Source organism: Dama dama, chromosome 20, assembly GCF_033118175.1.
Source record: "Dama dama isolate Ldn47 chromosome 20, ASM3311817v1, whole genome shotgun sequence".
Lineage (NCBI taxonomy): Eukaryota > Metazoa > Chordata > Mammalia > Artiodactyla > Cervidae > Dama > Dama dama.
Window position 1 is genome coordinate 110,152,888 of NC_083700.1, and position 70,015 is coordinate 110,222,902.

A 70,015-nucleotide genomic window follows, 5' to 3' on the forward strand; every position below is an offset into this window, starting at 1 on the left:
TTATATCTGATCAAGGTTTTCATGGCCAGGAAACATTCCGGAAGCCGGGGCTGAAGACCCCGCACCCAAGTCTGGTGATGCCTCCGAGGTGTCTGGTTCCGGGCTGGGAGACAGAGCCCCATGGTCAGCCCCTGGCTAGCCCCAGCGTTTCTCCCTAGTCAGGACCAGGAGGTCGGGCTCTGCCGTGGACAGGACTTACAGCTACTTTTGCCCAGACTTTGTTAAGATCTAGAAAGTACCAGCTGTCCAAAGGCAAGAGGCAGCGGCAGGGACCCCTGAGGCTGTGGGTCAGCCCCTGTCCCTCGTCCCCAGACCTCTCCACTCACCTGTGATGGAAACCCTGGCCCCTGGACACCCGCTGGCTGCACTGGCAGCAGCCTGGAGGGAAGGGAGCTGCGGATGGAACAGGAGGCCCTGAGAAAGAAAGAGACATTCACTAGGCTCCCGCTCGGGGTCGGGCGACACGCACGTAATTTCACACCAGCCTGGCACAGCCCTGTGAACCAGGCCCCGAGTCCTTATTTCACACCTGAGCAAGGGCTCAGGCTGAGGAAGCGATTTACCCAAGGACACACAGCCAGTAAGTGGCAGAAATGAGCGAGACGCACCTGCCCATCTTAGCTCCACTCCTCCCATGAGATTTTGCTGCTTCCCCTGGGCTTCCCTCATGGCTCAGCTCGTAACGAATCTGCTTGCAATGTAGGAGACCTGAGTTCGATCCCTGGGTTGGGAAGATCCCCTGGTGAAGGGAAAGGCTACCCACTCCAGTATTCTGGCCTGGAGAATTCCATGGACTCTATAGTCCATGGAGTCGCAAAGAGTTGGACACGACTGAGCAGCTTCCCCTATAACGTCAAAGGCCAACTGACCGTGAAAAGAATGAAAGTGCCTGTGGTGTTGGCGCCCGTCGTACGATGTCAGGTCCTCCTGCCTGTGACGCAGGGCGTGCCCCTGCCATCTGTCCCCCAAGCCCCTGCCCTGGCCATGGCGGGACCCCGGGTGGCCGGCGGCTCACTGCCCTGCTGTCCCGGCAGGCGATCATCAAGGCAGAGCCGACTGACAGCCTGGTTTCTCCCGTGCGGACCATGGCCATGGATGCCCTGTCATACTTGAGGTGAGCCGGGCCCCTGGCCAGGCCCCCAGCGCCGCCCTGGGCTGCAGATAAAGTCTGAGACCACCTCTCGGTGCCTTTTGGGGAGGCTTGCACCTGCTTTGGAGCCTCCCTGGAGGCTCGGGCGGTAAAGAATTTGTTTGCAATGCAGAAGACACAGGTTGTATCCCTTGGTCGGGAAGACCCCCTGGAGATGGGAATGGCAACCCACTCCAGATTCTTGCCTGCAGAACCCCATGGATGGGCTATAGTCCAAGGGGTAAAAAAGAGTCGGATACGACCACTTTCACTTTAAACAAAATTACTGGATTTGGGTAGGAGTGGGAGGGCCCGGAAAGATGAAATACAGGACCCCTTTGGAAGGCATAAGTTTAGAGTTTAAGTGGAGGGTGACTCTCCCTTCTGAAGCAAAACAGAGCCAATGAGGAACTTGTAATAATTCTGCAACCCTGCCCCACCAAAGACTTCAATAAGGATCCCTGGACCTGGGTATGGCCGCTGGGGCCCTTAGAAAGCTCTCCTGTGACCCTAATATGCAACTAGGCTTGAGATCCACCTATGAAGGGGACAGAAAGAGAATCAGCTGGCATGCATCATGCAGCTAGCTACTACCACCAAAGGTTTACTAAAACAGAGTTGATCTCCATTCCAGAAGTTTTTTGGTATTTTTTTTAAGATTTTTTTTTATGAGGACCATTTTATTAAAAGTCTTTAATGAATTTGTTTTACAGTATTGCTTCGGTTTTATGTTTTGGCTTTTTGGCCATGAGACATATAGGATCAAACCTGCACCTCTGGCACTGTACGGCAAAGCCTTAACCACTGGACTGCCAGGGAAGTCCTCCACTCCAGAGTTTTTGATTCAGCAGCTCTGAGGTGGAGACACAGTATTTGCATTTTCTAATAAACTCCAAGGGGGTGCTGCTGATGCTCCTGGTCCAGGAATTACAGTTGAAAACTCCAGGGCCAGGACCAACCAGAAGTAAAGTCTGTGGTTGCAGTCAGGGAGGACCAGTGCAATGTTTCTGAACAGGAGAGAGAGAGACTCAGAGCCGACAGTGATAGGAGAGGTGGCTGTGGATGCCTGAGTCTCCCCTTCAGTCACAGACAGACAGTGGACTGGAGCCCTGGTGGGTGGAGCCAGGGCCCCTGGGGAGGGACAGATGCCTGAACCCCAAAATAGAGAAGCTGGCCCCTCCCTCATTCTGTGACATGGCTCCTCCCACCACCCCCCAGACTGGGCAGAGCAGGGTCTCAGCTCCCCCCTGATCGCTCCTCTTATCACTTCTTTCTCTAGCAAATTGAAGCCTTTCTACTCCACAGAGGAAAGCAGTGAGCTGATGGATATTAGTATACACTCTGTAATTTCTCTCCAGCCCCCAGGAGAGAGCAATGAGTCCATTAAGGTAGGTCCCTCTGGGCCACCTCATTTTCTGGGTGAGGACTTGGAAGTTGACATTAACATGGGCAGTGCTGGGAGCCCACCATCCTGGACCACCTGGGAGTGGTCAGGGCATCAAAGTACAGCAGGCTCTTTCATTAAGTGTAAGGTGATGCTAGCTGCTGTAACAGATACACTCTGAAATCTTCATGGTTTAACAAGATGACTGTTTTTCTCACTCGAAGTCCAGTTGGCAGCAGAGGTGGAGAGGGGGCTGCTACCTGCAGTTGTTCAGGGACGTGGGCTGACAGAGACCCCATGGCGCCTCAGGTGGGCAGTGATACCCAGCTCCAGAGCAAGTCTGGAGGATTTATGAGCCTCTTGGCCTCCCCTTATTGGCCAGAACTTGGTCAAGTGGCTCCACCTAGCTGCAAGGGATCCTGGGAAATGTCGTCTCCGACTGGATGACTGTCTCCCAATAAGGTTGTGGAAGAGGAGGACAAATCTATTGTGAACAGCGGCCATCTGTGCCTCCAGGTCCTGGCCCTGGATTCGAGGGGTCAGGAGAGCTGGGCTCTAGGAGCCCAGTTTCCTCCTTTGCAAAATGGGTTCCTCCTGAGTTTGTCTTATACGTCACATAAAGAGCATAAAGAACTGTCTGAGCAGAAGTCAAAAGGAATTTATCAGACCATCTCACAATATTTGACCCTGGTGTGGGCCCACACAGAGTCCTGGCAGGTGGCTGTTCCTCCACTGCTGCTGAGCTCTCCCCTCTCTTGGCCACAGACCCTGTATACGAACGCCCTGCGTGCCCTGGAGCAGCTGATGGAGGGCCTCATGCAAAGACACCTAGACCCCAAGGGGCTGCAGGAGATGGTGCACGTGAGTTGTCTGGAGGAGGGCCAGGATCTGGTGGTGGTCACTCCTCCCAGAATGCTGGTCCGAGGGCCACACTCTCAGTGGGAAACAGGCATCCATTAAGAATTGATTTGGTATTAATTTTCTTTAGACAAAGCTTCAAGCTGGCTGAAAAATTGCAAGAATGGTACAAAGAACTACTGTATGCCTTTCATCCAGATCCACAATTCTTAATATTTTGTGACATTTCAATATCACAAAATGTTCTTAAAAGTTGAAGTTAAATTCTTAAAAGCTGAAAGGTTGCAAGAACAGTACAAAGAACTCCTGCATGCCTTTCACCCAGATCCACAATTCTTAATATTTTGTGACGTGTTCTTTTTCCCTTTCTTTTTTTTTCCTGTTTACATTACATACATACATACATACACACACACACACACACACACACACACACCTTTTGAATCATGGAGAGTTAGCTATAGACATCAACAACAAGAATCTTCTCTTATATAACAATATACTGTTCAAAATCACGGAATTTAACATTGATACCAAGCTGTAGTCTAATCAATTTTCCATATTCATATTTCACAATTGCCCAGTAATGACCTTCATAGTTATTTCCTCTGAGAACCAGGATCTAATCTGGACTATAAATTGCATTTAATTGTCTTATCTCTTTTGTCTCTCTGCTTCAATTTGGAACAATTTCTCAGTCTTTGTCTTTCATAATCTTGGTATTTTTGAATATAGTATTGCTAGGGCTTTTAAAAAAACTGGATTGTTTGCTTTCTTATTATTGATTTTTCAGAGGTTGTATATATTCTAGAAGCAAATCCTTTATCCGACATGTGATTTGCAAATATTTTCTCCTGGTCTGTGACTTGCCTTTTCATTAATTTCACAGGTTCTTTTGAAGAGAAGAAGTTTTTAATCTTGATGAAGTCTAATTTATTATTTTTTCTTTTACGGATCATGCTTTTGGTATCATGTCTAAGAAATCTTTACTAACCAAGGTCATAAAGATTTTCTCCTAGATTTTCTTCTAGAACTTGATAGTTTCAGGTTTTACATTGAAGTCTATGATGTATTTTCAGCTCAGTTTTCAAATATGGATCAAAGTTTAATTGATTTTAATTTTTGTGCACATGGATAACCAATTGTTTCAGCACCATTTGATGGAAAGGTAATCTCTGCTGAATTACCTTCGCATCTTTGTCAGAAATCAATGGACCGCGTATGTGTGGGTCTGTTTCTAGATACCTGTTCTGCTCTGCTGATGTTTTTGTCCATCTTTACACCAGTGTCATCCTGTCTTCATTATAATCCTGTCAACATTATAGTAAGTGTTGAAATCAGGAGCAGATAGTATAAGTCCACTGAGTTTGTTCTTTCAGGCTATACCCCACAAATATCGAAATGTTGTGTTCTAATTTTATCTTAGTTCCACGATGCATTTTCATTTCTCTTTTGACTTCTCCTGACCCATGGGTCATCTAGAAATTTCCAAATATTTGAGAGTTTTCCAGAGACCTTTTTGGTTTTGATTCTAGTTTAACTCCATTGTAGTCTGAGGACATACTTTGTATAATTCAAAGCCTTTTAAATCCATCGAGACTTATTTTGTTGCCCACGTGTGGTCTATCTTGGTGAACGTTCTGTGTGTGCTTAGAAAGTATTTTGCTGCACTGAATGATATGTTCCTAAATATCACTTAAGCCAGCTCTTGTTGGAAGTGTTGTCCAAGTTTTCTATATCCTTCCTGATTCTGTCTTCTCTGTCATCAGTTGCTGAGAAAGAGGTACTGACATCTCTGTCTCTGTGGATTTGTTTGTTTCTCCTTTCAGTTCTATCAGTTTTTGCTCCCTGTTTTGCTAAGCTGTGTTGTTAGGTGCAGGAGCACGCAGGAGCTGCAGTGCAGGATGGACTCTGCTAGTGGCATTTTCACCTACAGGCAAACACTTGGAACAAACCCAAACTCATCAGCCAAGCACCAGCTTGGTGAGGATGCTGGCATTGTTCTTTGTTTGCTCATGGCCTCATCTCCTTAGTGTCGGTGGCAGGGGACCTGGGAAGCTCCCAGAGCTTTGAAAATCAGGCTCTGAGTAGGAGAGAGGAGGAGAGCAGCAGTTGGCCGGGAAAGGCTGACCTCAGGATTTTACAGTCCCCTCTGTGTTCTGGGCTCTCCCCACAGCTCCTGGAGAAGTGGATCTTGTCGGAGAAAGAATGGGAGCGGGAGAAGGCGGTGAACCTCCATCTTCATCTCATGCAGATCTATGTCCAAAGCGTCGGTGTCTGCGTGAGTCCCGGAGACCCACCCCCTACAACCTGCCCCGCTGACACCCACAGGGAAATGCCAGCCTCTATCCCAGGAGAGGAAACGCCTCTGAAATCCAGTTCTGTCCATGGAGAGACTCTTGGGAAGAGGCTGCCTCACTGGGGAAAGTCGAAGGAGTCCCAAGGGGAGCTGGCCCTGGGCCTCCGGGGTGGTGAGAGAGGATGGGCAGGGCTTGGTGTGGATCTGGGTTTTGAGGGGCCTGAGGTTCATACCTGGGTGAGGGCCCTCCTTAAGAGAATGGGTCACATGATTATGAATACCACATTGATTAGGAAAGTATTTACTTAGAATGAGAAAATGAATCACTACAAAATGACAAATTTTACAAAGCTTAACAAATACCATCAACATCGCAAAATCTAGAAAAGCAATGAGGTTTTTTGGTGATGAAGCCTCTGACGCAGCTCCACAGGCCCTCTCTTCCTTCCTTTGTTGGCCTCCTACTCTTTGGCTGTCTGGTCTTCAGGGGTGGCCTTGGGAGGAGGGCGGTGGGGTCTTGGGGCCGGGGCATGGTGAGGACAAGTTGGGGCGGGACCCCAGTCCTAGAGCACCATCCAGGTGGGACCCAGGCCCGGCAAAGCCAACCCGTGGCCGAGCCGAGCGCTGAGTAACTGGGTGCTGCACAAAGTGCTTCACCTGGACTCTCTGTCGTGAGTCTCACCACACTCCCTGAAAGATGGGGCACCGTCATTGTTGAGGCAGTGGGAGTCTGGTTAGAAAAGACTCTCCAGACACACAGCATTTCAGAAGGGAGTGAGTTTATTAAGAACGAATTGCAGAGAGAATGTGGGCCCTGCAAGCACAGTGGGCCAACCTCCTGACAGACTGGGGAGACTCAACAGTTTTCCTGGGTTAGTAGTCAATTTTTATAACCTCAAGACAAGGAAAATTCCTGCAGAAAGGTTGGCATTAGGGCGCTATAGAGTGACTACCAGGGTGGGCATCTTTGCCTAATTTGGGATCAGGAAGCCTGCTGGTGATGATCACAGGAACTTTGGCAATGGTTACAAAGGGGCTTAGTCAGTTTCAGAGGTGACCTTGGTTCTTGGCTCTGCTTCTGTGGCCTTGGTACAAGGCTTGCACCTGTGGCTTTGGAGCAGGACTCAACAATTATCATTTCTGAGTAGCAGACAGGAACAAGAGGGCCTGAGGCTAAGTCCCTCCCCAGGTCACACAGCTGGAGAGTGGGGAAGCCCAGATTTGAAGGCAGGGCTCAGCTATAGAAACAGGGCAGGCACCTAGACCTAGCACCTGGGCCTGGGTCACGAGACGACATCCTAGCTGCTCAGCGTCCCAGGACCCAAGCTCGGGGCCTGGAGACGGAAGCTCAGGCTCGGACAGATGGTGGCATCCTCTCCCTTCCCCAACAGGGGTGCTTTCAGAGCAGGGTTCACTCCCTTTGGCCCCTGGTTGCACTGCCCTCGGGCATCACCAGGTGAGCTTGGCTGGACAGAGGGTGTGAACTCTGCGGTCTCCTGTCCCTCAGATCCCGCTGAAGCTGGGGCAGTTTGGCAGCCTGGTGGGACTCATTGCACCAGGCACCTGTGACTCACACAGAAAAACCCGCCTGGCCTCCATGGATGTCCTGGCCAGCCTGCTGGATCTTCACGGTACAGGAGGGGTGGTGTGGGTAGGCAGGACGCAGGCTCTCCAGGCCAAGAGGGAGGACCAGTATCAGGGAGTCGGCTGTGGGGCTATCCTGGAGGGCGGCAGGGATTGTGGTCTCTCTGTAGACAAGCAAGGGTGACCAGCGGGGCAAGGGGGTGCAGAGTTCACTGAGAGGTCATGGAAGCTTCTAGAAGGAGAGGCTTATTGGGTCAGCACAACTTGCTGAGGGCACACGAGGGGCCCCACTGGAGAGGGTTGCCTCACAGATACTAAGGATGCGGCAGAACAGGCCAGAAGCGAGCTCAGAGGGGAAGGCAGTTGGGGGACCTTCAGGGTGGGTTTGCCTCTGGCTTGGCAGCTGGCAGAATGCCCATCTGAGCTGTGCAGAGCGATGGTTCCAGGGGCCAGGCAAGAGGGGTGGGATGTCCAGATACTAGAGAGGAGTCCAGGCCCAGGGAACCAAGGCAACCCAAGGGGCGGGGAGGTGGGAGGGTCGGGTCGGGGGTGGGGGTCAGGAAAGGCGGCCACCTTGATGTGGGCCTTTGGTTCTGGACAACCGTGCCTGACATTGTATCCCACCAGCAAGCCAGACCTGCTCCTCCTGGGGCACCTCCAAAGAGCTGGAGCTTGAGAAATGTAAGGAGGACCTGCAGGGCTCAGACATGGAGAAGATTTTCGGGGTATCCTCCAGAATCTCCAAGGTGATGAGCGGGAAGGCTGTGTGGGCGTGGCCTCCGGGTGCCTGGGCCGTCTCTGGGGGGCGGGGCCGGGCTCCTCCTGATGGTCTTCCCTGGGTCTTCCACAGCCCTTGGTCCAACGCAAGTCACGTGTATTTAAGTGACCTGTGATATGTACAGCCCCCACTGTGCTGCCTGGCAGACAGTAGGTGCGTCACAGATGCCAGCTGTCTTTCTTTGTCTGTATCATGTGCTACCATGCGGGGGCCCCAGAAAGAACTGAACAGGGGGCCCTGCACACAGGTGTCAGCCCACGGGCAGGCTGACAGCACCCAGTGACTGCCAGTGTCAGGGCCGCCCAGACCCTCGGGGCTGCAGAGGGGCGAGGCCTCTTCTGCCTCGGGGGCCAGAGGACACACCCAGGGAAGGCTGCAGGGCCGTAGAGGCAGGCCTGGGAGGGTCTGGGGAGAAGCTTCCTGTGTGGGGTTCAGAGGGGTGGGGGCAGGCGATGGGGTGAGGGAGGGGTTGGCAAGTGTCCCCCAGGCTTTGATGTTGAGTGATCTCCAAGCCGGCCCGTGATTGACAGGGCCGGAGGCTGGGAAGGGGGCAAGAGGAGGCTGCGGCCATGGTTTGTGGGAGGCTGGGGGCTGGGCTGGGCTGCGACCCTGAGCAGAGAGGGGCAGGCAGGGGAGCCCTTGGGCTTGGTGTCGGACCCAGGAACAGCCGGCTCTGGCTCTAGGTGGCCTGCTTGCAGTTCAACTGCGACGAGGTGGTCTCGCTGGTCCAGAAGCTCTGCGAGAACTTCGGGGCCATGGACCTCCAGCACGACAAGGCCTCTGTCACCTGGATATGCACCTTCCTCCAGATGCGGGTCAAGGAGCTGGAGGACAAGGTGACAAGGCCCCCCCAGGGCCTGGGGCTGCCTGGTGCATCCAGCCTAGAGGGCCAAGCAGAGGGGCCCAGCCTCGCTTGCTAAGGGCTCCCCACCATCCCCAAGTCCCTGATTATAAAGAGGGGGAGGAAGTCGGGTTCTGGAAGGGGAAAGAACCTGTTGAAGGAGGCTTGGTCGGTGAGTGGACTCTGGGCTGGAGGCCTGAGGCTGGCCCCCCTGGAGCACGGTACCCCTTATGCTGAAAATGTGATAAAATCCGCGAAGAGACCAGAGGATACCTGGGAAAGGGCTGAGCTGTGCCCGGCCCCTGACAGGCTAGCCTGCCCAGCGTCCACTTGGGCAGGAGGAGGGGTGTGTGGCGGGGGGAGGGCAGGGGGCCCCCGAGGGCCGGGATGCCCGGTGATGCCCGTCCCCCACCCCCAGGTGGCCGAGATCCTGGGCGCCATCCTGGGGCACCTGCCCGTGGTGGACCACCGGGAGGTGCAGCGCCTCCTGATCGAGGGCATCCTCCTGCTGGCCCACTACCACCAGGAGACTGTCCTCACGGCGCTCCTGCGGCAGCCCCTGCCCATGGAGAGGTGGGTGCCCGGGTGCGGGGCCATGGCCTCCCGTGACCCCCAGACCGGCCCGACCCGCCACTACGGACACGTCCCAGGAGCCCGGGGCCTTGAGCGGTGCCTCGTCTGACCTGTGGCAGGGGGAGGGGGTGGTCAGACACACCCCCTCCCCTTGCATCTCTGTGGGTGGTACAGCCTCTGGGAACCTCGGACCTGGAGCCTTGATGCTCCGGCTCCCTCCTATCAAGCTGGAGTCTGGATCCCACATCTCATGGGTCCTGGCTGCGCCCTCTGGGCTCTCCCCTCGACGGCCCTCTCCTCCCTGCAGAGGACGGAGCTCTGGGCCAGACAGACTGCACGACGTGGTCCCCAGGGCCCGAGCAGGCCTCTGGAGAAGCTCCACTCGGCCCTTCCCGCTTTCCAAATGGGGCCCTGAGAGGGAAGTGACCCAGGTGCCCAAGGGGTGAAATGACAGCCCCCAGGCTCTCAGGTGGCCTCACAGGGAAGCAGGGCAAGCCTTCCTGTTCGTGTTATCTTGAACTGCGCCCAGCCCCCTTGTCTGTGTCACGGCATCGGGCAGGCAGCTGGTGGAGTCACCAGTTTGAGGAGTGAGTGTGCTGGGATCGAACTGGTATATACTGGGAAGGGCCCAGAAAGAGGGGGAAAGGTGTCCCCAGAGCAGAAAAGAGACCAAGGAGCGAAGGGCAGCCTTGAGGCTTGGTGGAGAGAGACCTGGCAGATGCTGGGAGCAGACAAAAAGAGAGTTTCGAGCACAGGTGTCAAAAACGTGAGACGCAGGCCTGGCCCCACGTGCTGCTGCTCCGAAGGGCAACCCTTCCCCGGGTCCAGGTAGGAGGGCATTGCCGTGCAGGGGGTGCGCTTTAACGAGAGTTACCCCTCTCAGAGCAGTGCTGGGCCGGGGCCTCTGGCAGGCAGGCTTTCACTGTATTAGTTAGCTGTTCCTGCATAACAAATTGCCTCCAGCTTGGAAACTTGGAACAACTGGTTATCATCTGGTTTCTGTGGTCAGGAGCTTGGGCATGGCCAAGCCGGGGCTTTGGCTTAGGGTCTCTGATGTGTCAAGGTGTCAGCCCCTCTGCGTTCTCTCCTGGAGTCAGGGCCGCCTTCAAACTCATGCAGCTGTTTCTTGAGTTAGAGGATGGAGGTCCCCACGTCCTGGTTTCCTGCACTCCTGTGGCTTCTTTCTGAGTTGATTTTAACAAGCGTACTGTGCCCCCGCTTCTATTCGGTTCCTGCCATCGGGCCCCTGTCACATTTTCCCCATCCTCGACAAAACTCACTCATCTGCACTTAGGCGTTTGGATTTGTGGATTCGAATAGGCAGGCTGATCCTGACGGATTCATGGCTTTAGCCCTTCAGCGCCCACCAGGCCCCACCCGCCTGTACCTGTGTGTGTGCAGAGGCTCGTTAAGTCACTGTCCCCCCCCTTCTCATCAAGGCTGCGGGCCTGGACTTGGGGTCAGGAAGGCCGCTCCAAGCTGTAGTCTGGCAGCTTCCCTGACCTCCTCAGGCGGCATTTCCTCTTCTGTGGAAGTGGAGACAAAGGCTCCTTTCACATAGACGTGTTGGGAGGAAGAAGTGATAGGTATCAGCAAGCTGCCTGGCACTGGCCTGACACACCTGGGCACTGGGGGGCTATGACCGGACGTGCCCATGAAGTCATCACATCACACAGTCGGCCCGGTGGGGACTCCTGGGTCCCCTCGCAGCAAAGCTGGGCCTTCTGAGAGAGAGAGGGGGAGAGAGAGAGAGAGAGAGAGAGAGGGAGAGGGAGAGAGAGAGAGAGAGAGAAAGGGGGGAAGAGAGAGAGGGGGGGGAGAGGGGGGGGGGAGAGAGAAGGAGGGAGGGGGGGAGAGGGAGGGAGAGAGGTGGGGGGAGGGAGAGAGAGAGAGGGAGGGAGAGAGAGAGGGAGGGAGAGGGAGAGAGAGAGAGGGAGAGAGAGGGAGGGAGGGGGGAGAGAGAGGGGGGGGAGAGAGAGGGAGGGAGGGGGGGAGAGGGAGGGAGAGAGGCGGGGGGAGGGAGAGAGAGAGGGAGGGAGAGAGAGAGGGAGGGAGAGGGAGAGAGAGAGGGAGGGAGGGGGGAGAGAGAGGGAGGGAGGGAGGGGGGAGAGGGAGAGAGGGCCGGGGCTTCCCTGGAGCACTGTGGGCAGAGTGCGGGGCAGGACCCGGCCTCTGGCTGTGCAGCCTTAGTGGCTCACCCGCCTCCCTGAGACCCTACCTCCAGGGTCCAGGCCCTGCTGCAGGGGCTGCCCAGGGGTCCCCAGGGGTCTCTGACTTGCCAGGGCACATGACCCCAAACCCACAGTCCTCGTCCCCTGTCTCTGGCTAGCCACCTGACAGAGGTGTGGCTGGCTGTGGCCGAGAATGTGCCCTTTGCCCGGACGATGCTCCACGCGCTGATGGGCCGGCTGCAGGCGAGGTTCACGCCCAGGGCCAACGCCGCCTCCAAGGCCGACATCTGGCGCCTGGCCGCGGTGGACCCTGTGATGGTGAGGCGGGGGGCGGGCCCGCCTCGGGGGCTCAGTGAGAGCCCTGCCACCTCTGGCTCTCCTCTCTGCAGACCCTGTGCACCATCCACCTGCTCGTCGAGAGGGTGGACTGGGACAACAGGCTCCTGGATCTCTTCCCGGACCTCGTCTACACGCTCCTCCTTCAGCTGGGCGGCAGCCAGGGCCAGGAGGCCGTGTCGCCCGTCCTGAAGACATGGAGACTCATCCACACGGGGACCCTCCCCGAGGAGGTCAACCTGCAGAGGTGCGCTCAACGGTGGGAAGGTGCGGTGTGGTGAGGCTGTGGGCCTGGGCTGGATGCAGCCACTCGACTGGGGACTTGCCTGGTGGTCCAGTGGTTGAGACTCTGAGGTCCTAATGTAGAGGGCCCAGGTTCAATCCCCAGTCAGGGAACTAGATCCCACGTGCCAAAACTAAGATCCTGTGAAAATGAAAGTGTTCATTGCTCAGTAGTGACCAACTCTTTGTGACCCCATGGACTGTATTTAGCCCACCACACTCCTCTGTCCATGGGGTTCTCCAGGCAAGAATACTGGAGTGGTTAGCCATCCCCTTCTCCAGGGGATCTTCCCAACCCAGGGCTTGAACCCAGGTCTCCCACATTGCAGGCAGATTCTCTATTGTAAGACCCTGTACAGCCAAGTAAATAAATGTTCTTAAAGAAAAAGAAGTCACTGAACTACAAGTGTCACCTCCACTGATAGGTCCTCGTTTTCCCTTCCTGGTGGGGAGGAGAAATTTCTGGAAGCCTAGCTTATGACCCTCCGTCGTGTGGGTCCAGCACTGTGTGGCTTTCAGAGTTTGCAGACCCACTGTCTCCCATGGGTGCTCTTAGGCCCTGAGCAAGTCTCCCTGCCTGTGCTGGGTGCCCCTTCACGGGCCTGGGTGCGGAGCTTACCTAAGAGCCTATCGAAGGCAGGGTGGGTGCTCCCAGTAGGGCAGCCTCACCCTCACACGGCCCCACCTTCTTCCAGGGTAACGATCAGATCCATGCAGCTCTTGTTCAGGAGACTCAACAGTGAGTCTCTGCTTTGCACCCTGGAGGAGCAGGGCGTGTGGACGCTTCTGGAGAGCAGCTTGACATTCCTGCAGGGAGTCAGCCAGCTGGCCAGGTGGGTGCCCGGCTCCCCGGGGCTCCATCGTCTGGCTGGAAGGTCTGGGCCTCGTGGCTGAATGCCTCACTCCAGGTGTATGTGGGGGGCGGGGGAGGGCAGGGGGGCGAACTGCCATGTTGACCCGCATCCCAGACTCTTGAGTGGCAGGAGGGTGCAGGGCAAAGGAAATCTTTTCTTCCAGCCCCTCCTGCTCCAAGGCAAGAAAGCAAGGTCCCAGGTGGATGGGGTGTGCCCAGGGTCACAAAGGGCTTCCGAGCCAGGCCAGGACAGCAGGACCGGGAGTTCCTTCCTGGGTCTAGACCCTCATTCTGGTCCCCTTTTTATAAAGGGGAGACCTGGGTTCGATCCCTGGGTTGGGAAGATTCCCCTGGAGAAGGGAGCAGCTCCCCACCCCAGTCTTCTTGCCTGGAGAATTCCGTGGACAGAGAAGCGGGCAGGCAGAGTCGGACAGGACTTGCACTTTCACTTTTTATAAAGAGCAAGTGGAGGGTCCGTACTTCAGTGACTCCCTGACCTGGGAGCCCCACCCCGGGCACCCTGCTGCAGAGCGGCTGTGCCAGGCAGGAGCTGAGAAGCCCCTTTCGTGGTGCCGTCCCTCAGGCTGTGCGTGCGGAGCCCCGAGGGCTACTACCGGCAGAGGCTGTCAGAGCTGGCGCTCAGGGGCATGGCCTCGGAGGCCCTGAGCTGCCGCATCAGCAGCACGGCGGTCTGCGTGGAAGTGAGGCCACGGCGGGGGCTGGGCAGGGGGCTGGGGGGCCTGGACGGGGGCGGGGGCACGGGTGAGATGTGGGAGGGCTGCTGGGCAGGGGGCTGGGCGGGGGGCGGGCAGGATGTGGTGGGGGCTGTCCTGGGGGCTCATCTCAGGGCAGGCACGCAGGCTCTGAGCCCGGGGTTGGAGGGACAGGTGAACATCCCTCACGCCCGCCTCTATTCATTCATCAAGCGCATGATCCAAGGCGAGCACCGAGGGGAAGCAGTTGAGACCGGTCCTGTGCCCTGTAGTACAGCCGCCAAGGGCTGCGTGATGTGATGAGCGCCAGCAACCCGGGGCCAGAGGAGGGCTTTCCTGGGAAGGCCGGGCAGAGGGCTCTGAGAGGCGAGCCAGGCTGAGCCAGGCAGGAAGGCCCAGAAGGGGGATCAGAGCTGCTGATGCCCAGCTACCCTTCCTTATGGGTTCCTGAGGAAATTGGCCAGAAAACTTTTGGGGGAAATCTTGATGGCTGTCTGACACCCAGGGTGTCATGGGAACCAATCTTCGCCCTAGGGCGGGGCTGGCAGACTTGTTCTGTAGAAAGCTTAAGAATCAGTTTTCCATTCTGGGGTCACCCACTGGGTATTTAGTTTTCTTAAGGTTTATAATGGGGCTTCCCTTGTAGCACAGTCGGTAAAGAATCCACCTGCACTGCAGGAGACCCGGGTTCAATTCCTGGGTCGGGTAGATCCCCTGCAGGAGGGCATGGCAACCCACTCCACTATTCTTGCCTGGAAAATCCCATGGACAGAGGAGCCTGGCGGGCTACAGTCCATGGGGTTGCAAGAGTTGGACATGACTTAGCGGCAAAACCACCACCACCAAGGTTTATAAAACACACGTGCACCCAGGCATGCCACAGGGCTCCCCGTGGTCCCAAAGGCCCAGCATTTTGGGTGCGAGCCCAGGAGTGACCCCAGGAGGCCCAGGGGAGTGGAATCCGTGCATCTTGTGCATTTCTGCTCTGACTCAGTGGGCGTGGCTCTTGCACACCATGGCTGCTCCCATCACGTTAAGGGAAGGAATCGATGACAAACAGGTGTGTTCCTATCGATCACACTCAGCTAGGATTTCCCCACATATTTCCGCATCAGAGCCTCACAGCGACTCCATGAGGCAGGTACTGCCGTCGCCCTTTTTATAGGTGAGGAAGCTGAGGTTCAGAGGGGTCGAGGGACTTGCCAGGGTCCCACAGATGGCGGCAGAGGAGCCCAGAGCCCGTCCTGGGAGGTGGAGCTCTGAATCCTCTCCTGTTCCCAGGGACGCCGCTCTGGGCATCGAGTCGCATCACCCGTCCCGTTTTGAGGCTGAGGAACGAGAGCCTCTCTCGGGGGTGACTGTGAACAGTTCTCCTTTCCAGGTCATGAGTGACCCGATCCTGCACCAGAAGAAGCTGCTGAAGCGGGCGGTGCTGATGCTGGAGAAGGGCGCGGAGCAGGAGGACGAGGTCCTGAGGGTGCTCTCCCTGCGCGCCCTCGGCAACATGGCCCTCGGCGCCCCCAGGAAGGTCCGCGGGGGCCGGGGTGGGGGCCGGGGGTGAGGGGCCCATGGCGGCGTGTCCCGGGCAGCCAGGCGGGGGCTGACGGCCCCGTGCCCCCCAGGTGAGGCACTACCGGAAGCTCTTACTGGAGAAGTGCCTGAGTTCCCTGCAGGGCCCCAGCGTGAGCACCAGCGTGACCTCCGAGGGCCTGGAGGTCCTGGCCAAGGTCTTGGTCAAGCTGCGGGAAGGGGACCTGGGGTCCGCCTTCAACGCCATCTCCGAGCAGTGCAGAGCCTTCTTTGACAACGTGAGTCCACACTGGCGCCTTGCTTGGCCCTGGCCCTCACGGGGGTCCCCACAAATAGCTGCTCAGTAGACAGGTGGCCACTGTCCATCCCCTAAAGGAGAGAGGTGCCCTGGAATGAAAAGGGCTGCAGTTCCGACTTGGGTACTGATGTATCCATTGGCTGATCACGGGGGCTGGTTAAAAAAAAAAAAATCTTGTTTTAGGGCCCATGGGACCCTCCTCCCCTGACTCTAATTCCTCCCAGGCCCAAATGCTATATGGATATCTGTGATTTGTGGGGTGGAAACTCTGTTCGGTTGGGGTGGTAGGCGATCAGATCCAACACAGCCCCCATCTAGGCAAGAGAAGGTCACAAACACCAGAATACTGCCCAGTCCCCAGAACCCTGCAGGACACACTCCATCCTGATGGAATGATCCAGAAGGCTTTGCAGGCACCAAGGTGTTTAAGGAGGTCCACGGCGAATGGCCGGGGTTTTGTTGGGTTTCTCGCTTCCCATGTTTCAGAAATAGCTTGTCCGTCTTGGCTGCAGGAGAGTGAGCTGCTGCGTTTAAAAGCCTTCATCCTCTTCGGGAAGCTGGCACAGGTGGTCAGGATTTCCAAGAGGCATTTCTTCAAGCAGGAAGTGAAGAAAGCCTGGGTGCCCCTCATGCTGCATTGCCAGGACCCCTGCTCCGATGCCGCCCAGGTCAGACACACCTGGGCTCTGTGGGCAACGCCCAGGGCCCGCACAAGGGTTCCCCACAAGGAACATGTGCTTCGAGGCTGCTGCCCTAGCTCCTGGGGTGTCCCCCGCCGCCCTCAGTCTTCCCGGGACCCCAGAGGCCACCATCTGCTGATTCCTCCCACCAGGCTGAGAAAGGGACCAGTCAAGATAACCCACAAACTGGCTGATTGAGGAGTCTCGGCTCTGTGAGGGGAAACACGGCATACTTTCTTTCTTCCCCAGATGCCTTCACCAGCCGCCCTTTCTTCTGTCTTTCTGTCACTATGTCGTGTCCGACGCTGTGACCCCATGGACTGCAGCACGCCAGGCTTCCCTAGCCTTCACTGTCTCCCGGAGGTTGCTCAGACTCACATCCATTGAGTCGATGCTGCCATCCAACCATCTCATCCTCTGTCACCCCCCTCTCCTCCTGTCCTCAGTCTTTCCTGGCATCAGAGTCTTTTCCAATGAGTCGGCTCTTCACATCAGGTGGCCAAAATACTGGAGCTTCAGCCTCAGCATCAGTCCTTCCAATGAATATTCAGGGTTGATTTCCTCCTTTAGGATTGGTTTGATCTTGCAGTGCAAGGGACAGTCAAGAGTCTTCCCCAGCACCACACTTTGAAAGCATCAATTCTTCTTCACTCAGCCTTCTTTATGGCCCAACTTTCCCATTCATACAAGACCACTGGAAAAACCATAGTTTTCATTATACAGACCTTTGTTGGCAAAGCGATTTGTCTCTGCTTCTTAATATGCTATTTATGTTTGTCATAGCTTTTCTTCTAAGGAGTAGTCGTCTTTTAATTTCATGGCTGCAGTCATCATCCGCAGTGATTTTGGAGCTCAAGAAAATAAAGTCTGTCACTGTTTCTACTTTTCCCCCATCTATTTGCCATCAAGTGGTGGGAACAGATGCCATGATCTTAGTTTTTTGAATGCTAAGTTTTAAGACAGGTTTTTCACTCTCTTCTTTCACCCTCATCGCGTGGCTCTTAAGTTCCTCTTCGCTTTCTGCCCATAGAGTGATATCATCTGCATATCTGAGGTGGTTGATATTTCTCCTGGCAATCTTGATTCCAGCTTGTGATTCATCCAGCCCAGCATTCCACATGATGTACTCTGCATATAAGTTATTTAACAGGGTGACAGTATACAGCCTTGATGCACTCCTTTCCCAATTTTGAACCAATCTGTTGTTCAATATCTGGTTCTGTTGCTTCTTGATCTGCATACAAGTTTCTCAGGAGACAGGTAAGGTGGTCTGGTATTCCCATCTCTTTAAGAATTTTTCTTGGTTTGTTGTGATCCACACAGTCAAAGGCTTCCCTCGTGGCTCAGACAGTAAAGAATCTGCCTTCAATGCAGGAGACTCATGTTTGATCCCTGGACTGAGAAGCTCCCCTGGATAAGGGAATGGCTACCCATTCTAGTATTCTTGCCTGGAGAATCCCATGGACAGAGGGGCCTGGTGGGCTACAGTCCATGGGGTCTCCAACAGTCAGACAGGACTGAAGTGATTAACACTTTCCTTATCCTCACTGCCTTCTATCAAAAGTTCACAGTCCTTTCATGTTTTATCAGCAACTCTCCTGGAGGCAGGGCTTCAGGGAAGAAAGTGACGGCCTACCCCACAAGGGGATGAGAGGCTTTAATGAAGGAGCCACAAAGAGGGAAGGCCAGCACGGCACGGGGCCCCCATGGGTGCTGTTGCCCCTCCTGCTCCTGGGGGAGCAGACACCCCAGCCCCTTCCCTGCCCTCCATTCCAGTACCTTCCTGTGACCCAACCCCAGCAGAGGCCACGACCAGGGGGCCTGGTTACTGCAGGGGACGGGGACAGGGAGAGCTGGGGAGAGGGGATGGGGGGGTTGCAGGCAGGCCCCTACACCCCAGGCTCCTGGAGGGGTAGGTCCTGGCAGGGCTGCTGAGGGCACCCAGTGCTGGCCAGTGGCTAAGGGGGCCGTGGGGCTGCATCTGCACCCGTGCGGCTTCTCAGTAAACGTGCCCAAGGTGTCTCACGGGCCAGTAGGGCTTGGGTCCCAGGCAGCCCCCTGGGGCTCATCAACCACCCTGCTTTGGCTTCATGAGGCCTTTGGGGGGCTGCCCTCTCGCTTACTGTGGGGTGCCAGCCCCGCCCACCCCGCCCCTCGGTGAACCCCAGGCCCGCCTGACGCCTCTCCTGCCTTCCCGTCCTGTGTCCTCCAGGCCTGTGTGGCCACCCTCTTTCAGTGTCTGCACTTCTGGGGCTGGAGGGCCCTGGAGAGCTCCGCGGACCACAGTGACGCCACCGCCCCCAAGGAGATGGCCCGTTTCCAGATGACCCTGTGCTCCGTCCTGGTGAGGAAGCCGAGGCACGGGATGGCCCCGGGGGCTTGGGGCTTCATCCTGTGATCCTGCAAGACAGGAGGTGTTGGGACCAGCTCAGTCCAACAGAAAGAGAATGCAAACCACACACCCATCTTTAAGATTTCTGTTGAAAAAAGTAAAGAGGGAAACCAAATTTAATAATAGGTTTTATTTAACCCAGTAGTTCCAAATCATTGCCATTTCAACAGGCAATCAATAGACAATTATTAATGTAATAGTTTACCTCTTTGGGATAATCTCTTCAGTATCCAGGAGGCACATTACACTTAATTCAGACTAGCCATGTTGGTTGGATTGCATCATTGAATCCTTGGACTTGAGTTTGAGCAGACTCTGGGAGATAGTGAAGGACAGGGAAGCCTGGCGTGCTGCAGTCCATGGGGGTCACAAAGAGTCGGACAAGACATAGTGACCAAAAGAGAAGAGTAACAGAAACCTGAAGGTCCTGAAGTTGCCCATCTGCTAATCTGCTGTGTGGCTTTGATATGAGCACTTGCCCTCTCTGGGCAGACCCTCTAGCATCAGACAGATGGGCATCTGTGGGCAGATGAGCACTGTTTGTGAGCAGCCAGTCTGCACGACCTCCTCTTCCATGGCGCTGGGTGTCACTTGTTTTTGCAGACTCAGAAAAAGCCTGCCGTTCTCTACAACTTCTTGCTAGAAACAATGACCTATGTTAAAAGCAACTTGTCAAGGATCAGAATCGCTGCATGTAACTTGGCAGGTGAGCCGGCAGGTCTCCTGAGGCAGGAGGGACCTTGAAGATCATCTGGTCAGACCCAGGTCTGGAGTGGGGACAGGGGTTGGGACTCAGGGGCAGGCAGGAGCCCACCCTGTGTGTCCCATGGCACTTCATACCTGCCCGATGCTGAGCTAGACGTCCTGAACTAAACCCTTAACAGAAACTCTCATCAGGTGAAACCAAATCTCTTGCTGTCCTAATATTCATACGATGGGCATTTCTGACTATCATTTTAGGAATTATTATGAAGCAGATGTCTGCGCATTACTTGAAAAAGCTGGATTTTCCAGCATTACGGAATTGTAAGTAGTGGAGATGCAAGTGTGAGTAAAAAATGAGTCCACTCCTCTCATTTGGGAGCTTAGTGAAACCACCCGAGGGGAGAGTCAGCTGACCCTGGTTGTATTTGGGATGGGGGGTGGGGATGGCCAGGGCCCAGAGAGGGGATGAACCTGCGGGGGGCTTTCTAGGAAGACAGCTCTGATGGTACCCTGTGCCCCCTGCTTGCTCCCGGTCATACACATTGATGCCTCCAGCGGGTCCACACAGCAGTTGGGGCCTGGGGGTCATCATCCTGTCCCTGTTGAAGGGACGGAAGTCCCCAGGAATGGGAGATGCGTGTGGACACACGACTGACCTGCCATCTTCCGAATTCACACTCGGGGTGGGGATGAAGTTCAAAGCCCCGTGAGCCCCTCACCCCGCAGTCAGCTCTCATCAGCATTGCCCAGGGTTGGCGGAGGACGAGGCTCTGGCTTCAGGGGTCCCCATCCTCCTCCTCACACGCTCACTCTCAGCTCTCCAGGAGCTACAGCTGGACTCAGATCCTGGGGTTTGGAGGGCAGCCCTGGAGACTCTCAACATCTTGGATACCTGCAGTCAGCAGCGGCTTTTGGCTTCACCTGAAGGAATCGCCTAGGTGGTCCAAGCGCAAAACGTACCTGCCTTTCTCCTGGGGGCCAAGCCCCACCGCAGCACCATGAACCACTTTTAATTCCGTTTGTAAGAAAAAGTATTGTACTTAGATAATCAGTGCCCCTTTCTTTCCTCCCCTTGAAATAAACCTCCCTTGCTATTTGGAGAGCAGATTCCTGACTGCAAGGAGATGATGCCCCAGAGCTGAGACAGTGGGGTGAAAGGAAATTTCAGTCCTATAAGGGATTTCAGTCCTGTGTCCCCTGAGTGTGTGTGCGTGTGCGCATGTGTGTGTGCACACGCGCGTGTCTGTGTGCGTAAGTGTGCGTGTGCATGTGTGCGCTTGTGTGCACGCATTTGTGCATGTGTGTGTGAGCGTGCATGTGTGTGTGAGCGCGCGTGTGTGTGCATGTGTGTGAGCATGTGTGTGAGGTGTGGGTATGTGTATGCACGTGTGTGAGCATGCATGTGTGTGTGAGCATGTGTGTGTTTGAGTGTATGTGTGTGTGTGTGTGTGTGCGCGCGCGCATGTGTGAGGCCAGGGAATCTGTGGTCCCCTTTGTGTCTTCACTGCATTTCAGTTCCTCCCACGTGGATGCTGTGTCCACTGCCAGGCTCTGTGCTGGGGCGGCCAGGGGAGCCCAGCTGCTGTCCAGCCCTGCTTCCAGGAACCCCGCTCTTAAAGGGAAAGGAGTCATCTCCCAGCGACCACGATGCACCCGGGGTGAGGGAGGGCGGCCACCAGGGAGGGCAGTGCTGGTGCCCGTGCCCAGGGTGTGACTCGGGGGCCTCCGGGCAGAAGTGACACCACGCCATCCACCCTCGTCTCTTTCATATCAGGGTCCACTGGGCAGGATGGGGAGGGACGCAGCGAGGCCTGGAGCAGAACCCATGAAGGGTCAAAGGGAGGAAGTACCTTCCAGTCCAAGAAACAGGCAGGGGGAGAAGGCAGGGAAACTCTTCTACACTCATGCTGCCAGCAGGACAGTCTCGGCTTGTCCCCAGAGCAGATGAAGGTGGGATTTCCAAACCAGCCCCACTGTAACAGCCCAAGGCGGTCACCACCCTGGGCCCATGCATGGGAGGATTCCAAAGCAGTCCAGAAAGCCAACCTGCACCGCAGGCTTCCCGGCAGACTGGTCTCACACTCTTGGTGGTGCCCACGGAATAGACAGTGAAGTTATTTCCTGCCAAGTGATGAAGATGGTGGCTGCTGGAAGACTCAAGTCCCAGTGACACAGCCGGAAAGGAAGGCGCCCTTCGGTATAGGTCCTCGGGGAAGCCGTACGATTGCAGTCACGTCTCTGATCAATTCCATTCATGCCTGTGAACACATTTCCAGACGGTTTATAGACCTAAACGCAGAAAGCAAAAATTTAAGACAATATAGTCATTTTGATCCTGAGAGTAGGGTAGGATGTTCTTTAAAAGTAAGAGAAACCAGTTAAAGAAATAGGATTAACTTTTCTAAGTTAAAATCTATCTTTTGGGACTTCCCTGGTGGTCCAGTGATTAAAATTCCAAGCTTCCACTGCAGGGAGCTAGGTTCTGTCCCTGGTTGGGGAACTAAGAGCCTCATGCTATGCAGTGCAATAAAAAAAAAAGAAGAAAACTTCTTGAATAAAAATGAAAATACAAGATATCAACATAAAAATTAAAAATAAATTTGTCTTCTGTACAATAAGATATCATAATGTAAGTCACAAATGGAAGAAGTTACTTGCAATTTATATAAAACTAGGTTGGTTCATATAAGCAGATTGGCAAACAGAATATGCCCAAATCAGTAATACTGCAAATTAAAAAAACAGTGTCACAAGAGGATGCTGGAAAGTCAGTATGAAGATGGTTTGGAAAGTGACTGGGTTTGAGTGAGGTCATGAGGGTGGGGCCCCCATGATAAGATTGGTGCCCTTTATAAAAGACACGAGGTAGCTCCTTCTCTCTTCACTTGACACGAGAAGGTAGGCGGCTGCAGACCAGGGAGTGGGTCCTCCTAGAGCCCAGCTGTGCTGATTCCTGGATCTCAGCCTTCGTCTCCAGAAGCAAAGTTCTGTTGTGTAAGTACCCGGTCTCTGGTGTTTTGTTATGGCAGCAGAGCTGGCTAAAACACTCAGGTGACGTTGCAGTGTAAAGCTGTGGGTGGAAAGGGAACATCCATACAGGAAGAGGGTCATCTCGGGCAGGGGGATGGGAAGGAAAGGTGTGCAACTTTAATCAACTTAAAAAACCACTACACACAGCAACATATTAACAACCATTTACTCACGATGTTGGTACATGGGTTTTGTCACTGTATTGTGAATATTTGCAATATTTTATTTAAAAGTTACTGTCCATTAAGTAAACTAAAAAGCTTTGCACAACGAAGGAAACTATAAACTAGATGAAAAAACAACCCTCAGAATGGGAGAAAATAATAGCAAACAAAAAAACTGACGAAGGATTAATCTCCAAAATATACAAGCAGCTCCTTCAGCTCAATACCAGAAAAACAATTCAATCAAAAAGTGGGCAGAAGACCTAAACAGACATTTCTCCAAAGAAGACCCATTGATGACTAATAGACATGTGAAAAGATGTTCAACATAGTTCATTATTAGAGAAATGCAAATCAAAACTACAATGAGGTATCACCACACACAGGTCAGAATGGCCATCATCAAAAAAATCTACAAACAATAAATGCTGGAGAGGGTGTGGAAAAAAGGGAACCCTCCTGCACTGTTAGTGGAAATGCAACTTGATATAGTCACTATGGAGAACAGTGTGGAGACTGCTTAAAATACTAGGAATAAAGCTATCATATGACCCAACAATCCCACTACTGGGCATATACGCTGAGGAAACCATAACTGAAAAGGACACATGTACCCCAATGTTCACTGCAGCGCTGTTTACAATATCTAGGACGTGGAAGCAATGTAGGTGTCCATTGACAGATGAATGGATGAAGAAGCCATGGTACGTATACACGATGGAATATTACTCAACTACAGAAAGGAATGCATTTGAGTCAGTTCTAATGAGGTGGATGAACCTAGAGCCTGTTATACAGTGTGAAGTCAGTCAAAAAGAGAAAGACAAATATCACATATTAACACATGTATATGGACCCTAGAAAGATGGTACTTATGAACTTGTCTGCAGGGCAGCAGTGGAGACGCAAACAGAGAGGACAGACTTGTGGACACAGAGGGAAGGAGTGGGTGGGATGACCTGAGCAGCATTGAAACACATACATCACCATGCGTAAAATTAGACAGCCAGTGACAATCTGTTGTATGACGTGGGGAGCTCAAATCCAACATTCTGTGACAACCTAGAGGGGGCGGGAAAGGGTAGGTGGTGGAAGGTAGGTTCAAGAGGGAGGGGACATACATATACCTATGGCTGATTTCATGTTAATATAAGGCAGAAAACAGCACAGTATTGTAAAGCAATTATCCTCCAATTAAAAATAAGTAAATTTTAACCGTCTGTATCTTATGATGATCTAGATGAGAAACTGTCTTTACAACTGAAAAAGATCAAAACAAGAATTAAAAATTTTAAGTGTTGGGACATCCCTGGTGGTCCAGCGGCTAAGACTGTGTTCCTGATGCAGGGTGCTGGGGTCAGGGGACTAGATCCTACAAACCACAATGAAGATCACATATGCTGCAACTAAGAACAGGTGCAGCCAAATAAATACATAAATATTTTAAAAGGGATATTTGAATTTACTATTTTAAATGCTATGTGTATCCAAAAAGTAAACAAACCTAAAGGGTATAAGTTAAAAAACAAAACAAAAAGTCACTGTGATACTCTATTATAAACAGCTCCAATAAAAATCCTGAGATGTCACAAGTGTTAAGTGGCTGCAGGTGTTTTGGGACCATCACAGAACTATTTATGTTTTCATCTAAAAATATTAAGCTGTTTGGAATTACTTTTATGAGTGAGTTGAACCGTGATTGAATTTACTCCCTCCTAATATTGGAAGGTCTGATGCTGAATCTGAAGCTCCGTTACTTTGGCCAGCTGATGCAAAGAGCCAACTCATTGCAAAGACCTTGATGCTGGAGAAAGACTGAAGGCAAGAGAGGAGGGTGGCAGAGGATGAGACGGTTAGATAGCATCACCGACTCAACGGATATGAATTTGAGCAAACTCGGGGAGACAGTATTCTGGCCTGGAGAATTCCATGGACTCTGTAGTCCACGGGGTCGCAAAGAGCTGGACACCACTGAGCGATTTTCACTGGGAGTGTGGAGGACAGGGAAGGCTGGCCTGCTGCAGTCTATTGGGTTGCAAAGAGCTGGACATGACTTAGAGAGTGAATAACAATAACAAATACGGAAGACGCCAAGTCCTGCTGGTATGAATTTAAAAGACTAAGCAGCTGTACTTTCTTTCTAGGGCTTAAACCTAGGTTTCAGAGGAAACAACTTCTCTAAGGAAATAGGAAATGTAAAGGAGGATTTCTGGTCATGTCTAAATTTAACAAAGCAAATATGAGAAAAATCAGCATATAAAGAATAACATTAAAAATTTTAATTGAGGAACTTTATTCAAATAATTTCCAAAAATCCAGAGTCATGTCAATGGAACCAATTTCATTGAAATTTGCTTTGAAAGGCAGATAAGTGAAGCAAGTTCTCGCATGTTCTTGAGAATTAAAAAATACACAAAAATCAGTTAATGCAAAGAGGGAATACTCCGAAATAACTTGGCAATAGATTTTCAGCTTTGAGTTCTTCTGACACGAAATCATTTGTCTCTTCCATCCTGAAAGATGTGTCATTCTTTCCTCTAGGGGGAAAAACAAAATTGAGTACAATTTCACTAGAATTCCCAGTGCCAGACCCCCAAGCATAGCTGTTATTTGTGTTAGTCATTCAGTCGTGTCCACACTTTGTGAAACCATGGAACCCACCAGGCTCCTTTGCCCATGGGATTCTCCAGACAAGAACCCTGGAGTGGGTAGCCATTCTCTTATCCAGGGGAAGATATATTTACTCCATTGAATATACATGAATATTTGAGTCATTATAAATACCCTAAGGAATAATTAAGGAAAAATAATAACAGTAGTTCCTCAAGCAGGCAGTGCAAACTGGTGGTAAAGACCATGGGCTTTCAAATCCTGGCCCAGCCATGCATGCCTGTATGGATTCAGGACTTGGGGACTTCTTTGGTGGCCCAATGGCTAAGACTCCACACTCCCAATGCTGGGGACCCAATTCAGTCCCTGGTGAGGGGGCGGGGTAAAACCCTGTGTGCGGCAACTAAGAACTCCCATGCTGCAAATAAGACCCGGGACAGCTGGAACACGAACACACACACACACACACAAGACCACATTTCCTTATTTATTAAAAGAACTAGCACTGCCCATTGGACAGAACCTATCTAATCAAAGGGTTCTAGTGGGGCTTAAAGAAGGTAGGTGTAAAAAGGGGTCAACACAGCCTGGTGCATGGAGCTTGGGTTCACAGCTCATGAACATTTGGTCATTTTCCTCAATAAATATATAATATTAAGCTGAGAAAATTAAGTAGAGAGTCCCCTGGACTGCAAGGAGATCCAACCAGTCCATCCTAAAGGAAATCAGTCCTAAATATTCATTGGAAGGACTGATGCTGAAACTGAAGCTCCAATACTTTGGCCACCTGGTGTGAAGAACTGACTTATTGGAAAAGACCCTGATGCTGGGAAAGATGGAAAGCGGGAGGAGATGGGGATGACAGAGGATGAGATGGTTGGATGGCATCACCGACTCAATGGACATGGGTTTGGGTGAATTCCAGGAGTTGGTGATGGACAGGGAGGCCTGGCGTGCTGTAGTCCATGGGGTCACAAAGAGTTGGACATGACTGAGCAATTGAACTGAACTGAAAGAAGAAAAAAATACAGAAAACAGTTAAGCATGTTTGTATCATGGTTCTGGAAGGAGCTGCCAAACCAAACCCAGTCAGATCCCATCAGCCTGCGGAGTGACATGGAGTCAGATGCATTGTCAGGAGCCCCACATGTGGTGTGCTGAAATGCTCGCTGGGAAAGCTGGCACCCACCTGAGGAAGTTTAGGAACTCACAGCAGCCTGTCCACCACCTCCTCAGCTTGTCTCTGGAGAAAATGGTGCCCACAGAGTAAAACATCAGCTTAAGGGACCTGCACAAGCTAAACCGTGGCTGAGGTGGGGCTCGGGGGGGCTTTGATGTGGAGGGCAGGAGGCTGTGGGCTGTCTCTGGGCTGACTCCTACTCTGTTCCCATGCAGGAGTGAGAAGTGACCAGAGAGTCGCAACTCCCAGATCAGTTTCACGTCCAACAGCAATTTTTTGAGTGTGAGATAAAGAAGCTGGAAATGGCAGTTTGCCGAGGATGGATAGGGTCTTAAGGGACACTTTTTAGAAACACCCCCAAAGTGCATTCCAGTGGGAAATGTGTAAAAATGCTGATGTTGGAAGAAGGAAAAGTATTTGGGAGAACGTTTGAAAAATTAGCACCTAAGAATCGTCAGACACCCACATTCAGCAAACAGAAACGTACCTTCTTCTCTTCCCATTTGGGCTTTAAGAGTCGACCTCCTCCACGGGCCTTGGCACGGCTCTGCCCGCAGGTGAGAAACCCCAGGGTCCGGCCCCCTCTCCGCATACCTGAGGATCTGATAATCGGCGTCGCTTTGTGGGGACCTGATGGCCCAACCCGGCAGCAAGAGCAGCGTCTATAGGTGGAGGGGCCCCAACTGTGTGGGAAGCCAGGGGGCTTCTTACGCTCTGCTGGGGTGAGGATGACAAGCTTGGGGGACCCCGACAGCCAGAGTCTGGGTTGAATTTTCCTGAGAAGCCTTCTTTTTGATACTGAACTGCTGCACGTGCTTTATTTGAAGGCGCCTGTGTCTGCTCAGGTGACTTTTGGCAATACTGCTGATGAAGCTTGTCAAATTTTTCTTTAATATCATCGTAGCGATCCCTGGCAAAGCCTAGAGGTTGTACCCTGGGTAGTGAAATGGCTTTGTTGAGTGGTACTGATTTCTGAAACTTTCCCAGATCACTTCCTGGACAAACAAGGTCAACGGTCTGCTCTGGGCGGCCTGGACTGTGTGTGGGGTCGGTCTTTGAAAGTGAGGGGAGGGGACCACTCTTCGGCAGGCAGCTACCCTCTCTGATGGATCTTCTGCTCAGGCCTTCAAAGGCCTCACTCAGCCTCTTAGCTTTTGATCTGCGGAGAGGGCTGCTCAGCCCGTAGGCTTCTAAGCCCTGGGGGCCACCAGGGCTCGCGGGACCACCTCGGTACACATCCATGGTTGAGGAGCCGGGCGGGTAAGTCAGGCTGGGCCGCTTCCCAGGACTCAAGCAATACTCCTGATGAAGCTTGTCAAATTTGATCTCGATTTCCTTAAAGCGACTCCCCGCCTGGCCCTGCAGGATTCTGGGTCTGGAAGCTATTTTTACAGGAGAAATCAACCACTTTAAGGTCACGAATCTGTTTTCCTGATCAAGATGAGACACCGCTTTGGAGTCTAAGTAAGTCAATGACAAATGCTTCCGGGGCATTTCCTGAAGCTCCTTCCAAGGTGAAGCGAATGTATGGATCTGGGGCTTGTTTACTTTGAGAAGAGCCCTTCCTGATTTTGAACCCATCTTAGAGGCAGAAACATCGGGCAAGTTCCTGCGATCTCTTAAGGCCACCGCATCCTCCAGGGGCTTGGAGCAAGTTGGACGTCTCTCCTGGGGGCTCCGCCGAGAGCGCCCTCCTCCTCGGCAGCTCGTTCTGTTCATTCTGCCCTTACACCTGTGCCTCCGCCTGGAGCTCCAGTTCTGGCCGATGAGCGTCTTGGTGGAGATGATGCAGGAGGGCCTGGCGCCCAGCAGCCGGCTCATGGAGTGCAGCATGCCCGCGTACAGGTCGCTGAGCGTCGCGTTGCACACGTCCTCCGCCTCGCCACCAGTCCCTTGTAAGGGGATGCCCTCGCCCCTCAGCACCACGGCCAGGCCTGCTGAGCAGGAGTGAGAGGCGTCACCCTCCCTGGGTGATGGAGGCAGCTGGAGTGGACCACCAGGGCTGTCTTCAGAGACATCCCCACAGTATCCTGTAGAAACATACCCACAAGGCAAAGCCACGTGACCATTTACAGCCATCCACACGCAGAGATCGGTTTCCCTGTGGCTCCCGTGATAAAGAATCTGCCTGCAATGCTGGAGACCCAGCGTTCGAGCCTGGGGTCAGGAAGATCCCGTGGAAGAGGGCATGGCAACCCACTCCGGTATTCTTGCCTGGAGAATCTCATGGACAGAGGAGCCTGGCGGGCTACAGTCCATGGGGTCCTAAAGAGCCGGCGGCGACTGAGCAACGGACACTTTCATATGCAGAGATCAGGGAAATGAAGGCTGGATCATGACCAGCATGGGTTTTTTAAAAAAGTTATTAGCTTTAACTGAGATATAATTCACATATAACATTATGTTAGTTTCAGGAGTATAACACTGTGATTTTTTTGTTTTTAAAGCAATACAAAAAAACAAAAGCAACAAAATTTCACAAATATTTGGGAATAGGCTCTTCTCAGAGATTTTTTTTCCTAGTTATCAAAACAATTCACTGTCCACTGACCTTCCTAAAAGGAGTCTTTCTTCCCTGTATGATGGTTTAGAAATGGTTCCCTTGTCAAAGACTAATTAGAAACCAGATAATAATGACCCTGCCTGCCGACAGGAGTGTATGGGGAAGGGATTTGTTGCTGCTTGGTCGCTCAGTTGTGCCTGACTCTTTGTGGCCCCATGGACTGTAACCCACCAGCCTCCTCTGTCCATGGGATTTCCCAGGCAAGAATACTGGCTTGGGTAGCCATTTCCTTCTCCAGGGCATCTTCCCGACCCAGGGATCGAACCGAACCCACGTCTCCTATATCGGCAGGCAGATTCTTTACAGCTGAGTCAGTGGGGAAGCAGGAGGAAGACACAGGACTCCTGAATACAGCTCTTCACACGGCTTTGACTTTTTCATCATGTAAAATGTTTTACATATTAAAAAAGTGAAATCAAACCAACAAAGATGAGGATAACTCTAAAGATGAATATAGGAAGGAAAAATGATCCTATCTCTATGTCATACTGACAACAATCAGAAGAGAAAATAGAATCCAAATAACTCTGAACATGCTCCCCCTGTGGGACCAGGTCTGAGGATAAAAATGCTGCTTGGAGATCCGGAACCTTCTTCGGCTCATGGTCGAGCCGAGTCGGTACCAGGTGCTGTGATTCTGAGGCTACTTGGTGCTTTGCAACCAACCATATGAGTATCATTGTCAAGGAGGAGGGAGGCCACTCTGGAGTCAGGGCAGGGGATGAAGGGCTCAGAACCCCCCGGGGACAGGTCAGAGGATCCAAAGCCAGGGTGGAAGGGGCTCCTCCAGGCTGCACGTGGGTTGAAAATGGACAACAGATTCCAATATGTGAATTAAAAAAAAAAAAAAAAGTCCTTGAGTTCTTACTGATTCTGGAAAACTTAGAAGGAAAAGCATGTTGGGGAGGATAAAGTAAGGGGTAAAAAGGGAACAGAAGGGACGGAGTTCAGCCTGTTTTACAGAAGAATGCCAACAAAGGGGACTTCCCTTCTTAGAGAGTAATAATGCACCACTGACGCACACGTGTCTCTAACAGTTCATGGTGATGAAACATGCCCAGTGAACGCGGGTGGGGTGGGGGACGGTGCCCAGCTAAGGCGCCATGGAGCTACTGAAAGTGAATGGGCTGCTTCTGTGTCATACTTACCCTGGGCAGGTCTGGTGGGTGAGGCCAGTGACGGGGCCAGGGTCACACGGGTGTCCTTTCCCTCTCTGTAACCAGCACACTGAAACCAAAGCAAATGACTTTAACAAAAAGAAAAGAGAAAAGTCGCTCAGTCACGTCTGATTCTTTGTGACCCCACAGACTGTAGCCTACCAGGCTTCTCGGTCCATGGGATTTTCTAGGCAAGAGTACTGGAGTGGGTTGCCTTTCCTTCTCCAGGGGATCTTTCCGGCCCAGGGATCAAACCCAGGTCTCCTGCGTTGCAGGCAGACAGACGCTTTACCGTCTGAGCCACCAGGGAAGCCAAAGCAAATGACTTTAACGAAGGCGTTGCTAAGTGTCAGCTCTGGCTGCCCCCACCCCCCAGCGCCAAGCCCACAGGAACTGCTCCCAACCACAGACTGAGCATGACTGAACCGGGATGAACTATGCAGCTTCAAAGCCCTCTGCCCAAGGGCTGGGGCCCTAATGGACCCTGTGAGCTGCCCAGAACACGGTGGGCAGCCGATTCCGCTGCCTGAGGGGACCCGGAGTGTCTACTCAGGAAGAGCAGGCATCGGGGAGGCTGTGAGCGAAAGAGTTTGGAAACTGAGATGGTCTTTACAGGCTCTGGAGTGAACCAGACATAATCACACTTCACTGGGTCTCTAGCCTATGGTTTGCTCTGAGGACACACTCAAGGACATAGATTACCTCCAAACACCCTTCATCCTGCAGTAGGATATCCCCTTGCGTCAAGTACTTCCTTCTCAGCTCATTTTTCGAAGGGCTCCAGGGCACTGCAGGCTGACACCGAGACAGAAGTCAGTATCTGTGAGCGCTGGTGGGCATGGCTGAGCTCTGGGATTCGGGAACACACTGGCACGGTCATCAATGTATATGGGTTTACACGGAGTTCCTCGAAGTCACTTCTGCACTTCCTGCTGTTAGCAGTACAGAGTGTTCCAGCCCCTCTGAAAATCTACCTGACCTGGAATCTGAGTCTAGGGAATTTACCCAGTGGGACCAGTTCAAAAGGAAATAGACAAAACATACCAGTTTGGAGAAGTTTTTGACAATATGACTAGCATCAGAAAAAAAAAAAAAAAGAATCAATAATCGTAGGTGAGTTTAGGACACACTAGTAGGACCGATCCCAGCTGGTGTGTCTATCAGACAAGAAGTTCAGGGGCTTCCCTGGCAGTCCAGAGGTTAAGACTTTGTGCTTCCACTGCAGGGGGCATGCGTTTGATCCCTGGTCAGGGAACTAAGATCCCATGTGCTGCATCCAAAATATAACATTAGAAAAGAAAAAAAAAAAAGCAGCTCACTGTCCAGCTCCGGGGACAGGGACAGTGGCCGCTCCTGTCCCTCACCTGCTGTGCACCGTCTGGGGGCGGAGTCAGGGCCCGGGGCTGCAGCTGGAGTGGGGGTAACATAGACACCCCAGGGAAAGGCTGACACCTCGACTACCTACTCCCCTTCACTACCACTCCCACGGAATACCTCCAAAAGCACCCCTCTCCTCGCCCAGGGCCACCCCCCGATTCTAGTTAGACATGACAGGTCACACCTGGGTGCATGGGAAACCTCTGTACTAAAGGAATGAGTTTAGAGGAAAACCACACGTCAGCTCTTCCAGCATCTGACCCAGGGGGCCGGTCAGAGACTCGGGTAGATTCTGTCCCGTGCGTTCTCGTCCATCTCGAGGGCTGACCTGGAAACACTCCCCAGAGCATCCTCTGTGACACCGTCTCTACGGGGTATGACCGACCTAGAACCCAACTCTCCACATGGCGAGGTCCTTCAAGGTCAAGGGCGCACTGGGAACCACAGCTGGGGCTGTTCTGTGTGCAGAGGGAGCAGCACCCAACATTGACGAAGGTGCAGTGAGACAGGCCCGAACCCAGGCCGTAAGTGCTAAACTGAGAAGGAGCAACTTGCTGCCTTAGGGGATCTGAACAGGGGGCGCTGAGACTTGAGGGGTGGCGTTAGCAAAGAGTGAGCCTCAGAAGGGGCCTGGAGGAACATGCCGGTCATGAGAATGTTCACCTGTCCCCAAACCCCAACTCCGTCCCTTCGTTACAAAAGGCAGGGCTCACCATTAAGTTCCCAGCAATCACTTCTTCCTGGAAGAAAGTTGTATCAGCATCACTGCTTTTTGAATCTAAAAGCAAAAGAGGAAATTTCCATCAGAATGTCTTAAGAAAGCATGTATATTTTCTTCCAAGGATAGTTTTGGCATTACTTGGTATATACTGCAGTGAAAACTCCTGTTGCTTCAAGCAGTCCCTTATAACAGGGATGTGGTCATCTATCGCCATGCAGAGAAGCCATCAGAACAGGAATATGCCCCGAGTCAGGGACACCAGGAAAGCAGCTTTTTGTAAGACCTCTGCTCTTTCAATGGCCTCTCATCCTGAAAGTTGAGTGCCCGTAGGCCAGCACCATCTGCAATGGTGGAAAAGTTGCCCCTCTGCTGTCCAGGATGTCAGCCACGAGCCGCACATGGTGGCTGAACACTTGGAATACGGCTAGTGAGGCTGGGAACTGCATTTTAAATTTGACTTCATTTTAAATGAATTCGAATAGTCATGGCTGGCTAGTGGTTACCACACTAGACAGTTCAGCTCAAGAACCACTTCTAATTATTTTAAGGAGCCCAGGGAATTCGGGGACCTAAGGCTTTACGGAGTTGAAATCTGGATTAATACCGGTAAACCAATGACACCCATGAGCAAACATCTCCAGGGTCTTTCTGTGTCCAGCACCACGCTGTAACTGTGAGTGAGATGGCTCCCTGGATGAGTTGAGAAGGAACCACCAAGGGACTTTTCAAAGGTTTTAGTTTTTCAAATACACTTGGAGAAAGTCCTAGCGAGGAGCCTAGACTTGGAGTGTGGAGGCAGACAGAAACACATGTCCCGCCATGAGTCCCCCCACCCCGACACGGTTTTCCAGCACCAGGACCACTCACCGTCGGCTGGTGTGTTGGGCGGGGACAGCTCGAGATCTCTGGCTGGGACTTGCACAGGCCCTTCTGTCCTGCCATCCGTCTTCACCGGAGAGACCTTGACAAGATAAGCTTGGTTCAGACGTAACGTATTTCAAAGCCGCTGTCAAGTAAAACACCTCTGATCCCCCCGTTTAGTGTATGAGAGAAAAGGCAGTTTTCCAGGGGTTTCTCTTCTAGAACATTCCAGCATCAAAGGCCTCAAGACTCCTAGCAGATAGTTGAGCTTCCCCTTGGAGAAGGAACAGAGCTTTCTTCCTCTAGTGGTGCCCAGGGCTGCTGTCTCAGAAACCACTTGGATGGTGAGTGATGGGAGCAGGAAAGTGAGAGTGACCAGGTCTAGCTCGGCCCTGGCATGGCAGTGAGCTCGGGGCCAAGACCACACAGGACAGCACAGTCCCCAGATCCTCAGGTAGAAGCTGGAAATTCCAGAGGCCCCTGGGGGACTTTCTGTGACTTTTTATCTTAACAGTGACTGGATCTCCATGTTGTAAAGGCCTACAATTCGTTTAAAACCTTCAGTGTGTGGTGGGACCCTGGCGTGAGGAGTCGCCTTCCAGCTGAATCCAGCTACAGGGCGGTCAGCTGTCCTGACCAGGACTCAGGCTGAGGCGTGGTCAGCAGACCAGCCCCGAGGAGGTGGTACACTCCCCGCCCGCCCCCCTGACAGCCTGATCAGCCCACCAGCCTTTCTAGTTGTATTGCGTTGCATTAGTCGCTCAGTCGTGTCGGACTCTTTGCGACCCCATGGAGAGTAGCCCGCCAAGCTTCTCTGTCCATGGGATTCTCCAGGCAAGAATACTGGAGTGGATTGTCATTCCCCTCTCCAAGCCTTGCTAGTAACCGTAACTAATGCCATGGATGGGATCTCGTTAGGGAAATTTGAGAATTCAAGATGCCGGATTGTCTAAAATCTTTTAGGCCCACCTAGCTTTGCAAGAACTGAGTGAGAACACAGCAAGGCCTGTCCCTTTAAGAGCGGGCCTGGGGCATCACCTCCTAGATGTCTGTGAACTCTGCCTCGGGGATGTCACTGCCTTTGCCTCTGGAGAGGTGGGACCTGATGGAGTTTTCCGGAGCTGTCCTGTGTCTGGAGGCGTCACAGTTGCAGAAGACATGCATCTCAGTAAATCCTTACACACAAGAAATCAGGGCAGGTAACATGACAAAGGGGCTTCCGTGGTGGCTCAGAGCCTAAAAGAATCTGCCTGCAATGCAGGAGTGAGTGAAGTCGCTCAGTTGTATCCGACTCTTTGCGACCCTGTGGACTGTAGCCCACCAGGCTCCTCCGTCCATGGGATTCTCCAGGCAAGAATACTGGAGTGGGTTGCCGTTTCCTTCTCCAGGGGATCTTCCTGACCCAGGGATCAAACTCAGGTCTCCCGCGTTGCAGGCAGACGCTTTAACCTCTGAGCCACCAGGGAAGGGGTTGGGAAGTTCCCTTGGAGAAAGGATAGGCTACCGACTCCAGTATTCTTGCCTGGAGAATCCCCATGGATGGAGGAGCCTGGCGGGCTACAGTCCACAGGGTTGCAGAGTTGGACACGGCTGAGCGACTAAGAACACAAGGTGAGAAAACCATGGAACAACGCCCCCCAGTTGCCCCTGGGTGCAGTTCCAGCTCATCTCCACCTTTATTCACATCAACCTTCCTCTCCAGCAAGGCATGCTGGCAATAAAACTTGACATTAAATACCTGCATGTGTCCTGTGCTGCTACTCTTCACTAGTCTTCCACCCCAAATTCGCAATCCTTAAAAAAAAAAAATAGTAATTACCACTTAAGTCATCATGAACACTGAGCTTCAGCTTAATTTGTACTCAAAGAAAACCTAAGGGACAGGCAAAGGAAAGATCTAATAAGACCAAGATATAACCAAGCCACATTACTGACATTCTCTTGTTTCTTGTCTTCGTGAGGTTGAAAGTCTCAAAGATGAAAATCTCATCTCTGTGAGATTTCAAAAATCCACACCTGACAAATTTATCATGAACAAAAATCTCTCCTGCCTGTAGGGAGCAGCTCGTTGAACCCAGGATTAAGCCAGAAATGAAACAGAAACAAGGAACATGCGTATGCCAAGCACTGTCCTCAAAACACATATATTGAGAGCAATCTATATACTACAGAGAGTGAGAGATACTAAAAGCACTTTTCAAGGGCTAACTTTCTACTCCATGGACAGAATAAGTGCTTTCTTGGGGCAATCTACACATTATAGAACAAGTCATAGGCACAGGAGTAAATGCTGAGTTTTGGAGCCCTGCACTTACGAGCCAGCAGAATCTGGGCAAGATACTCCCCAAACCTCCACTGGCTCCTAAGTAAATTCAAATTAATAAAGAATGGATCATTGAGTTGCGAGGTTTGAGATGGTTGTTGATAACAGCTGCAAAAATTCACTTGGTGCTTACTGTTCCAGGCTCTAGTCTAAATCTTCTCCAAGTACACCCCATTCAGCATTCACAACTCAGAGACACATGCTTCGTATGCTACTCCTAATTCCTTTGGATAGACACTCATCAAGTTCACTGTATAGATGGAGACAGAGGCGAGGAAAAAGTGAAATAACCAGCCCAGGCTATTTGTCCTTGTGGTGTGACCAGGCTGGGAACTCAGGGGGAGTGACTCTCTACTATGCTTTTTGGCCTTTCCAGAACAGAGTGACCCCTGAATAGAGATGCTTGGACTCAAATCAAATCTTTGCCACTTTGGCTGAGTGACATGGGCAAGCTCCTTGACTTCTCTCTGCTGTAATCTCTTCTATGAAACAACAATCTTAATAGTGCCTACCTTGCAGGGTTGTTGAGAATCAAAAACCTGTGACTGTTAGAAGCTTACCCTACAGTGTAGATTGGAACTTGCTTTAAATTACAGGAATTCACCCTGCAAGGGTGGTCAGCTAGCACATAATCAGGAAGACCACTCCCTGAGTACCTCTCCAGGGAAAGCTACAGGTCAGGGGAGCTGTGCTCCCATCAGCTAGAAGGTTGTAGGAACACAGAACCACCGAATTCACATTTAGCATCACTGTCAGTGAATCTGTTTGTACAAGCTCTCCAGGTCTTCCACATGCTAAAGTGCTTCCTGCTTTGGCTACCATTCTTGTTCTTATCTAACTGGAGTCTGAAATGAGTTTTCACTGGTAAAATTAGTGATGTTCAAGATACGTGGATTGAGCAAAATATTCCAGACACTGCCCACCCCTCCACAAACAGGTCAAGGGAACACACTAAAGCCTGTTGATAGCACACTTAGGGATGATTTCTACATACTCCTGTGTCCAGCCTTCAGGTTAGACACAGGCCAGATGAACAAAACTTACCGTTGGAATACATTAGCGTCTGTCTATAAAAACTTCTCACCTAGGGTGTGGCTGGTCCAGCTAAGAAAGCAGAGCTAGGAATCCATTTCATCAGGAACTGATTTGTGTCTGTCTGTTCAGAACAGGGTCTGAGATTCATTTTCATTAGTAGGTAAAATTCAGTCAGTAATAAGGCTGAAGGGCTTCCTGGGTGGCTCAGCGGTAATGAATCTGCCTGTAATGCAGGCAACACAGGAGACGTGGGTTCAATCCCTGGGTCAGGAAGATCCCCTGGAGGATGGCATGGCAACCCACTCCAGTATTCTTGCCTGGAGAATCCCATGGACAGAGAAGCCTGGCGGGCTACAGTCCACAGGGTTGCAAAGAGTCGGACACGGCTGAAGCAACTCAGTACGCATGCACAAGGCTGAATGATAGACACTGACCTCACCCAGTGCAAACTTTTTCCAGCTATTTACCCAAGAGAATCCATGATTTAAGTCTGTTTGCAACATCAACCATCAAACAGGATGGCTCCTTCTCCTTAGATGCAGGTCAAATTCCAAAGTACTCAGAACCTCAAGTCAAACAGGTTAAATAACAGTCAATAGAGTGTTCACTAGTGCCAGGCTCCATCTCCTGTAACTGTCACAATATCTAGCCAAGCAGCTGTTACTGTCATTATCTTTCCACTTTACAGATGAAGTAACCAACTCACAATCTGGCTAAAGCAATGAGCCCAAGCTGAGATGGCTATGAAATGACCAGCAGGGATGCCAAACCCAGACAAGGGCATTTTTAACCAGGATGCATCTATGTGTCATCGGAATTCTGTCTTCATAGGTAACTGTTGGAAATAGGTAATTCAAGTGATTGATAGGTTCAAGGGACCTAGTGATGTATTAATGCCTATTAGGTGAACAGGTTTATTTTCAAAAGAGCAGGGACAGCATTTCAAACTCTATTAAGACACTATTCCAGTTACACTCTTAACCATAAATAATTCAGAAGGGGGGGGTGGTGGTGGTGCTGATTCGTACCCTGGGGCGTCCTGTAGGTCAGCGTGGACATCTCAACCACGGGGCCGTCCTCGAAGGGCTGGTTGTACTGCGGCAGAGGAAGAAGGGGCACCCCATCAGATCGAGGGCGGAGAGGAACCCTTGACCCGGGCTGAGAAGGCGCCAGCGCGAGGCTGTAAGTCTACGCAGCCCCGAAGCACCCCCCACCCCAACCCCCCGGGCCCCCACCCCGCCCCGTCCCTCTGCCCCACGGTCCCTGCCTCCTCCTCCCGCCCCTCCTCCCTCCCCCTCCATCCCGCTAGCGGGAGGGGCCGCACCTTCTCTATCAACTGCCGCATGCGCCTCTGGAAGCGGCAGCGGCTGTCCCTGAGCTTCCGCAGCAGCTCGTCCTCCGCCAGGGCCTCGCCCTCCATGGCGCGGAGACCAGAGACCCACTCCAGCAGGAAGCCGAACGGGGAACAGCGGCCCGCGTAGAGATTCAAATAGCTTACGCCCGCCCTTCCGACACGCCCCTCAAGCCTCCCATTGGCTGTCTCTTGAAAGACCGACCGCTGATTGGGCCTTTCAAACAGGTGGCGTCTCTCCCTCCCGGCCAATCCGTGCCCGCGTTTCCGATCCCGCCCTGCCCGTGGCGTGCCCCGGGAGCGGTTAGGGGAGGAGGAGGGGTGGCGCGGGATGGGAAGCGGTCTGCAGCTGCGCGCTGGGAGTTTGATGGCGCGGTGTTACTTGGGCGAGTCCGGTGCCTGTTCATCAGTAGAGCCAGACGAGTCAGATTTCCCCTGTCGTGAACCGGAGATGTCCAGGTGACCTGCCCTGGGACTCGACGCCTGTTGGTGGGCGGGAGGCAGCCCTTCACCTGAACGTGGCCGTGGACCCTGCCCGGGGGCCGGCTTCCTCGCCCCTCCCGCCTCGGGTCCTCGTTAACGAGAGCTGAAAAAGACATCACGGAATTACGAACACGCAAGGAGGCAGGAGAGTGAACATGCGTTTAGAAAATAAACGTCCTACGATCCAGGAAGCTCGCGGACGGTATTTGAATTAACACCCTGGCGCATAGTTTTCGTACATGATTTTTGTTGCATACTCGACTCCATTGATGTTAATTTTGTAGTGTTTTCTCTAGAGAATGGATAATTCAGCGCCATCACGGAGCCCGTATTTATGTGTTTGTACTGATGTGATTATACCATAATATGTGATAAAAATAAGTATAACTTGGAGCACGATCAGGACTCTTAGGTGGGGCTCTTCGCCTCTTCTCAGCCTGCACCCCCATGCTATCATGCGGTCCAGCAGATATTAAGGGAGAAGGGGGAGTGAGAACTTCAGGGCCCATGTAGGAAATATATTTCAATGGACACAGAGATATTCTACCTAATTCCCTCTGCCCACTTCGGTGCCAGGCCCCAGCGGCCAGGAGGGTTTTTCCTTGGCACCTGCTGCTGTCTTCAAAGATTGCCTCAATTGTTGAGAGCCCCTCACCCACGATCCTGCAACCACAGGGCGGCCCAAATCCAATAAGGGCTCCAGGTGGGAACCTGAAGAGCTCCAGGTTGGTCTTTTCAGCCAATAAAGAGCAACCTGATGGGCCATCCTTATTAGTTCGCCTGAAGCAAATGGACTGGTCTTTCCCTTCCTTTCACAGCCACAATCTGGAGGACACTCCCTAGCAAACATCCTTCACCTTAACTCTGTCTCCCCGTCTGCTCCCAGGAGATTCCCACCTGTAACAAGCACCTTGCTGCAAGTGGCCACTGAATCTATGCATCCTATTTGTGGTTTCCCCAATTTTCCCAATTAGGCTCAGTATTCTGTCCCCTCCTCCCTTGGGAGTGCTCATGAGTTTAGCGTGCTGTGCCCTAGACTCAGTGTTTTCCCATAAATCCGTTTTGGACATTTAACTCATCACGTTTAGAGACTTGAGAGGTCCAAACTGACCTCTCCAAGGACTTGGTCCTCACTCCTAGGAAACCACTCCCAGGGTACTGGGCTTCCCTCCCTCACTTCACGGACTTGTCCAAGGATGTGCTTCTACCCCAGGGGCTCCTGGACAGCGTCTCAATCTCAAATCGGTACCTTTGATGGAACATATCCACTTTGGCCACACCCCTACGAACCAGCTGAAGCAGGCGCATTGACCCCTCTGGTCTCCCAGTCCCCAATGACAGCTTCCCACGTGCCACGATCCAAAATAGTGGCCCAGCTAAGGAAAACGGAGCCCTCCACGATGCTCCTAATTTGACACCATCCCTCCAAACACCAGGGCTTCCCTGGTAACTCAGTTGGTAAAGAATCCACCTGCAATGCGGGAGACGTGGGTTCGATCCATGGGTTGGGAAGATCCCCTGGCGAAGGGAATGGCAACCCACTCCAGTATTCTGGCCTGGAGAATTGCATGGACTGTATAGTCCATGAGGTCACAAAGAGTCGGACACAACTGAGCGACTTTCACTTTCTCCGAACATCACTCCCACCCTAGTAATCTAAACATGTGGCCTCAGGAAACAGACTGCTTTGCAAACTCCTTCCCCACACTCCCCAACGCCCAGGACGGATGACGAGTCAGGTCCTTCCTCGGCAGCGGAAGTGGCTGGTTGCCACACCGCGGTCACCCCCTGGGTTTTTTGGTAGGTGGCAGAGAAGTCAGCGGTGCTCAGCTCTGCCGCCGCATCTCCGCCTCTGGTTGCACTTGCACAGCGCCCTCTGCTGGCCTAGCCAGAATTTTCTCCTTTGAAGTGCTGTTAAAATGACATTTAGACAAAGGAATCAATTCTTATTTGAATGGTTGCACGTCAGCTTTTGTAAAATGTGCCACAGTTTTAAAAAAATTATGTAATAAGTGGAAATTTATTCTTCACAGAGCTTCCATGTGCTTAGTTTTATCTTGGAAAGGGATGAAAGTGTCACTACCTCTGTTATTTCTGTGGTTGAGATGTGCAGCTTTTGGCTGGTCCCTTTGTTGACACAAAAACTGCTATCTAACAGTTAAAATGTCGCTGGAGATAAATTACTAACCATAGCATCAAGCTGATGCCCTCCACTGCCAAGAAAAGGGTTTACTTTCATTTGTTGTTACCAGGGCTGATGGAAGCAAAGAGACTGTAAATAGCCAACAGCAAACTGACTTTCCAAAAGGTGTCAGTCGAAGTTCACAAGAGGTGTTTATTCTTTGATTTAATGAGCTGACTTTTGTCCGTTCTTTTTTATTTTTTTAAAATTATGAAAGTATAATAACACATTTACAGGAGACTTGGAAAATATGGAACAAAGTTACATATAGTTCCACCATATATTACGATTATTTTTAAAGTAGATAAATTAAGATTTTTAGTTGAAATTTCAATAAACTCTCAAAAATTAATAGAATGAATAGACAGGAAAGCTGAAGGATAGAGTAGACCTGAAAAGCACTCAACTAATTCAACATAAATAAGGTTTATACAATTTTCACACAGCAGCAGGATACAAATTCTATTCAGGTTTCCATAGATTATGAGCCAGGAGACACTGGAATATTATATCCAGGAACACAAAACAACGTGCAAAAATTTCCTAGTCTAAAGGTATTGAAATCATACAGAGTCTGTTCTCTTTTCACTGTGGCATGATGTTACAAAATCAAAAGATATTTGAAAATAACCCACATATTTTCAAGTAATAAGCCTACTTTTTGAGACGTAAGTAATCAAAGTTGTTGGCAAGGATTTAGCTGTAGGATCTTTAGTGAAGCACTGTTTATCAAGTCCAATAACAGAAGGGTGGTTGAGTGATGGATGGTGATAATAGATACGTGACTGTGCTCCATTTAACAGTTTTGAAGAACTGTGTTTATTGGCACCTAAAATGTTACCTTTTGGACATCACAAACGTATGTATTATATACTTGCATTTAAAAATATATATTAGGAGTTTGTGATTAACATATATACATTATACTCTAGTGACTCAGTCGTGTCTACTCTTTGCGACCATAGACTGCAGCCCACCAGGCTCCTCTGTCCATGGGATTCTCCAGGCAAAAATACTGGAGTGGGCTGCCATGCCCTTCTCCAGGGGATCTTCCCAACCCAGGGATCAAACCCAGGTCTCCCACATTGCAGGTGGATTCTTTACTATATATAAAATAACCAACAAGGATCTACTGTATAGCATGGGGAACAATATTTAATATTTTGTAATAAATTATAAGGGAAAAGAATCTGAAAAGAATATATTATACACACACACACAGATATATATATATATATATATATATATATAACTGAGTCACCTGAAACTAACGTAACATTATAAGTCAATTATACCTCAATAGAAACATGAACACTGAAAGTTCAAAAAATATTTCAAAAAGATAATTTTGTACTTCAAAAAAAGTAAAAAATATACATGACATATTGCAAAAAATTTGAGCATGAATATATCAAAATGTTTCTAGTGTTATTTCTGGATGATGGTATTATAGATTATTTTTAATACTAGTTTTCCTTAGCTGCATTTTCTAGATTGAACATTGCTTCTGCTATTATGAGTGTGATTACTAATGTGATAAAAAAACAAAAACACAGCAGCACCAATTGTATGTTTTTCTTGATTCTACAAAATTATTCACCCAGGTAAGACATATATGGCTCCAAACATTGTAAAACTGCTGTCCTACAGCTGATATAATGCAGGGCTGACAGCAACACACTCCCCTTGGTTCAGCTGTTGAGGGTGGTCCTGTTCTATGACACCTCTGGAGTTTCTACCAAGACGGACGGTTCCAAGGGCCATCACTTGGAAGCATTCTAGGGCATCCTTGGACCAACGTGGACACTCACTGGACCCCCTGAGCCCAAACTCCATTTGTTCTTCATCCCTGTGGCCAGATGATGCTCCTCAACAGTGATCTGAGTTCTAACTAATTTCCTTGAGCTCTTGTTCCTGAATTTATTCTGTTATCCGAAGTTGTTTGTTGTTCAGTCGCTAAGTCGTGTCCAACTCTTTGCGACCTTGAGAACCACTGCATGCCAGGCTTCCTTGTCCTTAGCTCTATCTCCTGGAGTTTGTTCAAACTCATGTCCTTTCAGTTAGTGATGCCGTCCAACCATCTCATCCTCTGTTGCCCTTCCTCTTGCCTTCCATCTTTCCCAACATCAGGCTTTTTTCCAATGAGTTAGCTTTTCACATCAGGAGGCCAAAGTATTTTTAGATTCAGCACCAGCCCTTTCAATGAATATCCTAGGGTTTGTAACCAAATAAGTCTTTATTTAAAGTAATTAGATCTAGGTCTTTGTATAAGATCTTTGGACCTTTTGGACCTTGGCTCTGTCTCTTTGTTTTGCATCCATATTGAGTGGTGGTCTCATGATCCTTTCAAAGTACTGCCATTTTCCTGTTTTACCATGCTGAAGCCGTAATGGGAACTTTTGTCACTAGTGTTCTTTCCGTTAAGATAGTTCAGTTCAGTTTAGTTGCTCAGTCATGTCTGACTCTTTGTGACCCCATGGACTGTAGTACGCCAGGCTTCCCTGTCCATCACCAACTCCCAGAGCTTGCTCAAACTCATGTCCATTGAGTCAGTGATGCCATCCAACCATCTCATCCTCTGTCGTCCCCTTCTCCTCCTACCCTCAATCTTTCCCAGCATCAGGGTCTTTTCCAGTGAGTCAGTTCTTCGCATCAGGTGGCCAAAGAATTGGAGTTTCAGCTTCAGCATCAGTCCTTCCTATAAATATTCAGTACTTATTTCCTTTCAAGTTGATTGGTTTGATCTTGCAGTCCAAGGGACTCTCAAGAGTCTTCTCCAACAGCACAGTTCAAAAGCATCAATTCTTTGGTGCTCAGCTTTCTTTATAGTCCTATAAACTATAGGACTATAGTTAAGATAGTTTCTTTATAGTTAAGATAGTAGAAAAATCTATGTTATTTGTGTTTTCTCTTATTGTAGCAGAGACTAAATAAGGCTAAAGTCTATATGGTTTAAAATATGCCTAAAATATATCAATATATGATGTACAATAAATTTATACGCTAGTTCTAATTATCATCCTTGGAATTGTCCGTTGCACAGTCAGGAATACACACTTTTGGGGAGGAACCAATTTATAGAATAAATATTTTTCTAAGTAATCATCTTTTTTTTGCAAATGAAAGATGTTTTTTATCTTTTATATTATTTTAATTTAAATTTAAAAATTTACAATGTTCTGTTGGTTCTGCCATACCACAATGCAAATCACCCATAATCACAGAACTAGAACAAAATATTTCACAAGTTGTGTGAAAACAAAAAAGACTCTAAATAGCCAAAGCAATCTTGACAAAGAAAAACAGAGCTGGAGGGATCAACCTTCCTGACTTCAGGCTATACTACCAAGCTATAATCATCAAAACAGTATGGTATTGGCAAAAACAGAAATATAGAACAATGGAACAAGATAGAAAGCCCAGAAGTAAAATTATGCACCTATGGGCACCTTATTTTTAGCAAAGAAGGCAAGAATATACAATGGAGAAAAGATAGCCCCTTCAATAAGTTGTGCTAGGAAAACCGGACAGCTACATGCAAAACAATGAAACTAGAACACCTTCTAACACCACACACAAAAATAAACTCAAAGTGGATTAAAGACTTAAATGTTAAGTTCAGAAACTATAAAGCTCTTACAGGAAAACATAGGCAGTACACACTTTGATATACACCACAGCAAGATCCTCTGTGACCCACTTCCTAGGGTAATGGAAATAAAAAAAAGTGATCATCCATTTTGACAAGTTTATTGTTTGAAATGAGTACACAGCATTCTCTAATTTTCTAATCTTTGAAACTCAGTCCTCCTAAAATCGAGTACCCCTGCTGAGTTTATGATGAACCTCTTTATACAATCCTTTATTCCCCTTCTTGTCCTTCTGTTCTGCTCTGGATTGAGGAGGATCAAGGAAAAGTGGGGATTGAAACTGCACAGGACCCTGTGGGTCCCTCCTAGGTACACAAGCCCCTCTGTGTACCCTGCTTCTTGTTTGTAGGAAAAGAAGTCTCCTGGGCCTTCCCAGATTTCCAAAGAAAAGACTCAATCCGTTACTAACTAGGGAAAGGAGGGTATGTGGAAACAAAGGAAAAGAAGTCAAGAAGAAAACAGTTCAGCATAGAACAGAGGAATATTTTCTTATATTCTGAGAGAACATTAATTTGTACAGGTTCTCATGAAGGCAGTTTGGTGGCATGTTTTTATTGCCACTAGAAGGACAGTATTTAGTAAATGGTGATCACATACACATATCTATGTTCCACGAACTATAATTTTGGAGAACTGTTTTTATTGGCATCTAAAATGCATGTGATTTTTAGAAAGTTGACAAGCATGTATCATATATCTGCATTTAAAATATGTGCATTGTATATGTAAAAATCTTGAGTGTGTTTATCTCAAAACGTTCCCAGTGTTATCTTGGGATGATGGAATTGTGGATTATTTTAAGTATTCGTTTTCCTTAGCTGCATTCTCTAGACTACACCTGTATTCTGCGACTGTGAGCATGCATTGCTCATGTAGTAAAATCCCAGCAGAACTGATCGTGTGTTTTCACCTTGGCTCTACAAAATGAGAGGACATTTATCCAGAGAAGACACCCGTGGCTCCAGACCTTCTAAGCCTGCTGTTGCACAGCTGGACAGCGTTTCATCATGATGATGCCTCACGTCCCCGGGAATGATCTTCCTGGCAGAAGTAGGGCTCCAGTCCTCTTTTGTGCTGGCTCTGCCTCAGTTTCGTGTGGTGGGAAATTGCTTTTTCTTCTTCACCTTAGGCTTTTTGAAGTACAGATACATTTCTAGGGTCATGATTAATGTGTTTTAATGGGCTATCCATTTTAAAAATCAATGAAAAGAACTTGCATTAAAAATAGAAGGCAATTAGATTGATTTGGGTGACCTATTTTTAATCAACCCCATTATTTATGAAAACTCTCAGGACATCTTTCTCTGGAGCATTCAAGGATCAGCTCCTTCTCTGTTCCTGTATGTAAATAACTTTAAAACGGGGAGGCACCAGGATGGTTGATAATTTGCTAACTACTGTAGAAAGGTTACATTTTAGAGATGCGGAGGAACCTAGAGCCTGTCATCCAGAGTAAAGTAAGTCAGAAAGAGAAAAACAAATATCGTCTATTAAAGCATTTATGTGGGATCTAGAAGAATGGTATGTTGTTTTGTTGTTTAGTCCCTGAGTCTTGTCTGGCAAATGGCATAGATGATCTTATTTGCAAAACAGAAATAGAGACACAGTTGTAGAGAGCAAATATATAGACAGTAAGAGGGGGAAGGAAGGGTGGGATGTACTGGAATTGGGATTGACATATACACACTATTGATGCTATGTGTAAAATAGATAACCAATGAGAACTTGCTGTCTAGCGCAGGGAACTCCAGCCAATGCTCTGCGGTGACTCTTAAATGGGAAGGAAATCCAAAAAGGAGGGGACATACGTGTATGTATAGCTGATTTATTTTACTGTCCAGTAGAAACTTAACACAACTTTGTAAGGCAGCTATGTTCCAGCAAAAATTCATTTTAGAAAAAGCAGTGGTTCCCCACCCCCCAAAAAAACCCCAAACAAAAAACTTACCTACCATAGAAATGTCCCAGGATTGCCTCTCCCTTTTCTTATTTCATCAACCTGTCAATCCATCGCAGTTACTTCCTCCCTCCTATGGTTTACTGGAGAATGTCTGAAAGGCACAGAAGATATTCTGTTCTGTTTTCTGAAAAGTTTTGTTGCATCCAGTCCTTACTCGAACTGCCCTTTTTGATAATAGTGTTATCTCTTCTCTCAGCCTTCTTTATCTTTTTCCATTCAACCACTGGCACCATTGCATCTAGAGTTATTTCTTGCAATAACTCATTATCACAATTATTTAACTTTGTTGTAAAATGCACAGAATTTAGATTTTTAAAAAGAAATTATCTCATTTTATATCCTGCAACTTTCCTGTATTCATTGATTAGCCCTAGCAATTTTCTGGTGGTATCTTTAGTGTTTTCTATGTTCAGGATGGTGGGACACATGTACACCCATGGCTGATTCATGTCGATGTATGGCAAAAACCACCACAATATTGTAAAGTAATTAGCCTCCAATTAAAATAAATTAATTAATTTTTAAAAGAAGGGATGAGAAGCATTGCTCCATGTAAAAATAAAATATTAAATAAATATTTTAAAATAGGGAAAGAAAAGAAATTCTTCCTTGTTTTCTCATCTTCTGTGTTTTGTGTCTTGCTTACATCCCATTTTTTTTCTATCACTGAATGAATTTTCTTAAGTCTATAATTTTGCAAGTATTCGACAAAGAATTATAACAACTTCCATTTCAATACCTATTCCTTTCTATAGTCTCTAAGTAGTATTTTTATTAAATTTATTGTGAAAATGTTGTGTTTTTTTATTTGAAGTATTCTTCTGAAATTAGTAATATAATTTGCTAGTGCCAGAGGAGAAGAAACTACAGAAACCAATGTCTCCTTTATCTGGAATATCCTGTAATCATTTGCAATAAGTGCTATTGAGCCTAATTGTCCACAAAGGAACTGCTTGAATTCCTTGAACCCTGAAGGGTCCTCAGTTTAAGTTAGTGTGTTAAACAATATGGACGTCCAGGGATTTCTCTGGTGGTCCAGAGGTTAAGATTCTGTGCTTCCAATGCAGGGAGACCAAGTTCAATCCCTGGTCAGGGAACTAGATCCCAAATGCTGCAACTGGGAGTTCCCACACTGCAACGAAGATCAAAGACCACGTGTGCCACAGCTGAGACCTGGTGCAGATAAATAAATAATAAACATTAAAAAAAAAAAGAGAATATGGACGTCCAGATATAACTGAGACGATGCCATTATTAAGGTAGTGATGGCAAAGCTTTCTCCTCCCATGTGGTCCCTGCTTATTTTTACTGTGCATTTTTTTAAAAGCTATTTTATTTTTTAAATTTTTGGCCACACGGTGCGGCATGTGGGATCTTAGTTCTGTGACCAGGGTTCAAACCCATGGCCCTTGCGTTGGATGCTCGGAGTCCTAACCACTGCATGGCCAGGGAATTCCCTCTGGTGCATTTTTGACTCACCAGACTAGGACCTTGTAATGGTTAATTCTATGTGTCAGCTTGACTAGGCCACTGGATGGCCAGATATCTGGCTAAACATTATTCCCATGTCTGTGAAGGTGTTTGCGGAAGAGATTAGTATCTGAACCAGTAGACTAAATAAAACTCCCAAATACGGGTGGGCCCTGAGCGTCCCCTGTGGCTCAGTGGTAAAGAATCCATCTGCCAATGCAGGAGATGCATTTTAGATCCCTGGGTTGGGAAGATCCCCTGGAGGAGAGCAAGGCAACCCCCTCCATGTTCTTACCTGGGAAACCCGACGGACAGGGGAGCCTGGCGGGCTACGGTTCATAGGGTTGCAAAGAGTTGGACACAACTGAAGCAATTTAGCACACACACATGCATGGTGGGCCTCGGCCAATCTTCAGGGGGCCTAAAGAGAACAAAGAACAGAGGGAAAGTTTGCTGTCTCTGTCTGCCTGCTCAAGCCAGGAAACGGGTCTTTTTTGTTCGGACTAGGGCATTGGTCCCATGGTTCTCAGGTCCCCAGACTCAGACTGGAGCTTCACCACCAGCTCTCCCGGGTCTCCAGCTTACAGAAGGCAGATCGTAGGGCTTCTCGGCCTCCATAATCCCATGATGCCTAATTTTATATGTATATAGCTATTTCCTATATATTTATAATTTATATTTTATTTTTAAAAGGTTGGTATCACACAAACTCAAGTATGTTATTCCATCTTCATTTCTCAAAAGCAGCATTTCAAAGTGTTATGTGCCTTGCACTTAGTCGTGTCTGATTCTTTGTGACTCTAGGGGCTATAACCTGTCGATGAGATTTTCCAGGCAAGAATACTGGAATGGGTTGCCATTTCCTTCTCCAGGGGACCTTCCCCACCCAGGGATCGAACCCACATCTCCTGTGTCTCCTACATCACAGGCAGATTCCTTAACCGCTGAGCCATCAGGGAAGCCCAATGTTAAGCATTGTTAACAAAGTGTTGAGCATTGTTAAATATCATAAAATACAACTCTGTTTTACAGTGTGGTATGGGTGCAAGTCTAGGTAGTGTGCCAATTGTAAAGACTGTAAGCAAGTTTCAAACGTCCTTTCAAGCATATCGAAAGGAAAGCACATAGACAAGCATTTGTTATACCGTGTGTGTGTGTGTGTGTGTGTGTGTGTGCATGTGTGTGCTCCCTGGGGGCTTATGTGCTACTTGGCAGTGGCTGAAGGTCCGATGCCCCCCCCCCCCCCCCCCAAGACATCCTGCTCTTTCGCAGCACGGTCTGCAGGACTGGTCCTTCCACATCAGAGCATGGTGCTTCCCATGGTCCTCCAGGATGCCACCGGTAGGATGACTCTGTTAGAAAATGTAAGGGGATGAAGAGATGGATCCTGGGGCAATCCACTTCCTGCAGCGATAACATTAAAAATAGTAATCACACTCTTCACTGAGCAGAGACTGTGCTCATGGTTTACATATATCATATCCATTGATCAGCCCAACAAAGGAGAGAGGTCACCTGTCTTGAAGGCCCAGTCTTTCAATTTGTAACCAAGACCACCTTGTGTAATTGACCTGAGCCTCAGTCATGTCATCTGTGAAATGGGAACAGTATGTACTTCATGGAGTTATGGAGGTTAAATAAAACAAGCTAGGTAAGTACGAGATTCCCAGGTGGCTCAAGGTGTAAAGAATCTGCCTGCAATGCAGGAGACTCGGGTTCAATCCCTGGGTCGTGAAGATCCCCTGGAGAAGGGCAGGGCAACCCACTCCAGTATTCTTGCCTGGAGAATCCCAGGGACAGAGGAGGCTGACCGGCTACAGTCCACAGGGTTGCAAAGAGTCGAACACAACTGAAGTGACTGAACATGCAGGCAGGGAAGTGCATCTGGCACAACACTTGTTATAAGTATCATGGTTACTGATGATGTCATTTCCTCACCACGCTGGTGTGGGGCTGGAGAACAGGCAGAAGAGAGAGGCGACCTCCAAGTCACATCACGATGCCATGATCAGGAGTGAGAGGAGTGTGAATCCAAGGCACATAGTTAAAAAACAAAGCTGGATGGAGGTGCCATTTTCCAGTCAATGTCCTAAACCTCACTGTTTTACTGAACCCCGGAAAGAACTACCAACTTATTTTAGAGAATAACTTAGATCTAGCTTCACAGTTTTAAAAAGCCTGATGGAAACCAAAGAAGTATTAGTGCAGCTAAGAGGGCAGAGGTTTCTAAGTGGCTCCGGTACAGAGACTTTAGCTAAATGACTTACCTTCTCCTCTTTTTGAAGGGCAACACTTTTGTGTTTTCCAGGTGTCTCTTTTGTCTTTCTTTCTTGGCTTTTACTGGACACCTACTGTGTTGCAGATGAAGCCTAATGGACCGTTTTGCCCCAGAGTGGTCTGAAACGATCACACTTCTTTGCCACAATTTTGAAAAGACTGCGAGCAGGGGGATTGTTGCCTCTCAGGCTGTGACTTTCCTCCTTACCTGAGTGGAAGGCTTTTTACTAACCTTTCTGATGGCTTTGAGGTTTATGGTGAAGACATCTCTAGAAATGCCACCGTGTTGCCTCAGGTTGCATTCCATCCAGTGGCTTTTCTGTTGGAGAGATGAGTTTCAGCTCCAGCTCCACTGGCTGGAGATTTTTACATCTGTCTTAATGTCCACTTGCTCTTTGATTGAATAAAGCCTCAGGAAGAGGAGAGTGTCCTTTAATGTCACAGAGAGGGTCATTTGATGTGAAACTGACTTCCAGGAAGTCAGGGCAAGCATCCCATTGCTGGGAAGAGCAAGTCACAGGGGACCTGACTTCACAGAAGCACTTAGACCTGCTGCAGGTCAAGTGAAGGGTCACTCGGCCGGAGCACCCGAGAAGCCCTCATTGCTACCTACCTACACTGTCCTTAACTGCAATTCCATCCATCAGGAGAGGTGGGTGAGGACAGCTGGAGACACAGCTGCAAGGAAAACCATTCCTTCTTCCTGGTTATTGGAAAGGACAGAATAATGCACAGCGCTGCCACTGAAATAATAATAGCGACACAAGTGGTGACAATAAGGGCTTCTCCTTTGGCTGAATCTTTTCTCTTTTGAATGTAAGATTGATTATCATAGAGGGCTGCGTACAACATCCATGTGCAGTTGAAACAATGTTCATAAGCAAACACCCCCGGAACTCCACAAAGATCAAGAGGGACGTTGACAGCACCCCACTGTGTGCCCCTGCCCACTTAAGTGACCTCTGTTCTGACTTTAGGAAAATAACATCCTAATTCTCTAGTTTACAACACATGAATGCATCAGTTCAGTCGCTCAGTCGTGTCTGACTCTTTGCAACCCCATGAACCACAGTACGCCAGGCCTCCCTGTCCATCACCAACTCCAGGAGTCTACCCAAATTCATGTCCATTGAGTCAGTGATGCCATCCAAACATCTCATCCTCTGTCGTCCCCTTCTCCTCCTGCCCTCAATCTTTCCCAGCATCAGGGTCTTTGCAAATGAGTCAGCTCTTCGCATCAGGTGGCCAAAGTATTGGAGTTTCAGCTTCAGCATCAGTCCTTCCAATGAACACCCAGGACTGATCTCCTTTAGGATGGACTGGTTGGATCTCCTTGCAGTCCAAGGGACTCTCAAGAGTCTTCTCCAACACCACAGTTCAAAAGCATCAATTCTTCGGCGAATGCGTCACTAAATGATAAATTTGTTTTGGCCCATTTTTTGAGCTGCGTATAAATGACAACCCACTCCAGTATTCTTGCTTGGGAAATTCCACAGACAGAGGAGCCTTGGAAGCTCCAGTCCACAGAGTCACGAAGTCAGCCGTGGCTGAGCCAAGTAAACGACAACAACAGCAGGATACATGGATGTGTGCTATTGGGCTCCTTTGTGATGTGCTGTCATCTCAGGTTGGTTTTCCAGGAAGAGGGCTTTGAGATGGAGTTTCAGTTCAGTTCACTTGCTCAGTCATGTCCAACTCTGCTATCTCAAGGACTGCATCATGCCGGCTTCCCTGTCCCTCACCATCTCGCAGAATTTGCCCAAGTTTGTGTCTACTGAATCGGTGATGCCATACAATCATCTCATCCTCTGTCACCCTATTCTCCTTCTGCTTTCAACCTTCCCCAGCATCAAGGTCTTTTCCAATGAGTCAGCTGTTGCTATGGATTACCTTCATTAATTTCTCAGTGTTAAATAATCCCAGATTATGCCCTATTTGGTCAGAGGTTTGTCCCTTCTTATGCTCCTGGATTTTACCTTCATTGATCTTTGTAAGTGAGCCTGATCCTTAGTATTGTTTCTTTTCCTGTATTATTCAGATTTTTTGTTGTCTTAGCATTTCTTGCTTGGTAGAGTAAATTGGGAGTTTTCATCACAAGTGCTTTGTGTATGTGTGTGTATTTTGAAACAGTGTAAATAACATGAGAACTATTTATTTAGCAAATTGGTAAAACCTTCTGGTAAAGCTTCAGTAATATTTGAAACACCTTTAACAAGTAGCAAATGTCTCCTGCTTAGTTCTTTAAAGTTATACATCTTCATCAGCATTTCCCAAACTGTGTTTCATGGGAAACTTATTTTGCAAGATCTTATAAAGAAAAGCTTTCTGGTTGGAACCCCCATTTAAACTAAGTTAAACCATTTTTTTTTTTTGTACAAAATTCTCAGAACATTTGTATGCTAATTGCATCTTTAAGAGGGACTTATTTATCACTTCTCAAACTTGTAAGACCCTTGTGTCCTGCAGAACACAATCTAAGTAATATTTTTAAATATTTTTTTTGTCTCTTCCCAGATATTTTAATTTTTGCTTCTTGCTGTTGGCATGTTGACTTCTGTCTCACATTCTTAATATACAACTTTCATTTTTTTTTAAGGATTGGAAACCATGTAACACTGGACCACCAGGGAAGTCCCAGTCTGTAGCATATTTTAAAGAGATGTCCCACATGAATAACTAAGATAAAAGGAAAATCAGTAAAATGGAAATCAAGCATCATCCAGAAGCCCCCTCCCATGAAGCTGCAGGTAAACCAGCTGGAAATCACACACAAAATAACAAGAAAGGCCACATCTTCTGAACAATATGTTATGTGTGTGCCTGGCCCTGTGATTTCCATCACTTAGCTTGGCAAGTCTCAGTGCCGCCTGCCCATTAGAATCACTTGGGAGCTTTTAAAATAGTTATGTCTGGATGGCCAGTTGCCATCCAGATACTTGTGATCATTGGTCTGGGGTGGACTGGGCATTAGTGTTTTTAAAAAGCCTCCCTGAGAGGGCCAATATGCAGCCCAGGTTGAGAGTCACAGCATAACTCATTTTATATCTCATGATGATCCTAGAAAATTAATCATCACCTTAATTGAACAGAGAGTCTATGAAACTGGGGTCACAGAGCGAGTCTGTGATGAATGTGATTAGAACAAGGCAGTCTGGATTTAAAGCAGACTCTCTTCAACAAGATCTTTGTGACCTATATACTATACTGGCATGCTGGACACCTAAGCTTAATGTAATATAGTCTGGCATTTAACTGAAATATGGGTAACTAAAAAGACATGGTATAATTCAGAAGTACTTTGTAATGGATAAGGAACTATTTAAACATGAGAAGTTATTTCTGGTTCTAATTAGTTCCCATTTACAGTCATATTCTTTTACTGAATGAAATATATGATCTAATCAATACCAGCTTCTTCATCCTTTTCTATGAATAAGGTCTACAAAGCTACTCTTCCTTCAGTGGGTTTTTCTTTTCTTTTTTTTTTTTTACTATCTAAATCAGAAATGAACTTGAAATTTAGAATGTTTGTAGAAGGCATCTAGTATGTGAATCATTCAGAACAAAAGAATTCAAACCTTGGAGTTTGAAACTGATGAAGCATTTCTGAGCTTGTCAACAAGGAACATGTCCTCCTAGGGAGGCTCTAGGGTTGATCGGTTTCCCAGTTTTTGATGAAGTTCATAAATTACACAACATATACCAAGCACTCTCTCCCTGACTGCTCTGAGAATACAAGAATGTCCTGAGATTACCAGGATGCAGAGGGCATCATCTCCACCTCTTAGAAGCCACCACACAGAGGCATGCGTACTAAGTTGCTTCAGGCGTGTCTGACTCTTTGTGACCCCATGCACTGTAATCCACCAGGCTCCTCTGCCCATGGGATTCTCCAGGCAAGAAAACTGGAGTGGGTTGCCATGCCCTCCTCCAGGGGTTCTTCCTGATCCAGGGATCGAACCCACGTCTTTTAGTCTCCTGCATTGGTAGGGGGTTCTTTACCACTAGTGACACCCGGGGAGCCCCATGACACAGGAGGGAGCCTGACAAATGAAGTGGTGACTATGGTCTCATGATGTAGGACTTGGGGAAGCAAAGGACAGGAAGTGGCTGGTGCCACCTGAGAAAGTTCTTGAAACAGGGAGTGCTTGAGTTGGACCTTTGGTGCTGAGCATAGGAGTTAGCCAGGCAAGGAAGGTGGAAGAGAAAATGTCTAGGTGCTAGGGCAAAACAACAGGCAAAGCATGGAGGAGAGAAAGCATATGAGGCAATGGGGCACTGATGGCTGCCAGGAGGGGGGCATGAGATCACAGGCAGGTGGGAATGAGAAGAGATGAATCCCCAGCTTGCTGTCATGGTGATAACCGCCCGGAGGCTGATGGGAGTTTGTGAGGTGGGTTGGAATTGACTTATGTTGAAGTAGTGTGAGTCAATGGAGCGACTCCATGCAGTCGAGCTCATCTTAGAGTTAACACAATCTTCCCTAATGCCGCCAATGGTACTGCTTCCATCTTGGAGCCGTCTTCATCATTTTTTCCTGATTCTTCTTCCCTGATACTCAGAAAGTGTCTGTTCTGTATAGAAGAGGCACCTTTGTTATCATTAGAGACCCAGGAACCAAAAACAGCAGAAAAGCAAAAAGAAAAGAGAATAAAACAGCTGTATGTGAAATAATATCAGCTGGACCTAAGTTTTGAGTTCATGCTGCCTAGGGGATATTGGCTCAGATATGATAGAGTCTGCATGCAATACAGAAGACCTGGGTTTGATCCCTGAGTTGGGCAGATCCTCTGGGAAAGGGAATGGCTACCCACTCCAGTATTCTTGCCTGGAAAATTCCATGGACAGGGGAACTTGGCGGGCTACAGTCCATAGCATAGCAAAGAGTCGGAAACAACTGAGTGACTATCACTTTCACACTTTCAGAGGGTTGACCAGATGTCGTATAGAAACCTGGAATAGTTCTGATCTTGTAATTACGTGCATGGCCACAACACCAAATAAGTCACCTAATCAGGAACTTATCTATGCAAGGACAATTCCTAAGACACCCGTTGTGTTGGACCACCAAGGATATTCTTAAGAACTGCAATGTCTCTGTAATCAGAGAAGCTAATGGCAAAAAACGTTGTAAAATTCTCACCTTAGTTTTAGGGGTGGTGGGTGCTTCATTACAAGGACCCCTTTAATTTTGACCCCAACAGTGTACTCTTCCTTTCCATGTCAGTCATAGGGAAAAAAAAGAAACCTTGAAGTGGAATCTATAATCTGTCCCTTTAAAGAACACATTAAAGTAGCCAGTCCTAAGTGGTTTTCAGCACACAGCATCACAGGACTTGATAAATAATTGATTTAAATTAATGGCCAATGAAAGAAACATATCCGCACCGATCTATAATTACTGGAAGCAACCTCATATATTTTTCATGAAAGTGTGTTTTCATTGCAGTTTTTTTTCCTCTGAAATCCCATGTATTTAGAATTCAAATTGCTTTCAATAATTGCTTTCAACTGCTTCCAGTGGCGGGGTTTCTCGGTCAATACGGGCACCAGAGAAGCCTGTGACTTGGGTGTTCCTTTCTTACTTTCTGATTATGTCTGACTCTCTGACCAGGAGTGGTGACACCAAAGAGGGAGACTGGGAGGGCTGGGAACACCTGTGGGCACCCTTAGGCGCTGGTTGCTCTGAGGGTGTCTCTCCCTGAGCCTCGGGGGGAAAGTCATTGCTTCAGAAGTTGGTGGGAGCAGAAGCCAGGTCCGCAGTTGGCCTGAGAGCAAGTTTACAGCCCAGACAATTGAGGGTTCCATAGGGTCTGGTGTAGACATAAGATTCCACAATGAAGTGAACCTTTTAGGCAGTGATTGAGATTTCAGCTAGGGTTCTCAATTATCTTTGCCAAAGCAATCATTCAGACAAAACAACAATAAAAAATAGTTCTGATTTGGTAACTGACTTTTGTTAGTGAGTCAATGGTGAAAGAGAAAGTATAAAAGAAAGATAAGGAAAGAGAGAGAAGGAAATACAGCGGCAGACAGAGACACAGACAGAGAAAGAAGGACCTATTCTTCAAGGAAAAAGAAGCACGCTGAAACTCCAATATTTTGGCCACCTGATTTGAAGAACTGACTCATTGGAAAAGACCCTGATGCTGGGAAAGATTGAAGGCAGGAGGAGAAGGGGACGACAGAGGATGAGATGGCTGGACGACATCTCCGACATGATGGACATGAGTTTGAGCAATCTCTGGGAGTTGGTGATGGACAGGGAAGCCTGGCATGCTGCAGTCCATGGGGTCTCAAAGAGACTGAACTGAACTGTGAAGATTGGTATTCATGTGCATTTCCGTTCCACCCTGCAGCATAAATAGGATGGTGCCTGCTGCTGACACTTGAGCCTAGAAATAGAGTTGTTTGCAGACAAGTCTTCTGATAAAGGAGGTGAGATGTCTTACCTTCAAGTGAAGGTAGAAAAGGGACTCAGATTCACAGGAGGCGGAAGCACAGGCGGAAAACCTGTGTTCCCAGGGTGTTCACATCACAGCGCGCGTGCTGGCCATCTGAAGCGACTGTGGTGTATGCAGGTGACTCAGCCTGTGCGTCAGTCAATGAACGTTTCTCGGGCACCGGCAGTGCCAGGAACCGCAGGAGACACAGGTGTTGTGCCGTCACCTCTCCAAGGCCTCAGGTGGTTGACACCTGAGATATCGCATCACACAGGAACTAGTTTTCCCTCTGTTTGTGGTTTGTGGGAAAATAAACAAGCAGACATCGAACATCTGGAAATAAACAAGCAGACATCTGGATTATTTATCCCATTCTGGGATTAGGAAAAAGTTAGTCAGGGGCCAGAAAAGTTCAAAAAATTTCAAAAGTTCACACACCAGTGCACCTACGGTTCCCAGGACTCCACATCTAAGTGCGTTGAGTCTTGCTTGTTGTCAGAGCCATACGTTTTAGGTAAAGGCTGAAGATGTATACATTAGATCCTCAACCCACATTCTCCAATTAATCAAAGATGATATACTCAAAAGAAAGTACAAAGCTTTCTTCTGCCGTGTTTTGTGGCTCTAGGCTTCTCCATCCTGAGGGTCCTACGTACGGATGCATATAGCACCAGGCCCTTCCTCGCATCCTTGGACGCTTGCTGGGATAGCTGGCTGCCATGGCTTTAGCCGGGCCTGATTGAGCATCACCACGAGCCGGGTGCTTTGTTACATGAACCCAGGCAACAGCATGACAAGCCCAGGGAACAAAGAGAAACCAGGGGCAAATAGGACTTTTCCGCATAGGAATACTTGCCTCCTGAGGCAGACTCATCCAGGCAGGGAGGTGTTCCTATTTAGCCCGAACAACTGAGAGCTCTGATGAGCAGAGCAGAGCAGTGACTTCCAGGGCGCGTGCCGAAGCTAGTGCTCAGTCACAGGTTCGTGACTCTTGTTCACTGGTGTTTCTGACAGTCTTTCCATTGCCAAGAAAACATGATCCTGTTTGCCTGGACTTCTACATTTTCCGTCTTTCCTCTGTGATTGTGTGTGCTGTGTGTGCTGCGCTCAGTCTGATTCTTTGAGGCCCCACAGCCTGTGCCCTGCCAGGACCCCCTGTCCACAGAATTTTCCAGGCAGGCGTACTGGAGTGGGTTGCCATTTCCTCATCCAGGGGATCTTCCCAACCCAGGGACTGAACCTGTGTCTGTTGCATCTTCTGCATTGTCAGGCAGATTCTTTACTGCTGTGCCACCTGGGAAGCCCACTCTGTTACTGTAATTAATGTAATAAAGACCAATAAAAGTAATAATAGCAATCAATAAATAGTACCAAGGAAGTGTTCTTAATTGGTCTCCACTTAGCTGAGTCCTGAGTTGAAATTGCAATCCACTCCAGTATTCTTGTCTGGAGAATTCTGTGGATATTCCATGGGGTTGCAAAAAGTCAGACACGACTGAGGGACTAACACTTTCACCTTTTTTCCACTTAGCTGAGTCACCAGATGTGAACGGTGCTGTTAATCTACTCCGTAGAATCTTCTGGATTTGGTCCAGGTCACATCAAATCCTTGCTGCTACTCAGTCACTTTTTAGAAGGACTTTGAACCTCTCCTTCTACCACTGACGGAGAAGGAATAGCAACCCACTCCAGTATTCTTGTCTGGAGAATTCCGTGGACAGAGGAGCTGGTGGGCTGCAGACAATGGGTTGCAAAGAGCTGGGCATGGCTGAGTGACTAACACACAGTTTCCACCAATAAAGGAAGCTGGTAAAACCAGGCTTGGTCTTTATAGCTCATAACTAAGATCATATCACTTCAGTTCTGTTCAGTTGCTCAGTCGTGTCCGACTCTTTGCGACCCCATGGACTGCAGCATATCAGGCCTCCCTGTCCACCACCAACTCCCGGAGTTTACTCACACTCATGTCCATTGAGTTGGTGATGCCATCCAACCATCTCATCCTCTGTTGTATCACTTAGGTTTGTGTTATTCTCCTCCAGTCTACCTAACAACAGGGTCAGGGAGTTGAAAGAACAAAATCCTAAGAGCTATGAATTACATGCTCTTGAAAAGAGTGCTGGAGCCAGGAAGCAGCCAGAAGGACTTTCAAGAAAGGGAACCTGACCCTGATTCCCTTGCTGGACATCTGCTTAGGCAACAGACTGGTTGACATGCCCTGCATTTCAGGTGGTAGGATAAAGATAAGTCTACTACAGGGTAGTTCGGATTCCAACGGTTTAGCAGGACAAAGATGACAAGTGTCCTGTGGTCAAAGTGGACACCTCAGATGGTAATTAACCTGGGCACTCTTCTCATAATTCACTCAAGAGGGTTGGTCATGTGCAAAGAGATCCCATCAAAAAAGTATAAAAAACTAATGAGAACCTATTGTATAGCACAGGGAACTCGAAGATCTGTGGTGACCTAAATGGGAGGGAAATCTAAAAAGGTGTATATATGTAAATGTTGTTGTTATTGTTGTTTAGTCACTCAATTGTGTCCGACTCTTTGCGACCCCACGGACTGCATCACGCCAGGTCTCCCTGTCCTTCACCATCTCCCAGAGTTTGCTCAAACTCATTCCCATTAAATCGATGAGGCCATCCAACCATCTCATCCTCTGTTGTCCCCTTCCCTGCTGCCTTCAATCTTTCCCAGCATCAGGGTCTTTTCTAATGACTGGGCTCTTTGCATCAGGTGGCTAAAGTATTGGAGTTTCAGCTTCAGCATCAGTCCTTCCAATGAATATTCAGGACTGATTTCCTTTAGGATTGACTGGTTGGATTTCCTTGCTGTCCAAGGGACTCTAAAGAGTCTTCTCTAATACCACAGTTTGAAAGCATCAATTCTTATGCACTCAGCCTTCTTTATGGTCCAACTCTCACATCCATACATGACTACTGGAAAAACCATAGCTTTGATTAGACGGACCTTTGTCAGCAAACTAATGTCTCTGTTTTTTAACATGTTGAGACCCTGATGCTGGGAAAGATTGAAGGCAGGAGGAGAAGGGGATGACAGAGGATGAGGTGGTTGGATGGCATCACTGACTTGATAGACATGAGTTTGAACAAGATCCAGGTGTTGGTGATGGACAAGGAAGTCTGGCATGCTACAGCCCATGGGGTCACAAAGAGTTGGATATGACTGAGGGACTGAACTGACTAAGGTGTGTATACATATGTGTATGTATGATTGAGATACTTTGTTGTACAGTAGAAACTAACAAAACATTGTAAAGCAATTATCAGTCAGTCAGTTCAGTCGCTCAGTCATGTCCGACTCTTTGTGACCCCATGAACCACAGCACGCCAGGCCTCCCTGTCCATCACCAACTGCCGGAGTCCACCCAAACTCATGTCCATTGAGTCAGTGGTGCCATCCAGCCATCTCATCCTCTGTTGTCCCCTTCTCCTCCTGCCCCCAATCCCTCCCAGCATGAGATGGCCAAAGTACTGGAGTTTCAGCTTCAGCATCAGTCCTTCCAATGAACACCCAGGACTGATCTCCTTCAGGATGGACTGGTTGGATCTCCTTGCAGTCCAAGGGACTCTCAAGAGTCTTCTCCAACACCACAGTTCAAAAGCATCAGTTCTTTGGTGCTCAGCTTTCTTCACAGTCCAACGCTCACATCCATACATGACCACTGGAAAAACCATAGCCTTGCCTAGACGGAACATTGTTGGCAAATAATACCTCTGCTTTTAAATATGCTATCTAGGTTGGTCATAACTTTCCTTCCAAGGAGTAAGCGTCTTTTAATTTCATGCCTGCAATCACCATCTGCAGTGATTTTGGAGCCCCCCAAAATAAAGTCTGACACTGTTTCCACTGTTTCCCCATCTATTTGCCATGAAGTGATGGGACCGGATGCCATGATCTTAGTTTTCTGAATATTGAGCTTTAAGCCAACTTTTTCACTCTCCTCTTCACTTTCATTAGTTCACTTTCTTTAGTTCACTTTCACTTTCTTTAGTTCTTCTTCACTTTCTGCCATAAGGGTGGTGTCATCTGCATATCTGAGGTTATTGATATTTCTCCTGGCAACCTTGATTCCAGCTTGTGCTTCCTCCAGCCCAGGGTTTCTCATGATATACTCTGCACATAAGTTAAATAAGCAGGGTGACAATATACAGCCTTGACATACCCCTTTTCCTGTTTGGAACCAGTCTGTTGTTCCATGTCCAGTTCTAGCTGTTGCTTCCTGACCTGCATATAGGTTTCTCAAGAGGTGGGTCAGGTGGTCTGGTATTCCCATCTCTTTCAGAATTTTCCACAGTTTATTGTGATCCACACAGTGAAAGGCTTTGGCATAGTCAATAAAACAGAAATAGATGTTTTTCTGGAACTCTCTTGCTTTTTTGATGATCCAGCAGATGTTGGCAATTTGATCTCTGGTTCCTCTGCCTTTTCTAAAACCAGCTTGAACATCTGGAAGTTCATGGTTCACATATTGCTGAAGCCTGGCTTGGAGAATTTTGAATATTACTTTACTAGCGTGTGAGATGAGTGCAACTGTGCAGTAGTTTGAGCATTCTTTGGCGTTGCCTTTCTTTGGGATTGGAATGAAAACTGACTTTTCCCAGTCCTGTGGCCACTCCTGAGTTTTCCAAATTTGCTGGCATATTGAGTGCAGCACTTTCACAGCATCATCTTTCAGGATTTGAAATAGCTCAACTGGAATTCCATCACCTCCACTAGCTTTGTTCGTAGTGATGCTTTCTAAGGCCCACTTGACTTCACATTCCAGGATGTCTGGCTCTAGGTGAGTGATCACACCATCATGATTATCTGGGTTGTGGAGATCTTTTTTGTACAGTTCTTCTGTGTATTCTTGCCACTTCTTCTTAATATCTTCTGCTTCTGTTAGGTCTATACCATTTCTGTCCTTTATTGAACCCATCTTTGCATGAAATATTCCCTTGGTATCCTTGATTTTCTTGAAGAGATCTCTAGTCTTTCCCATTCTTTTGTTTTCCTCTATTTCTTTGCAATTACACCCCAATAAAAATTAACCTTAAAAAAATAACAGCCTTTGCTATGTTTGTTCCCAAATACTATTCCTGCCAGTTTTACTTTATGTCACAATGATTTAAATTAATTAAATACTCCATAAATAGATGGAAAATAGCTGTGAAAATTGAGTTCCTTTTTCTATGGAACTATATTCATTTTCTATTGCTGCTGTAAAAAAAAATGCCATAAACTTGGTGGCTTAAAACAGCATAAATTTCATATAGGATGGTTTTATATGTAAAAAATCCAACATGGATCTTGGGAAGAATAAATCAAGATGTTGGTCAGGCTTGTGTTCCTCTCTGCAGGTTCCAAGGAAGAATTGTTTCCTCAATTTTTCCAGCATCAAGGGGTTGCCCGCATTCCTTGACTCATAACCTCTTCCTTGTAGCATCTCTTTGCCTGTTTCCATTATCACATCTCTTTCTCTGACACTGACTCCTTAAGAAGATGCTTGTAATTACCTTGGCTCCATTGGAGAATCCAGGAAAATCTTACTTAATTCCTCTTGGCCACGTGATCTAATGTATTTGTAGGTTCTGTGGAAAATTTTTAAAGAGATGGGAATACCAGATCACCTTACCTGCCTCCTGAGAAATCTGTATGCAGGTCAAGAAGCAACAGTTAGAACCAGACATGGACTGGTTCCAAATTGGGAAGGGAGTATATCAAGGTTGTACATTGTCACCCTGCTTATTTAACTTATATGCAAAGTACATCATGTGAAATGCTGGGCTGGATGAAGCACAAGCTGGAATCAAGATTGCTGGGAGAAATATCAATAACTTCGGGTATGCAGATGACACCACCCTTATGGCAGAAAACAAAGAGGAATAAAAGCGCCTCTTGATGAAAGTGAAAGAGGAGAGTGAAAAAGCTGGCTTAAAACTCAACATTCAGAAAACTAAGATCATGGCATCTGGTCCCATCACTTCATGGCAAATAGATAGAGGAACAATGGAAACAGTGAGAGACTTTATTTTGGGGCGCTCCAAAATCACTGCACATGGTGATCGCAGCCATGAAATTAAAAGACTCTTGCTCCTTGGAAAAAAGCTATGACCAACCTGGACAGCATATTAAAAAGCACAGACATTACTTTGCCAATGAAGGTCCATGTAGTCAAAGCTATGGTTTTTCCAGTAGTCATGTATGGATGGGAAACTGGACCATAAATAAAGTGGAGTGCTGAAGAATTGATGCTTTTGAACTGTGGTGTTGGAGAAGACTCTTGAGAGTTCCTTGGATTGCAAGGAGATCCAACAGTCAATCATAAAGGAAATCAGTCCTGAATATTCATTGGAGGGACTGATGGTGAAGCTGAAGCTCCAGTACTTTGGCCACCTGATGCGAAGAACTGAGTCTTTAGAAAATCTAGACCCTGATGCTGGGAACGGTTGAAGGCAGGAGGAGAAGGGGACAATAGAGGATGAGGTGGTTGGATGACATCACTGACTTCATGAACAAGAGTTTGAGAAAGCTCCTGGAGTTGGTGATGGACAGGGAAGCCTGGAGTGCTGCAGTCCATGGGGTCACAAAGAGTCAAACATGACTGAGTGAACTGAACTGACGTTCTGGGCATTAGGACATGTACATCTTTGGGGGCTATGATTCAATTTAGCATAGCATTTTCAATTTAATGCATCTCAGGAGTCTTTAAATTTTTGCTCCTCTTTAAAGAAACTGCATCCTACCACCACCTCTGATGGTGTTTGCAAGAGGGTTTATACTGCAGTTGCAAGGAGCACAGTACTAGTGAATTAGAAGCAATTGTGTATAAGCCTCCAAGCATGATCTGGACAGCTTGGATGATTCCCCTTCTTCCTCATATCCTACATTGTAGACCTTTTATGATAATAAAAACCATCCCTCCTCTTCATCATCAATATCACTCTCCTCTTCTCTTGTTGGGACAAATTGCTTCTTTGTTTTCATTCTTAACTTGACCACTGGGAAGACTCAAGGATGAGCTTCCTAAAACACAGCTCTGGAGATAACCCTGTGATAAAGCTCTTCGGTGCTATGTGCTCCCAAGATACATTCCAAAGTCCTCTCCCAGGCTCACACAAGGTCCCCCTCCCACCTGCTCAATCTCCTGTCCCTCAGTCCAGCTTTTGCCCTTAAACTCTAGCCACACCCATCTATTTGCTGACAGGCATTCCATGTTTGGGCTTCCCAGGTGGCTCAGACTGTAAAAAATCTGCTTGAAGTTGGGGAGACCCGGGTTGGATCCCTGGATTACGACGATCGCCTGGTGAAAGGGAACGGCAACCTGCTCCAGTATTCTTGCTTGGATAATCCGAGGGACAGAGGAGCCTTGAGGGCTACAGTTCAGAAGGTTGCAAAGAGTCAGACACGACTGAGCAACAAACACACACACACACACAAATCCCGTGTTTGGTTCTTGCTCCTGTAGGAACATGATGGACAGGTAGTTTTTCTTATCCTCCTATTCTATGTTGCGGCATCTTCATCCTCTGCTACACTGCGATGCTTAAAGCAGGTACCAGGTCTTACCAGCCTTGGAGACTTGGGTGCTCAGTGTGAGATCAGTTCGTGGTTGGTGCTCAGTTAGTGGTGGGTTGATGAACGAATCAAATGATGGGTAAAGAAATAAATCAGTAAAGAGAGGGGAGAGAGGGAAATACAAGAAGGTGTGTCTGCTCTTGGGCGCCAGGGTAGGCTTGCCATTGAACCACAGAGAGCACTCATTGGATGGCAGCTCGTGAGAACCGCAGAACATACAACACAATGTCAGGACCTCCCGTTAAGGTTTGAGGTTCAGCAATGACTGGACATGAACTCGGGCAACAGAATAACAACCCCAGGGAACAAAGGGGCATTTCCATATGTGGGAAATTTACTTCTGTGACTTATTTTGTTCATTTGGCTTTTACTGACCGCTGGCGACTCAGAACAGTAAAGAATCTGCCTACAATGGGGGAGACCTGGGTTTAATCCCTGGGTTGGGAAGATCCCCTGGAAAAGGAAATGGCTACCTACTCCAGTCTTCTTGCCTGGAGAATTCCATGGGCAGAGGAACCTGGCGGGCTACAGGCTCCACACAGAGTCTGAAACGACTGAGCAACTAACACAATACCATGTGCTGGGCACTGTTCCAGGCCCGGGGGAAACGCCTGTCAAGAAGACAAGGCTGCTGCCTTCCTGGTGAAGCTGAGCAAAGGTTGGAGGGAGAGAGAGGTGGTCGGTAACACGGAGCAGCAGAATCGAACAGCTGGTGGTGATCGATGCAGGGATGGGAAACAGGACAAAGGCACCAGAACACAGAGTGATTGACTTGGGAAATCAGGGAGGACTTCCTGAGTGAGGGGATGGTTGAACAGAGACTGGAGGAGAAGGCTATTCAGAATATAACAATGATGATAATGAGCATTTCTGAATGCTTCCTGGGTGCCAAGTATTATCTTGAGTGTGTGGCATGGATTAACTAATAAAATCTTCACCAAATATCTGTGAGGATGGTATAATTATTATCTGCATGTACAAACAAGAAAACTGAGCCCAGAGAAGTCAAGGAACTTGTCCAAGGTCACACAGCCAGCAGTGAGTGGTGGTCTGACTCTCGAGTCAAAACCCACAATTTATTAGATGATAATAGTAATAACAACAACCACAGTGCGCATTGCTTGAGAAAGGCAGTGCTCTAGGTGCTTCACGTGGGTTAACTCATTAGTTCTCAGAAGAGCCCTGGGTAGATAGTATGATTATCTTCACCATTTACTAGGTGAAGAAACAGGCACAAAAGAGGTTAAGAAACCTGCGCAAGATCACCCAGGGGCAATGGTGGAGGTAGTGCCCTCCTGGAGCCTGAGTTCTTAACCTCCACCCTGCGCATCCTCAAAGCAGCCACGTGCTGGAGAGCTGGATGAGGGCAAGAGGCACAGGTTTTATCTCGACTTCAGTGGGAGGCCACCCGAAGAGTGTAAAGAGGGGGCTGATACAGTCTGATGAGGGCTTTGACGAGATGGCTTTGGAGCGTGGGAGAGTGGATCGTGGGAGCAAAGCTGGCAGATCAGCTTCCAGGAGAGAGGTGGTGGAGCCTGAGCGGGAGGAGCGAGCAGCAGGAATCAGAGAGGTGGTGGGCTTGGGGTTTGCAGGATTGGAACTGGAGGCAGAGACAACAGGGATCACGGGTGGGTTGGGTCACAGCAGAAAGAGAAGAATCGGGAATGACTCCGGGTGGAGGATGACTCCAGAGGCCCGTGAGCTGCCCTGGGGAGGGTGCAGGTTAAGGGAGGGAGGAGATGGCTGGGACTCAGACACCGTGGATGGGACCTACCAAGGCTGGGATGTGCATATTGGACACATCAGTGAAGACGTCAAGGGCAGTCCTTGGAAATCCCTGAAAACATAACTTGTCTCACAATAGGAAGGCTGGACAGGACAGCTGAAATAGCCCTGACCTTTCTCTGCTTTTGATTTGGGCCACCTTGCCTCCCCGTGCCTCTGAGCTGAGTAACTCTTAGTGGGTGTGTGTGTGTGGGTATGTGTGTGTGTGTGGGTATGTGTTTGTGTGTGTGCACGTATCTGTGAGTGTGTAGGTACGTATTTGTGTGCATGCATGTAACTATGAGTGTATAGGCACGTGTTTGTGTGTGTGCAGGAGCTGAGTAACCCTGAGTGTACGTGTGGGTACGTGTTTGTGTGCGTGCATGTATCTATGTGTGTGTAGGTATGTATTTGTGTGCATGCATGTGTCTATGTGTGTGTAGATAGGTGTTTGTGTGTGTGCATGGATCTATGATGAGTGTGTAGGTACATATTTGTGTGCATACATGTATCTATGTGTGTGTAGGCATGTGTTTGTGCATGTATCTCTGTGTGTGGGCACATGTTTGTATGTGTCTGTGTCTAAGCATGTATTTGTGTGTGTACATGTACCCATGTGTGTGTAGACGCGTGTTTGTGTGTACGCATCTGCACACGTGCCTGTAACAGAGAGGTCAGACAGAGGGCTCTGGAACCATGCAGTCTGGATTACAAAGCCGGTTCTGGCATTTGTTCATAATGTAACTTTTGGCAAGTTGTCTAAGCCGTCTGTGCCTCAGTTGCATTATCTGTAAAATGGGGTTGGTGGTAGTAGTGGTGCCCCCCCCACTCCAGGTTTTCTGGGAGGTTCCATGACTTGGCACGCATCAAGAACCAAGAAGTGTGCCTGACGCAGAACAGGTTCTCCATAAATATTAGCTGTTGTCACAGGTGTACACATGCACATAGTTGCAGAGCGAGTTTGTGATGGTAAATTTCAGAATTTAAATTTCTGGTAAAATCAGAAACTCATTACTGAGTGACTGGTCCAATGCTTTCCTACCTGAGATGCCATTGTTACAGAGTGGATCTAAGGAGGAAAGCTTAACCGAAAGCCTGTCCTCTGCTGTTGGATGGACTGCCTCACCGAAACTGACCAGAATCCCGACTCAGACACCAGTTTCTCCTGCAAGACTCTTCTTACTGGACTGAATTCATCATGTCCAGTCTTTCCCTTCAATATGTTTGAATTTGCAGCCCCTAGCCTGGATCCTGGGCTTCCTTGGTGGCCCAGCTGGTAAAGAATCCGCCTGTAGTGTAGAAGACCTGGGTTCGATCCTTGGGTTGGGACGATCCCCTGAAGAAGGGAAAGGCTACCCACTCCAGAATTCTGGCCTGGAGAATTCCATGGACTGTGTAGTCCATGGGGTCGCAAATAGTCTGACACGACTGAGTGACTTTCACTTTCACTTTTCAGCCAGGATCCTGGCAGCCAGCCAATGCTAGTTGGATGGATGGGACTTCTAGGGGTCAGCAAACTGTAGTGGTTGCTCTTACCTTGGAAAACATCTTTCCCGTCAGGTTACTTTGGGGACAAATATTTAGTTATCATTTGGGGTAGCTTGGCTATTTTTGATTCTGACTCTTGAACCCTTTTCCACTTAGGGACCACTCTGTGGGATGGTAATACTTCTAACAATCCTAATTGTCCACTGTTTGCATGTTCTTTTTTCCATTACACTTCATCACCCATAGCCATCATGCTTTTAAATAGCATTCAACCATCCTTTCTGTCTTTGGATGGGTTTCCCCTCCCCCAAAGGAGAAAGAAGACGAAGCAGTTCTGCTAATCCAAGTGGGCCTGGAATGCGTTTTTCTTCTCGCACCATTACCACATAAAAGTGGTCAGAAATCACTCAGAGAATCTTTTGTCTTCTCTAGCAAAGTTTCAGTAATTTGGGTAAAAGGGAAGAAATGGGTTCTTATTGCCCAAAGCGCTGAAATGGGATGGAGAAAGGTCATATAGGCCAAATGGACCACTGTGCGTATTTTCAATATTCAAAGAGTTTCATTTCTTCTCACACTTGGGAGCTGGAGCACATTCAGGCTGGAGGCAGGCCAAAAACATTTCCTCAAAAGACACTCTTCCATCTCACCACCCCATTTGCTTCGTCTATTGGAATTGCAGATTTCAAAGTGCACTTTCCTCCATGGCTCTTTGAAAGAATCTACTTGAAGTCTCATAACCCACTTTCTGAGTTCTGTCCATCAGCGTCACGGACAAGCTTGTCTGACAGTCACAGAGTGTTTGTACATTGTTGTCAGCACACACGGCGGTGTGTTAGGAGCTTAATTCTCTCAGCATTGCTGGATGTTCACTGATTCTTTACCCTTTTCATGACCCCAAACTGAGAGCTTTACAGGGGGTGCTGGAGGGGAAGACACTGAGTCAGGGAGGTCAGGGACCTTGTCCAAGGTTGCCCTGGAGCCTGGGATTGAATCCAGGCCTGTCTTCCAGAGGTGGAGTGCTTGATGCTACAGTATTCTGTCTTATTCTGAGCGTTCTTATAAAAGCCTCAGGAACATTATCACAGTTTACATTTATGTTAGTGAATATCAAATACTTGCTCTCTGAGTCTGAATTGTTCTTGGTCCGTTTCACTTTGGTACCTCTCACATCTTCATCTCCCTCTCTCTCATCTCCATCTCTGTCTCTCTCAGTCTTCATCCACATGTTCATCCTCTTCTCCATCTCTTTAACCTGCCCCTGTCTCTGTTTTTACCTCCATTTCTATTTGTCTATAAAAACTCCTGTTAATTCTTGCATCTAGTCCCAGTGCTGCTTCTCATATGAAAAGCGACGTGGCTGACATAGCAAAGGCATTGGAGAGCTTCATTTAGTCTCTTGGGTCTGGTGTAATGGAGGAGGGCTAGCCATGAGTGTGAGAGAGTTTTAAGCTCCTGCTTCTTATCAAATCACTCAGGAAAACTCTGATCTCTAAAGAGGTGTCAAGCCACACAGTTCCCTTGTCAGATCACCTACAATGGAAGTGGGAAGCAGTGAAATTTAAGTGGCACAGGGCAAGTCAGGCTGAGGCTGGCCAGTGCTCAGACACCTTGAACTCATGGCTAGAACAGGAGCCCCCCACTGGAGACCAGAGGAGCGACTGGTGTCTTAGTGGGCTGGCTACTTCTGATTCTGTCAGGGGAGCAGAATTTGGGGGGCTCGGGAGATGACTGAGGAGCACAAAATCCAGAGGGACCCCTTCTCCCCTAGGCAGAGATGGTTCCTGGGTTCACCTGAAGGACCATTTTCAGGTGGGCGGCACTTTATCCTGACCACTTTTCTGGGTCCTACCTTTCTCATGGCTGCTGGTCTTGGAGCTGACTGTGGTCCTGGCAGAAATCTTTCTGTTAAAGACGTAGCATCCTTGATCCTGACTTCTATCTGCTGAACCAGGATCTGCCATTAACAAGATCCTCAGGTGGCTCACGTGCACATCAGGGACTAGTTCAAGCAGACGGTCAGGGAAGGATGATCTCATGAACTCATGGGAAGTTGCAAGTGCAGCCTCTCCCTGAAGGCTGGACTCCTCATGTAATGCTCACACGGGTCCTCCTGCCCTGGGGCAGAGGCTGTGTCCTTGCAACCAGCTCCAGTGGAGCAAACCCAGTCAGAGGGCGAGGCTGCCAGGCACAGCTGTGCCCAGTCTTTGGGGGGAAGGATGCGGGAGAGCTGGCCCAAGTGCCTGGAGAGGAGGCGGCCCCAGTGGACCTGGAAGTTGGGAGTTTAGAGAGGGAGCAGCTTGGGGAGATGGAAGGGAGCCAGGACAGGGCCCTTGCACATCTGCTGATGTCTGGGCTGTGTTTCTTGGCCTCTGTTCATCTCCTATAGGAAGCCTCTGTACCAGGGGTGGGGACCGCGGAGGAGGGCAGGACAGCCCTGCTTTGAAGATGGGTTCCTTTGGGGACATAAGTGGCCGAGACATCTCTCCCATGACCCGTGGGGTCTGCAGTAGCTCAGAGTCAGTATATAGCACATATTGTGTATATTCTGCACATAGTACGTGTGGCTATTTACTATACTATACTGTATATATGGGCTTCCCTGAGAGCTCGGTTGGTAAAGAATCCACCTGCAATGCAGGAGACCCTGGTTCGATTCCTGGGTTGGGAAGATCCCCTGGAGAAGGGATAGGCTACCCACTCCAATATTCTTGGGCTTCTCTTGTGGCTCAGCTGGTAAAGAATCCACCCACAGTGCAGGAGACCTGGGTTCGATTCCTCTGTCCGAGAAGATTCCCTGGAGTATTCAGGCCTGGAGAATTCCATGGACTAGTTCATGGGGTTGCAAAGAGTTGGACATGACAGAGCGACTTTCACTCACTCACTTACTCATACTATATATAATAGTATTTATGTATGGTAGATACATATAGCATATA

At 48.6% G+C, this 70,015-nt stretch overlaps 3 protein-coding genes across 4 annotated transcripts in view; 1 reads left to right on the top strand and 2 right to left on the bottom strand.

Moving 5' to 3' along the window:
- Positions 1-20,418, top strand: part of LOC133040397 (maestro heat-like repeat-containing protein family member 2A) — a 59,908-nt gene extending 39,490 nt beyond the window's left edge. Inside the window, exons 24-42 of the mRNA XM_061120119.1 lie at positions 1,035-1,114; positions 2,409-2,517; positions 3,279-3,374; positions 5,548-5,652; positions 7,178-7,301; positions 7,882-8,000; positions 8,716-8,868; positions 9,292-9,446; positions 11,776-11,935; positions 12,007-12,200; positions 12,931-13,068; positions 13,672-13,789; positions 15,183-15,329; positions 15,424-15,609; positions 16,142-16,297; positions 18,522-18,653; positions 19,305-19,407; positions 19,662-19,727; positions 20,223-20,418. Of these exons, the coding sequence (XP_060976102.1) occupies positions 1,035-1,114; positions 2,409-2,517; positions 3,279-3,374; positions 5,548-5,652; positions 7,178-7,301; positions 7,882-8,000; positions 8,716-8,868; positions 9,292-9,446; positions 11,776-11,935; positions 12,007-12,200; positions 12,931-13,068; positions 13,672-13,789; positions 15,183-15,329; positions 15,424-15,609; positions 16,142-16,297; positions 18,522-18,653; positions 19,305-19,407; positions 19,662-19,727; positions 20,223-20,344 (2,463 nt within the window). The 3' untranslated portion in view covers positions 20,345-20,418. The remainder of the gene's footprint in view (positions 1-1,034; positions 1,115-2,408; positions 2,518-3,278; positions 3,375-5,547; positions 5,653-7,177; positions 7,302-7,881; positions 8,001-8,715; positions 8,869-9,291; positions 9,447-11,775; positions 11,936-12,006; positions 12,201-12,930; positions 13,069-13,671; positions 13,790-15,182; positions 15,330-15,423; positions 15,610-16,141; positions 16,298-18,521; positions 18,654-19,304; positions 19,408-19,661; positions 19,728-20,222) is intronic.
- A 4,458-nt stretch (positions 20,419-24,876) lies between these two features.
- HJURP (Holliday junction recognition protein) lies at positions 24,877-37,910 on the bottom strand. 2 transcript variants are annotated; one of them, XM_061122524.1, is made up of 9 exons: positions 37,752-37,910; positions 37,456-37,522; positions 34,808-34,863; positions 33,076-33,169; positions 32,201-32,265; positions 30,813-30,905; positions 30,102-30,180; positions 26,878-28,420; positions 24,877-25,137 (listed from the first exon to the last, which is right to left on the bottom strand). In XM_061122524.1, the coding sequence occupies exons 1-8, from the start codon at positions 37,845-37,847 to the stop codon at positions 26,901-26,903; spliced, it is 2,070 nt and encodes a 689-aa protein (XP_060978507.1). In that variant the 5' UTR covers positions 37,848-37,910; the 3' UTR covers positions 24,877-25,137; positions 26,878-26,900. The 2 variants fall into 2 exon arrangements, with proteins under 2 accessions (XP_060978507.1, XP_060978508.1); XM_061122525.1 differs by lacking the exons at positions 37,456-37,522; positions 37,752-37,910 and adding an exon at positions 36,477-36,564.
- A 22,660-nt stretch (positions 37,911-60,570) lies between these two features.
- On the bottom strand, positions 60,571-61,251 carry LOC133041724 (uncharacterized; the record flags this gene model as incomplete). Its single annotated transcript, XM_061122705.1, has 1 exon — positions 60,571-61,251. A coding segment is annotated over exon 1 (681 nt), but the record flags the coding sequence as incomplete, so codon positions are not given.
- Positions 61,252-70,015: the final 8,764 nt, after the last annotated feature.

Excerpts from the sequence above, each read along its gene's own strand:
- HJURP (XM_061122524.1), bottom strand. The coding sequence starts at position 37,847 with ATGGAGGGCGAGGCCCTGGCGGAGGACGAGCTGCTGCGGAAGCTCAGG. Across the intron at positions 32,266-33,075 it reads GCCCAACACACCAGCCGACG|ATTCAAAAAGCAGTGATGCT; the intron begins GTGAGTGGTCCT and ends TTTTGCTTTTAG. Across the intron at positions 30,906-32,200 it reads TGATTGCTGGGAACTTAATG|CCTGCAGTGCCCTGGAGCCC; the intron begins GTGAGCCCTGCC and ends TCTCGGTGTCAG.